The 68,632-nt window shown below is 39.7% G+C and overlaps 2 protein-coding genes across 4 annotated transcripts; both read left to right on the top strand.

The window, feature by feature from the left end:
* The first annotated feature begins 883 nt into the window (after positions 1-883).
* Positions 884-31,727, top strand: SLC18B1 (solute carrier family 18 member B1). Its single transcript, XM_081530495.1, has 14 exons — positions 884-1,104; positions 2,863-3,002; positions 12,750-12,845; positions 13,162-13,235; positions 13,947-14,094; positions 15,639-15,795; positions 22,116-22,252; positions 24,229-24,330; positions 25,659-25,750; positions 27,223-27,318; positions 29,053-29,127; positions 30,443-30,536; positions 30,632-30,684; positions 30,910-31,727. The coding sequence occupies exons 1-14, from the start codon at positions 1,062-1,064 to the stop codon at positions 30,974-30,976; spliced, it is 1,374 nt and encodes a 457-aa protein (XP_081386621.1). The 5' UTR covers positions 884-1,061; the 3' UTR covers positions 30,977-31,727.
* A 5,868-nt stretch (positions 31,728-37,595) lies between these two features.
* On the top strand, positions 37,596-68,342 carry LOC145520208 (pantetheine hydrolase VNN2-like). Of its 3 annotated transcripts, none has more exons than XM_081526133.1 (8): positions 37,596-37,656; positions 45,747-45,978; positions 46,099-46,229; positions 51,945-52,137; positions 55,833-56,121; positions 57,813-58,186; positions 59,696-59,866; positions 65,468-68,342. In XM_081526133.1, the coding sequence occupies exons 2-8, from the start codon at positions 45,766-45,768 to the stop codon at positions 65,657-65,659; spliced, it is 1,563 nt and encodes a 520-aa protein (XP_081382259.1). In that variant the 5' UTR covers positions 37,596-37,656; positions 45,747-45,765; the 3' UTR covers positions 65,660-68,342. The 3 variants fall into 3 exon arrangements, with proteins under 3 accessions (XP_081382259.1, XP_081382258.1, XP_081382260.1); XM_081526132.1 differs by lacking the exon at positions 37,596-37,656 and adding an exon at positions 43,616-43,705; XM_081526134.1 differs by lacking the exons at positions 37,596-37,656; positions 55,833-56,121; positions 57,813-58,186 and having other exon boundaries at positions 45,743-45,978.
* Positions 68,343-68,632: the final 290 nt, after the last annotated feature.

Genomic DNA, 68,632 nt, shown 5'->3' with positions numbered 1-68,632 from the left:
CCAGGAATGCAGAAGGAGGGTGTGTCCCGCTGAGGACAAGTGCCTGAACTGAACCCCAAGCCTCTCCTTCCAGAAGCGGTTCTCCCAGCCACTCCACCATGTGTCTTCAACATCCATTATAATTCTTGCAATTTTATTTTTTAACTCAGAGTACTTTACATCAGTTAATTCATTTCCAGGTTACTAATGTCTGGCTTCAGTCGTTACAAACACTACACCATTCACCCATTATAAAGAATACCTCACTCAATAAAAATGTCCTGCCTACTCTCCCCTTCTGAGATGGGCTGCATTCTGCCTATGGAACGTGCATCTCTCTAGATAAACTTGATTTTACTTAAAAGAAAAGAAAAGAGTCGTTATAAACCTAATTTTCTAATTCACATTTGCATTTTTAAGTTTCTCAGCCGTGTCCGACTCTTTGCGACCATGGACTGTATAATGTAGCCCGCCAGGCTCCTCTGTCCATGGGATTTCTCAGGCAAGCATACTGGAGCTGGTTGCCATTTCCTTCTCCAGGGGACCTTCCCTACCCAGGGATGGATCCCACGTCTCCTGCATTGCAGGTGCATTCTTTACTACTGAACCGCCAGGGAAGCCAGTTTTCAATTTTATGCACTGCCTATCTTTTCTGTGTCTACATAAGCTTTCTTTCTTACTCTTGGCATTCCTAAATTTTACTCATTTTAAGATAGGGGGTTCAGTTATATGAAATACAGACTCATTTTTTTTTTCTTTCCCATACAGAAAGAAAATGGACAGGACATGAGTGTTGGTGGACAAGACAGGCCCTGACTGTTGGTGGATAAGTCTGAGCCTTAAAAAAAAAAAAGAAAGAAAAAAAATCATTGCTCCGCCCCCGCTCCGCCCCGCCCCGCCTCCGGGAGCTCCTCCCTGTGGTCCAGGTCTGAGTGAAATTCCGAGCCGCGCAGTCCTTAGGCAATCCGGGTTGTGTGGGCCGCGCTGAGCGGTGGTCGTCCGCGCTTCCGCTCTTTGGAGGTCGAGTCCCAGGGCGCGGGCTTGGACTCGGGAGCCGAGGCGCCGGAGACCGCGCACTGCATATGGACTCGCCCGGAGACCCCGAAGGTCCACGCCCCCCAGGAGGTGACGGAGAGCCGGAAGCCAGTTGCATCTCTGTGGCTTGGGTTCTGTGTCTTTAACAGCGATTGAATTGCCTTTAGCTTGGTTTGTTTTAGAGAGATTGGAAAGGCAGGGTCCTGGCAGTGGATTTTTTTCTCCCTGGAAAGGGTTAAAGTTTGGACACAGGCGTGATAGGATGTAGTCTCTGATGACTTTCTGTGGCTCTACTTTTAAGCAGTGTGTGTGTTTAAGAATGCATTCAAATAAGTATGCCCTTTAGGAAAGCGCGCTTCTCTGGTGGCTTAGAGGGTAAAGCGTCCGCCTGCAATGCGGGAGACCCGGTTTCAATCCCTGAGTCGGGAAGGTCCCCTGGAGAAGGAAATGGCAACCCACTCCAGTACTCTTGCCTGGAAAATCCAATGAACAGAGGAGCCTGGGAGGATGCAGATGGTGACATTTCCAGCCCCACTGTTATCCCCCTAGCCCCTTTAACTCTTTCAGTTCCTTTCCTCGTCCACTACCAAAATTTTTAAAACTTCTTAAGACTTCCTCCTGTTTCACAGATTTCTTTTTCTAGACAGCAGTGGCAACCTCTGAAAATACAGAGCCATTCAAATATATTTTCTTAAATTTCTTTTCTCGCAAAACCATTTGTAATTTAAAAATTGCAAATAGATTTACTGTGTGTTTGGAACAGAATAACTGACCTGATGTCTTTAAATTAAATGGAAATTTAGCCCTGGGAATAAATATTAAATTAATTGATGCAGAAGACCAGTAGTTACTGTAAAGCACTACTGATTTATAGATATATGACACTTGTTTTTCCAGGAGCTGCCATTGTAAGTGTTACTTCTCCAGTTGAATGATTTAGTTTGTTTTTTCCTACTTACACTTCACTTGACTTCAATAGTTTTTCTGCTGTTCAATGTATAAGTAATGTCTGACTGTTTCAGATTTCATGGACTATAGCCAGACAGGCTCCTCTGTCCGTGGGATTCTCCAGGCAGGACTGGACAGGTTGCCATTTCCTTCTCCAGGTGATCTTCCTGAACCAGGGATCAAACCACATCTCCTGCTTGGCAGGCAGCTTCTTTGCCACTGAGCCACCTTAATAAACCACTAACATGAAGTGGTTAAAACATGATTGAGTCCATGTAACATATGAAGCTAGTAACCTGGGAAAGTGGGCTTCCCTGGTGGCTCTGACAGTAAAGGAGCCACCTGCAATGAAGTAGACCCAGGTTTGATCTCTGGGTTAGGAAGATCCCCTTGGAGAAGAGAATGGCTATGCACTCCAGTATTCCTGCCTAGAGAATTCCGTGGACAGAGGAACCTGGTGGGCTACAGTCCAAGGGGTCCCAAAGAATTGGACACAACCTAGTGAGTAACGCTTTCACTTTTCAACCTGAGAAAGTACATTACTTCAGAGGACAGTACCATTTGGAGAGCACCCTGTGGCCTCATCATTCTTGAAGGAATCTATTAAAGATGAAACAAATAAGCCTTAAGGTGAAGGCAAAACAAAGCAGATGGTTTGATAAATTCTGCACTGAAATTCTAATAAGGAACAGTAATGTAAATGAAAGTGATATGTTTTGAAAATTGCAGTGATATACAAGGATTATGTTACATTGGACCAAATATGTTATATTTAAAATAGACTTTAGTTCAGCAAATATTACCTTCAGAGTGCATTGTCTGTACACAGAAGTGACATTTCTGTACTTTGATCAGTAGCTCCAATTACATGTCTTTAATTGCAGCCTGTTTGCTTTCAAGGTGATGGCCCTTCAGGAGACTCAGTGGAGACATCCAGGCGGCTTTCAAGAGAACAGATTTTTGTACTTATATCAGCAGCTTCCATTAATTTAGGTTCCATGATGTGCTATTCTATCCTTGGACCCTTTTTCCCCAAGGAGGTAAGACATTTTGATATTCGTATGAACTATTAATGTTTTTAAAAAGGCTTTGACAAATTTCACTTGACAGTATGGAGAATGTAAAAACCTGCGTATGGCAAAGATGATGTGTAGAACTTAAGCCAACAGAAGAATTCTTATAGAATATTTGATACCAAAAGAAAAAAAAATAGAATTACATCATCTTGAGAAGTAATTCACCTAAATATAATTGACCTTCTGAAGATTGCTTTGCTTACCATGAAGTTTAATTCATCTGTTTGGTTTCTGCAACTTATAAAAAAAAAAAAGGAAGTGCACTGAATAACTGAGATTTTAATGTTATTGCAAAAGATCTGTATTAAGACAGTAACAGTTTCCTGGAGTTTGGGTTTATGAATATTTTGGAATTAGGAAGGCATGGTCCACTCCCTTTTCTGAGTTGAATTTTGTATGAAATTTTGTGAGGAATCTAGTTGCAATATTTGTGCCAAGGAGGAATTCTGATTAATATTCATTAGGTCCTTCTAATCATAGCATTTTATGTGATGTTTGGGTCTATGGATAATGGCACAGACTCGAAGGAATAACCCCTAGAGAATCCACCTGGAATCTGGAGGTTGGTGAGGTGTTCAGTTCAGTCGCTTAGTCGTGTCCGACTCTTTGCGACCCCATGAATTGCAGCACACCAGGCCTCCCTGTCCATCACCAACTCCTGGAGTCTACCCAAACCCATGTCCATCGAGTCGGTGATGCCATCCAACCATCTCATCCTCTGTCGTCTCCTTCTCCTCCTGCCCCCAGTCCTTCCCAGCATTAGGGTCTTTTCCAATGAGTCAACTCTTCGCATGAGGTGCCCAACGTGTTGGAGTTTCAGCTTCAACATCAGTCCTTCCAATGAACACCCAGGACTGATCTCCTTTAGGATGGATTGATTGGATCTCCTTGCAGTCCAAGGGACTCTCAAGAGTCTTCTCCAACACCACAGTTCAAAAGCATCAATTCTGTGGCGCTCAGCTTTCTTCACCGTCCAACTCTCACATCCGTACATGACCACTGGAAAAACCATAGCCTTGACTAGACGGACTTTTGTTGGCAAAGTAATGTCTCTGCTTTTAAATATGCTGTCTAGGTTGGCCATAACCTTCCTTCCAAAGAGGAAGCGTGCAGTATGGTGAGGTGCAGTGTGGAGGAAATGACACTGTCTTGGCTGGGTGTAGACAGTCTGCCCGTGTGTTCTGCCTCATGCCCTCTGCAAAAGCCTCAGCTCATGTTGCAGAGGTTGTTGCCAGTCCTCTGACTTCTTTGATAACACATGGTCCTTCCTTCTGTGTGCTACAAAAGACGATAAACATGGCTTCTCTGCTAAAAGAACGGTAGTACAACCCTGTACCCATTAAGTTCTTTTTAGTTTTCAGTGTACTTCCCAACATGTTTATCCCATTTGGTTTCTGGAGCAACTCTGTAAGACAGGCAGAATCGTCAGAATCCCATCCTATTGCAAATGAAGAAACAGACCCCAAAGTTAAATGACTGGTCCAGTTCAGTTCTGTTTACTGAATGGGAGTGGGATGTTTAACCATTTCCTACCCTAGAGTGTGCTAGGTATTGGATGTATTAGGGCTAGAAAAAAATTAGGAAAATGTCCCTCTCTCATCTGTCCATTGGGAGGGAAGAAGTACGAAAAGAAAGTTGCAGAGTATTTAAATCTCCTTGAAGAGGATGTCCAAAGTGTAAGGAGACTCTAGGGAAGAGAATGGTTAATTTTGTGATGAGTGAGGCTGGCAGGTGTGAGAGGGAAGGAGAGAAGGAGCAATACTGAAAGGGACTTGGCAGGGTAACCCCAAGGTGAGTCTTAAGAAATGGTAGTTCCCAAGGTGAACAAAAGAGGCAAGGGTGCTCTAGGTTAGAAACTCACAGGAAGACAGTCACGAGATTAGCAAAGTAAATAGTATGTTCTTAGGGAACCATGGGCAATGGTGGGGCTTGTGTCTGGGTGCAGTAAGGTCCATGGGAGCTGAGGATCTGAAAAGGTAGGTGCTCAAATGCAAGGTCAAAGATGTCGTCAGTGAGAAGTCATCAGAGATGTTTGGGTGAGACAGATTAGACTGGGCAGATATGCATTTGGGGGAAAGAAAATGAGGAATGGAAGCTGTGGAATTAAGACAGAGAACAGGAGTAGTGGCCAACCAGATAGAAGGGCATGTCCGATTCAGCTGAAACTCAGTGAGAGTAACTAGTGTTAGATTCTTCTTAGTGAAATACAGACAGAGGGAAAGCAGGCTGTGGGTGTGTGCTTTCTTTCTTTTTTCTTAAGTGTTTGATTTAGTTTTTTGCTTGCAAGAGGCAGGAGAGAGAGCATTTTAACTTTAAAAGGTATAGACATGAAGAGAGGGCTCTTCTTTTTCATTTTTAATAAAAGCATTAGGGTTGACAAACACACTGGCAAAACTTGCTCTTCCCCCTATGTATTGTTGTTCTTTCCTGTTTTGTTGGTGTTTAGTTGCTAAGTTGTGCCTGGCTCAGAGCAATCCCATGGATTGTAGCCCACCAGGCTCCTCTGTCCATGGAATTTCCCAGGCAAGAATACTGGAGTGGGTTGCCATTTCCTCCTCCAGGGAATCTTCCTGACCCAGGGATTGAACCCTCATCTCCTGCACTGGCAGACCATTTCTTTACCACTGAGCCACCGGGGAAGCCCCATCATGCTTCTTATTAATGAGCTCTTTAGGTCAAGGAAAAACAATGTCCTTCTTCTTAACTTGTGGTGTAGAATTAATGTTTCTACTCATCCTTTTTCTGGCCCCCTCCTCCTTTGGCAGAGGATAATGAATAAACTATCGCTTTTGATAACCGTTCTTGCCATCCTAACATGCAGCAGGATCCGCGTGTCAAAAGCAGTATTCAGTTGCTGCTGTGGTGTGTGATTCTAGAACATGCTAAGTCCCCATCCTGCTTTCACAGAGAATGTGGGAACCTGTGCAAGATGGAAACTGACAGGACTGCTATGACCATGACACAAGTAACTTTTGCAAGTCTGTGTCCTCATCTATAAAAAGGGGCCAGCTAAAAGTACATCCCTTACTTGTTTGAAACTATGTAGATCAGCATGGCTCATAATGAGGGGCTAGTAAATGTTAGTTGCTGTAACTACTATTTATTTTCAGCCAGACTTGAGAACTAAATAACTTTCAGATCTATTAAGCAAACAACGTGGATATAGCTTGACCAATGAATGTTCTTTCTACATCTTTTTTTTTGGCCACATCTCAGCCATTGAGATCTTAGTTGCCCGACCAGGGATTGAACCTGTGCCTCCTGCATTGGGAACATGGAGTCTTAACCACTGAACCACCAGGGAAGTTCTTGTTTCCACATCTTAATTGACCCCTTTGATAACACCTTCCCTTTGAGTTACCTGTTCTATGTGACTAGGGCTGCTATAACAAAGTACCATAGACTGAGGACAACAGAAATGTATTGTCTCACAGCTCAGAAGTCCAAAATCAAGGTGTCATTGGTAGAGTCGGTTCCTTCTGAGGGCTGTGAGGGGAGGATCTGTCCCACGCCCCTCTCTTTGGCTTGTAGGTGGGCGACTTCTCCCTGTGTCTTCTCACATTATCTTCCCTCTGCACGTGTCTCTCTGAAGACACTTCCCCTTTTTACAAAGATACGAGTAATACTGGGTTAGACTCTACCCTTCATGACCTCTGTCAACTGGTTACTCCCGCAAAGACTTTCTCTCCAAATAAGGTCACCTTCTAAGTTGCTATGAGAAACCTAGACAGTGTATTCAAAAGCAGAGATACCACTTTGCCAACAAAGGTCCATATAGTCAAAGCTATGGCTTTTCCAGTAGTTATGTGCAGATGTGAAATTTAGACTGCAAAGAAGGCTGAGTGCCAAAGAATTGACGCTTTTGAACTGTGGTGCTGGAGAAGACTCCTGAGAGGCCCTTGGACAGCGAGGAGATCAAACCAGTCAATCCTAAAGGAAATCAATCTCGAATATTCATTGGAAGAACTGATGCTGAAGCCGAAGCTCCAATACTTTGGCCACCTGATGCAAAGAACTGACTCATTGGAAAAGACCCTGATGCTGGGAAAGGTTGAAGGCAGGAAGAGAAGAGGGTGACAGAGGATGAGATGGTTGGATGGTATCACTGTCTCAATGGACATGAGTTTGAGCAAACTCCAGAAAATAGTGAAGGACAGGGAAGCCTGGCATGTTGCAGTCCATGGGGTCACAAAGAGTCGGACATAGTGACTCAACAACAACAACAGCTGAAGTGCTGAGGGTTAGGACATATGCATAAGAAGTTTGAGGGAAACAGTGAGCCCCCTGGCACCCCCTGATGCTTGGTGTGGTAGAAACATGGACTCCGTGTTCCTGTCTACATACAGCATAACCTTTGGCTAGGATGCCAGTGAAGACATTTTTCATAGTGAGAGCTCTCTTTTCTCTATACCATTATTTTGTATGATGATTAGTGATGGAAAAGGAATGGTTAATCCCGAGTCTCATCAAATTATGGGCCGAAATCCCACCCAAGCAGTTCCTAGAATGCTCCAGGTTCAACTTCTCCACTCTCTCCCACCACCAGGCACTTAGGGGCCGCACCTCAGGGGTAGGAAGTGCTTCCCAGAGTGAGAGGGCCTTTCCTTCCTGTAGTTTAGCAATGAAAAGCAGAGTTCACCTGGACTTCCTTGGTGGTCTGAGTTAAGACTGTGCTTCCACTGCAGAGGGTGCAGGTTCAATCCCTGCTCTGGAAGTTTCACAAGCCATGCGATGGGGCCAAAATTAGAAAAAGATAGAGTTCACCCATCTGGTTTCCTGTGGTATGATGCTTTGAGAAATATAGGATTTATTTAGAAATACAGTGTAAGAATATATTATTTTTAAAGACAAGGATTGAATGATTATAACTTCCTATAGGAAGTGATAAACTAATTTTTTATCTTAAAATCGTAGTGAGGGTGAAAAGATAAATAGAATTAAGGCTGTTGTGGATGATGGATTTTAAAGGGAGTATGTGTGTGCACACACATTTCTGTATTCAGAGTAGAGTGATTTGTGGGAGAGCTGAAGCTCTGGCAAAGGATGAATCTAAGTCACCTCTTCTAACTATAAATATTCACTGCTGGCTCCTGTGTGATGCATAGAAGGTGCTGGATAAATGACCACTGACTGCCCGAGAGGACAGATGTGTATTTCAGACTTGGTGCTTCATGGTTTGCCAAGTTGCCAATCTTATCTTAAAAAAGTAAACTCATATTTTAACCCCTTAAATGATCTAAGGATCCACCATAATTCCAAGGTTTTAGAAAGGTTTTCAAACTTCTGTGTATTCAGTTGTACAATACAACTAATAGTAGCATTTGAAGTTCAAAAGAGGTAGTTTTAGAATAAACACAGTATCATCTATAGCAATTGGAGAATGTAATGGCAACCCACTCCAGTACTCTTGCCTGGAGAATCCCATAGATAGAGGAGCCTGGCAGGCTACAGTCCATGGGGTCATAAGAGTCGGACACAACTTAGTGACTAAACCACTACCACCACCACCATCTGTAGCAAATTTAGGAGCCACTGATAGAGTAGTCTATAAACAATCATAGGAATCATTGATGAGCGATAAATTACTCCAAATGTTTCAGCACCATGTTGGGAGGAGAGGGAGCTTCTTTCATCTGTGTCATTGATGTCAGGAAAGGAAATTTTATCTTCTGCGAACTGTTAGGTAGTTGGTATCAGAAATAGAGAACTGAATGGTCTGAACAGTCCTTGGGATGACTCATGTACCAGCTAAAGGAACTTTCTGTTCTTAGATTTTTTTGACCAACAAAGTAAAGTGGTTGTTTGGGGTTTTTTCTTAGTGGCATTTGATCCTATAACTAAATGTGATGTTGAGTTGGGAAACCTTCCTCCCGTGTGTTTCACCTTTATGCTCACACCGCTACCACACTCACAACACATTTGACACCAGATGTGTAGGTTTTTTCCCCACACCAAGCAATTCTCTGTGACACCAGTTGGATCTCCTACCATTCAGTTCAGTTCTGACCCTGATCTGTATCAGCCCCGACCCCACAAGTTAAGAGCTCAGTCCCACAAGACTGCCCTTCGCTTCAGATGCCAATGGCAAGTAGTAGGTCTCCAAGTTACCCCCAACTTCTGTTCAACTTGGCCACAAGTCACAGGTTCCCATGTGCTGTGTGTGTGTGAAGCTTCTTCAATCGTGTCCGACTCTTTGTGACCCTATGAACTGTAGCCCGCCGGGCTCCTCTGTCCATAGGATTCTCCAGGCAAGAATACTGGAGTGGGTTGCCATGCCCTTCTCCAGGGGATCTTCCCGACCCAGGGATTGAACCTGTGCCTCTTATATCTCCTGCATTAGCAGGTGGGTTCTTTACCACTAGCACCACTTGGGAAGCCCTCCCATGTGTTAGGGAAATTAAAATGGAGGAAACCTTGTTCAGGCTTCAGAAGCAGAAGAGCGGGCCTCTGACCTACGTCTGACCTGCCTGGACACTGCGGATCCTGCCTGCAAGCACAGATAAGAAAAGGAGTGGGTCTTGGAATTCTTGAGCCTCTGCAGATCTGGCCAATCCCTGGGGTCTAACAAAATCCTATGACTCACAAAATGAAACAAACCGCAGTGTAAAAGTTAAAAAAGAACCCCAAAACCAGAGCTGCATTTTTGCATGCAAACTGATGATGATACCAGTTTGAGGCCTGGGATTATAAGTGGGAGCCCCCTAACCACAATTTGAAGTCTCACCCATGGGGTGGACACACCACTCAGGACCTTTTCCCATTGCGACTCCAGATTGCTATTAACGAGGGACTTCCCAGCACTGTTCAAGTCTGGATGTAGGTTGTTGGCTCAATTTGGTGGTGTATTGTCTGTTAGTTCTCTCTCTTGTTTCTATTTCTTTTTTTTTTAATGACTGCATATTGAAATTAAGTCAAATCTATAAAAATTGAAATTGTTTATTTGTGTGTAATGAATGGTTTCTTTTGTTAACAAATCCTTGGAACTTATAGGTAAAACTTTAGGCAAGACACAATGACCCCCCCCCCACTTCTCCACCGAGGATTCAGTTACTTGCTGGAATGGCTTCCAGAACTCAGGGAAACACTTGCTTAACACTATTATAAAAGGATGTGATAAATTATATCGCTGGGCACGTAGATGGAAGAGATACAGAGGGCAAAGTATGTGGCAGGGGCATGCAGCTCCTGTCCCCTGCGGGTGAGCCACATTCCCAGATCCTCCATGTGTTCACCAACCCCAGAGCTCCCCAAGTCCCACACCTTAGGGATTTTTATGGGGACTTAATCACATAGGCACAATCAATCATTAACTCAGTTTCCAGCCCTTCTCTGGAGAATGGGGTGTGGGACCAAAAGTTCTAAGCTTCTAATCATGGCTTGGTCTTTCTGGTGACTAATCCCCAAGCAGGAACCACAAAGAGTCACCCAGGAGATGCCAAGGGACTAGGAGCTTGGTGTCAGGAACCAGGGTCAAAGACCGAGTATTAGAACTTTATTACTCCTGAGGCTCTTATCACTAAGAAAGTTATAAGGATAGTCGGAGTTCTGTGCCAAGAACTAGGGGCAGAGACCAATAAGTATATTTTCTATGAACTCAAAGATACCAAAAAGAAAGCATTTCAAGATCAACTGTTGGCTTAGTTCTACAGGAGAAGCAGAGCTTAAATTTCCTCAACCAAGGCTTTTTGTTTTGTTTATACTCTAATTCTGATTTTGGTCTGCTAAATGTAACAATTCTTATTTTGGTTGGGGGCAGACTTTATTGAGGTATAATTGTTATACAAAAATTTACACTCATTTAATATGTCCATCTTGATGAGTTTGGACATATGCACACCATCTATGATGTCATCACTGGAATCAAAATACTAAACTTACTCAGCACCTCCAAAAATTCTCTTGGGTTTTCTTGTGGGCTTTTTCTTTCTTCTTCTTTTTGTGGTGAGAAGATAACATGAGCTTATCTTACTTAACAAAATTTATATCCAAAGAGCTATAATTCCCCACTGCCCCCTTCCCAAAGTCCCTGACAATCACCATTCTAAGCTCTGCTTCTATGAATTTGGCTATTGTAGATACTTGATACAAGCAGAATCATACAGTATTTGTTCTTCTATGAAGGCTTACTTCGTTTAGCATAATTTCCTCAGAATTCATCCATATTGTTGCAGATGCGAAGATTTCCTTATTTTTGAGGTGAATAATATTCTGTGTTATGTATATACCACATTTTCTTTGTCCATTCATCTGTCATGGACATTTGGGTTATTTCTATATTAGCTATTTCTTCATTGTCTCTGCATTATCTTAGCTAGTGCCGCAGTGAGCATGGGATTGCAAATAGCTCTGAGACGCTGCTCTCAATTCTTTGGGTATATACACAGAAGAGGGATTGTTGGATTATATGGTAGCTCTGTTTTTAATGTTCTGGGAACCCTCTATATTGTTTTCCATAGTGGCTGTGCCATTCTGCATTCCCGCCAACAGTGTACAAGGGTTTTGATTTCTTCACCTCCTCACCAACATGTGTTATCTTCTGTGTTTTCAATTATTGCTATCTATCCTAACTGGTGTGAGATGATATCTCATTATGATTTTAATTTGCATTTCCCTGATGATTAGTGATCTTGAGCAGCTTTTCTTGTACCTGGTAGTCGTTTGTATGTCTCTTTTTTTAGAGAAATGTCTGTTGAAATCCTTTTCTCATTTTTAAGTCATGTTCTTCGTGGTGGTTTTTTATTAATAGATTATTGAATTGTAGGAGAGTCTTAACATATTTTGGATATTAGCTACTTATATAGAGATGGTTTACAAATTGCTTTCTCCCATTCTGTAGATTGCCTTTTCACTCTGTTGATCATTTCCTTTGCTGTGAAGATTTTTAGTTCAGTGTAATTCCATTTGTTTGATTTGTCTTGTGGCTTAGGTTTTTGGTGTCAAATACAAGAAGTCATTGCCAAGATCAATGTCATGACCTATATGGGAAAAGAATCTAAATAAGAGTACACTTGTGTATATGTATAACTGATTTACTTTGCTGTACAGTGAACTAACACAACATTGTAAATCAACTATACTCCAATAAAAATAATTTTTAAAAAGTCCCCCATCTGCCATTTTCTTCAAAAAGTTTAACAGTTTCAGATTTTATATTTACGTCTAGTTTGCTTTGAGTTTAGTTTGTGAGTGGTATAAGATAAGGATCCAATTTCATTCTTTTGCATGTGGCTATCCAGTTTTTCCAACATCATTTGTTGAAGAGAATATCTCTTCCCCATTGTGTGTCCTTGGCACCCTCATGGAAGATGAATTGACCATGTTTGTTTAGGTTTATTTCTGAGCTCTCTGTTCTGTTCCATTGATCCATATGTCTGTCTTTAGGCCAGTATTGTACTGTTTGAATTACTACACCTTTGTAATCTATTTTCAAAATCAAGAGGTGTGATACCTCCAGTTTTGCCCTTTTTTTCTCAAGATCGTAAAGTTAACAATTTGTTTCAGGCTTTTGAGTGAATTATTTTCATGTCAGAGAACTAGGTTTTACTACAGTTCCCTTTCCTTTCTTAGCCTGTTTATTCTGAAATAATAATCTTTGAAATTGCTTTACAGATAAAGGTTACAGGAGGATGATCCTCTGATCTAATAGCTCCATTTTTTCCCATACTCTTGCTAATTTATCTTTCAAACTTCTTCTTTTCTGTTTCTTTAAAGGCTGAAAAGAAAGGAGCCAGCAATACAGTTATTGGTATGATCTTTGGATTTTATGCTTTGTTTGACTTTCTGGCATCTTTGGTATTTGGAAAATATGTAAGTATTATTTTTTTTAAATGGTGTAATGACTTATTCTAATTTACAAGTCTAAAATTTCCACTGATGCAGAAATAACCAGCATCGTATGTTATGAACTGTGCTTCAGTTGACAGTCCTATTCTTACAATTGATTGATTTTTAACTTCTTCCATGTTTGTAAAAATGCATGTTGTCATTCCACTAAAGAATTATGTTTTGTTAACTGTATATATCTTCCCCATATCTTCTGTTTCCTGATACAGTGGATTTGTTTATGTCACTATAGACTTGTAGCAGTCATCAATTTACCACTTTTCTTTGACATTTATTATAGCTTGTACATATTGGAGCAAAATTTATGTTTGTAGCAGGAATGTTTGTCTCAGGAGCAGTTACAGTTCTCTTTGGGTAAGTTATGTTCTGATATGTTTGGGAGCCTGAACAGATTTCCTAATTTATCTTCAGTTTAAAATGTTAATGGTTTCTTTAAATCAGTCATTACCATTGATTATCAAACGCCTGGCATATGGTGAAGGGAGTTGGATGGTGTGGAGAATGAAATGAATGACATTGATCTTAAGAAAAAAATCCTCTAGGGGATCACCATTAAGTTGGCTACTGAATCTGTTCTTTAGGATTTCTGTGACTTGAGTGACAGAAACTTAACTCACTTTTCTGAGTCACAAAATTTTTTGGCTTAAGCAAAAAGGTGAGTTTCTTGTCTAAACAATCAGCTAAAGAAGATCAGAATACAGATGCTAAGATAATGTTATCAGAAGTCTTTCTCAGGTTCCTGATTTTGCTTTTTTTTTTTTGCTTGGAGAAGACCTAAATCTAAGTCTTTCTACATAGGTTCTTGTTAGATTGACTCTACATTTTTCAAAAGGCCCATTTAGTATTATTATTTAAGATATCAAATATGTCAGTAGAAAAGGACAGTGAGGCTATTATTATGACTCAAATTCCTCCTACTAAAAATATAACAAAGAAACTCTTAAAATTCATCTTCTAAAGTGACTTATTTTAATAACTATGATTGGGGTATTACTGTTTTCAGTGAGTACAGTTAAAAAAAATAAAATCAATTTGGCATTTGAGGATTGTCTTATTCTTTTTTAGTCTCTTGGACCAAGTTCCAGAAGGACCAGTGTTTATTGCTATGTGTTTTCTACTGAGAATAACTGATGCAATAAGTTTCGAGGCAGCAATAACTGCGTCTTCTTCTATCCTTGCAAAGACTTTTCCAAACAACATGGCTACAGTATTGGTAAGTATTTTATACACTTTTCCTACTTTCCTTTTAGTGTCGGCTAAAATATTTGCTTGACCTTTCATGTCAAAGCTGGGGCCCATTCTTCTGGACCTGCTTTTTTTCTACTCTCTGTGTGTTTGTTACCTTTTACCCCAGTTTCTACCTTCAGCAGCAGGCTGTCAATAAACATACCCTTAGTCTTACTTAGGTGCTTTTCCTAGGCTTAGAAGCCCCTAAATGGGCAAAAACAAATACTCTTTTTTACCTCTTAAAAAAAAAGCCTCGGTAGTAGTATTTGCTATCTCTCTGTAGCCTAGGTTGTGGCTGGGCTGCCTGAAGCAGATTTATACTAGAGTCCTGCTTCCACTTTTCCCAGAGTCATGGAAAGGATCTTAGAGATTGCCTTGAAGTCCATATGTGCTTCTGTGCCGTGGGTCTGAGGATGGACTTACTTTACCATAAAAATCCAGAGCCTGGTAGCATCGTATTGACATACATTCTCATATATTGCCCAGCTGCCTTGACACAGAGAATTAGCGACATAGCAGATTCTTGTCCCAGCTCTTGGCTGCTGCCTCCCTGATCCCAACGAGACTTTCCCATATCTCTCTCCTCCGGACCCAGGCATTCCTGAAGGGCTCATGGTTTGTATATGAGAACAGGCACCACCCTCAGAGACCTCAGGTCTAATCAGCTCAGTACCACGTTCCCTAATTTACCCATATTAATACTACAGTTTGAAAGTTTTGACCATCAGGTAAACTATTTGCTGTACAAATATAAATATTCACACTTTTATTAAGTATGTACCCATATGTATTTATACACTTAATGTAAGTACATATATCTGTATATGTATTATATATCTGGATAAATTCACTTTAGGTTCTATAGCAGTTTGTCATGCCATGGTGGCCACCGTAACAGATATACTATTTCCATTTCCAAAAAGTATATTTTTCAGAAGGGGTTCAGAAAGATGCTAGTTGGTTGACATGCTCTGTAAAACAAGGTTTTGTGGCTGAACATGTTTGGAGTAGGGCTTTGCTGTCCTGCAAGTTAGAGGTGATCAGTTCACAGTAGCATGAGTTGTTTTCATTTTATGTATGAACAGACTATAACATTTGCCCATTTTCCCATAGGACTATTGATTTGTATCATTCATTAATAGTTGCTGTCATGGTGCTTTTGGGAAATTAGTCTTTTATCAGTACTTTTTCCCCATTCTTCATCTTTTTTTTTTTTACCGTCCATAGTTTTTCAAATTTTCATGCAATCAGAGTTATCAGTCTTCTTTTGTGTCTTTTGAGTTTTTATGTCATAATTAGAAAATTTACTTCACTGTAAGGATTAGGAAAAAACTCTCATATTTTATTTTTCTAGTACTTTTATAATTTCAGTGTGCATGTTTAAATTTTTGGTCTGTCTTGGATGTGTGTGGGTGGTGTGTATATAAATTGTAAAGTGGATAGAATTTTTTCAGAACTTTCCATTAAATCTTTGTTCATTTTTCAAACGAAACATATTAACTCAATTTTCTTTTGTTTTCCCATTTTTAGGGAAGTCTTGAGACTTTCTCTGGACTGGGACTCGTGCTGGGGCCTCCTTTGGGTGGCTTTTTGTATCAGTCCTTTGGCTATGAGGTGCCTTTCATTTTTCTGGGGTGCATAGTTCTGCTGATGGTTCCCCTCAACATGTGTATTTTACCCAATTATGGTAAGACCTCATTTATTGCTCATTTTAAGAATCTTATATATAAGTATTTTTATGCCTTTGTAGGAAACCAATTTAACATATACACACTTTCATTTTATATAATCACTAATAGATTTGTAGTGCATGCTGAAAGAATCAATTCTCTTTTCAGAAATGTTGCGGTGGCAATTAGTTTATATAAATTGTCATAAATTCTTTCTGACCTATACAACTAGCAAATATTAAATTTCTTATCATAAAACATATGCAATACCCACCAGATGTCTTCTTGGATTCTAAATTAAAGATTCTTTACATCTTTTAATGTAAAGAATCTTTCCATTACAAGGCACTGTGACAGGAGGACAAAGTTAGACCTTCCTTTTCCAGGCTTCTTGTAGCTGTGTGTACAGCACGGCTCAAGTGTGAGGACCCAGGGCCATATCAGGCAGTAATGGGAATCATCTTGGCTCCGAAGCTTCATGCCCCATAGGAGTCAACCTATCCTGTAACAACTCCACAGGCACAGCCGCCAGGGTCTCCACGAGGCATGTTCTGGGTACAAGAGTCCCCAAGCTCAGGGAGGCACAAAGCATCGAGTATTGATGGTTTGTTTATAGTTCCTTCTGTACAGATGAAATTTACCAGTCAGGGATTATTTTCATTATAAGCCAGATTGCCTAGTAATATGGAGTTGGCATTTTACCATTATCAGATTACTACTGTGACAGAGCCACCGAGTTATCTTGAGAGCTGGAGGAGAGCCTGTCATCTTTCTGTGCATAGTGATAGTTGTTTCTGTAGTCAAGCATCCCGGACTGGCCTCCGATTGGGTTCACAGGTGAACACTTGGCTATTAACTAAGAAACTGACACCAGGTCAGATTCTCTTGCAACAGGAGAAAGAGTTCTGTTTACTATTTATCAGTAACATTATATAGGGAAAAAAGATGGCTTACTAGTTAATTGTGGGATGTGTTATTTAGAACTTCTGTGATTAGGCGCTGGACTGGGCCCAACATCAGTAATTCCTTGAGCTCTGGCCTGCTTTCCTCGCCTCTGCCCCTCACTCCTACAACATGGTATCTTTTGAAGCCCCTCTAATCACTGTCAGCCTAGTTACTTGGTACTTACTTCTCTTTGTTCCTGTTATTCCTCAATTAAAATTTTCCTGCATCTTCAATTAACTTAAAGCTCCAGTTGGTGTTCAGTTGCTCAGTCGTATCTGACTCTTTGCAACCCCATGGACTGCAGCATGTCAGGCTTCCCTGTCTTTCACTGTCTCCCAGAGCTTGCTCAAACTCATGCCTATTGAGTCAGCAATGCCATCCAATCATTTCATTTTCTGTCGTCCCCTTCTCCTGCCTTCAATCTTTCCCAGCATAAGAGTCTTTTCTAATGAGTCAACTCTTCGAATCAGGTGGCCAAAGTATGGAGCTTCAGCTTCAACAACAGTCCTTTGAATGAATATTCAGGATTGATTTCCTTTAAGATTGACTGGTTTGATCTCCTTGCAGTCTAGGGGACTCTCAAGAGTCTTCTCCAACACCACAGCTCAAAAGCATCAATTTTTCATTGTTTAGCCTTCTTTATGGTCCAGCTCTCACATCCATACATGACTACTGGAAGAACCATAGCTTTGACTATATGGACCTTTGTCGGTAAAATAATGCCTCTGCTTTTTAATACACTGTCTAGGTTGGTCATAGCTTTTCTTCCAAGGAGCAAGCATCTTTTAATTTCATGGCCACAGTCACCATCTGCAGTGATTTTGGAGCCTAAAAAAATAAAGTCTGTCACTGTTTCCACTGTTTCCCCATTTGTTTGCCATGAAGTGATGGGACCAGATGCCATGATCTTCGTTTTTTGAATGTTGAATTTTAAGCCAGCTTTCTCAATTCTCGTCTTTCACTTTCATCAAGAAGCTCTTTAGTTCCTCTTCACTTTCTGCTATTAGGGTGGTATCATCTGTGTATCTGAAGTTATTGATACTTCTCATGTAACCTTGATTCTAGCTTGTGCTTCATCGAGCCCAGCATTTCACATAATGTACTCTGCATATAAGTTAAATAAGCAGGGTGACAATATACAACCTTGATGTACTTCTTTCCCAGTTTGGAACCAGTCAGTTTTTCCATGTCTGGTTCTAACTGTTGCTTCTTGAACTGTATATAGATTTCTCAGGAGGCAGGTAAGGTGGTCTGGTATTCCCATCTCTTTAAGAATTTTCCACAGTTTGTTGTGATCCACACAGTTAAAGGCTTTAGTGTAGTCAATGAAGCAGAAGCAGATGTTTTTTCTGGAATTCTCTTGCTTTTTCTATGATCCAACAGATGTTGACCATTTGATCTCTGGTTCCTCTGCCTTTTCTAAGTTCAGCGTCAACATCTGGAATTTCTTGGTTCACGTACTATTGAAGCCTGGCTTGGAGAATTTTGAGCAATACTTTGCTAGCGTGTGAGATGAGTGCAACTGTGCAGTAGTTTGAACATTCTTTGGCATTGCCTTTCTTTGGGATTGGAATGAAAACTGACCTTTTCCAGTCCTGTGGCCACTGCTGAGTTTTCCATATTTGCTGGCATATTGAGTGCAGCATTTTCACAGCATCATCTTTTAGGGTTTAAAATAGCTCAGCTGGAATTGCATCACTTCCACTAGCTTTTGTTTGGCCCACTATGCTTTGTTTTCCTCTCTAAGGCCCACTATGTTTTTATGAACAAAATGATTTGGCAAACTTTCTGTTTATCTAAGTAAGGATCTTGTATTTAGATTGAATGGGAGAAACTGATATATATTTTTTTAAATCTCACAATTTCAAATGTTAAAGCTATAAATATAGATTTAGGTGTTCCCATGAAGGAGTACCTTTAAAAATTATTGTTTTAGGAAAGCTTATAGGTAAAGCTGGAAAGTTAAATTTCCTTTTATTTTGATGATATTGGCAGAATTTTGTGTTCTATAAGTTCTACTCCACTTGTTTACTTCCTTTTAAACCCATAAACACTGTGGATTTGGGTTACTAAGAGTCGATTTCAGTCCCTCGCTGTCCCTTATCCTTTATATCTGCTTGCCAAGTCTCCTCTTCTGTATTGTGCTAAAGAAAAAATCCTCCCCCCCACCCCGGCCATGCTATTTGGCATGTGGGATCTTAGTTCCCTGACCAGGGGACCAGGGATGAACCCATGCCCCCTGCAGTGGCAATGCAGAATTTTAACCATTGGACTGCCAAGGAAGTCCCTAAAGAAATATTTTTAAAACATAGTCATGTACATGACAATCCTCTTTTTTTTAATTTAATTTTTTAAAAATTATGGTTTTAATTGAAGGATAATTGCTTTAGAATGTTGCACTGATTTCTGCCATACAAAAACGTGAATTAGTCATTACTATACACATAGCTCCTCCCTCTTGAGTCTCCCTCCCCCCACCACTCCCTCCTCCCACCCCTCTAGGGATGCCTGTGTGTGGTGCTCAGTTGCTTCAGTCCTTTCTCACTCTTTGAGACCCTGTGGATAGTAGCCTGCCAGGCTCCCCTGTCCATGGGATATTCCAGGCAGGAATACTGGAGTGGGTTGTCATGCTCTCCTCCAGGGGATCTGTCCCACCCAGGGATTGAACTCACATCTCCTGAGTCTCCTGCATTGCCAGTGGATTTTTTGTTTTTTACCACTGAGCCACTGGGGAAGCCCCCTTTAGGGATGACAATCCTCTTAATAAAAATGCCTGAATCCATGAATTGTGAACTTTACCTTGAAAGCCACTAGAAGCTGCTGTTAGAGTTTTCTCAGGCAAGTCATATGAGCTGGACTGTCTCCCACTTCCACTCTACCTAACTTCGACTCATCCTTCAAAACTTAATTGTATGACCTCTTCTGGAAAGTTTCCCTGAACCCTCTCAATCATTGATCTAAGTGCTGAGTCAATAGTGCCACAGTGCTCCGCGTTTTTCCTGTCCCTTCACACCTGAAAGCCTCTCTGCTTCCTCACCTCTCAGAGCAGCTTCCTGTGGCAGGCATTGTCAACCATGGAGTCATGTCCTCCAAGAAGAATGTATCAGAATTGGAGGAAGCAGAGAGATTACTTAAGGAGGTTGGAAAAGCTCCCTGGGTGATTCTGCTGTGTGTCTCTGGAAACAGGTATCACCCTAAGTTTTCATTACTTGGGCTTCTTCAACAGCTTAGCTGAACTCATGATGTGTTCATTTTCATGGACGTTCCTATATGTTCTTATGGTGGTAATCCCCTTTCCCACTTTGCATTCAGAGAAAGGGACCATTTATTTCACAATAGTTTGTCTTATGCTGTAGACCCATAATACTTCTATATGCACGATAAATGTAATTGATTAAAGTTGATCCTTTATCATTGTTATTTTAAACATCAGTAATATACAATCCAAAATCCATAACCGGTGAAGTCTCCCTGCTGGCCTGCCTCACTGAGCCACATGGTGGGCTTAGCCCTTTTCTAAGTCAAACCTGTAGTGAAACAGGCTGGGCTTGCATTTGGTTCATCATTGACTATTTGGCTAATAATCAAGAAACCAACACCACAGTTTAACTGTATCCCTCTTACCCTGACAAATATGGTTGGACTACACTTGATGCTTCTTTTGTACTTTGCTTCCTACCAAATCATTATTCACCAAGAATTTATTACATAATGAGTTCTGTTGGGTACTCTTGGAGAAATGAGGATACGTCAGTGCTGATCTGGCCCTCAGAGCTTCCTGGCCTAGCTCACTACACAGTCTTCTAACTCTCCTCCTGTCTCTATTTCCCAGGAAACCACAGAGGTAGCTGTTTGAACTGAAAATCTGATTCTCACTTCTTGTTTGAAACCTCTAGTGATTTCCTGGGCTTCTTAGCCTACTTTACAAAGTCCTGCATCATCTTATCACTACATCCTTCTGCAGTATGATCTCTCCTCCTGACACTCCAATCTCCACCCTCCTTTACTTTTGCTCTTTCATTTCCTCAAACAGAATACTTTCCCCTCACACTCAAGTTTTGCAATGAGCCATTCCTGGATAATATGCCTGGGTTATTCTTTCCTCCTTCTTTGCTTGCTTATCTCAAGCTCATCCTTTAGACAGTAATTTGGATATTACTACTTTCATAAATTCTCTCCTAAGAGAGAGAATTCTCTTCCTCTTTTTTAGGCAACCCTCTCACATGCTCCAATTGGTACCCTCCTAGCTCCATCCTGGCTTTCATCACACCTTTTTTGTAACTTCTCTGTGAGGTCAGGATCTGAGTTTGTCTTCTTTGGCTTTGTGTACCCAGTGATTTGGCATGGTATCTGATTCAGCAAAGATTTTGTTGAGCACATTACTTGGAAGATAGGAAAGTCACCAAACAATAAAGCATGTAAGATGAAATGCAGTTTAGGTTGCTCAATTACGTGGTAATGGAGGTAAAATTTGCAGGATGCTTAGGACCAGAATGAGGTTTTACAGAGTGGCTAGAGATTGAAAAATTAGCAGGGGAAAAAGAAGGGAGTTATAGGATATGATTGGAAGCTTGGGAACAACCATGCCTGGTGCTTGAGGCAGTGCAGAAGTTGTGTTGCTGTTGGGGAAATGGCAGCACCTGAGGTTGGTGCTTCCCTATAGCTCAAAGGACTTTCCTGTAGCTCAAACATTAAAGAATCTGCCTGCAATGCAGAAGACCAGGGTTCAATCCCTGGGTTGAGAAGATCCTCTGGAGAAGGGAATGGCAAGCCACTCCAGTATTCTTGCCTGGAGAATCTCATGGACACAGGAGCCTGGCAGGCTACAGTCTGTGGGGTTGCAAAGAGTCAGACACGACTGAGCAACTAACACGAGGTTGGCTCTCAGCTGATCTTGATGCAAAATTGAACATACTAGTGATTCACTAGCATCCCTTTCAATCCAGCATTTTTCCATAAGCAGAAAAAAATTGTCTTGTGTTCTTTGATTGACTCGGATTCCTCCTCAGCACACACACATTGTTGCCTGATAAAGCGTCTGGTTTTTCCTACCACCAAGTGCTCTCTATCCCATCTACGTGTTCTCTGTCCCATCTGGGGAAGGCCTTCTAGATTATGACCTATAACCAAGACCACTTCTCTTCATACTGTGATTCCAGTTGATTTTTTTTGAATCTGCGAAATTATTTTTTAAGTACCTGGAAATGGCCTCTAGGTTTGAATAACTTATATGCAAATGTTGATAATGTGCAATTTTAGGCAAACTCAGAGGCGTGGTTGTTTTGATTACTGGATAAAGATGGCGTTACCAATTTACTTCTGAAAATAGACTGAAAGATTAAGTTAAGCAATTTGAATTACTCTAATTTCTTTTTAAATTTTTACCCCAAAGAGTCTGATAAAAGGAAACACTCATTCTGGAAACTCATCACTTTACCCAAGGTTGCCTTTATATCCTTTGTCATCACCTCATTCAGCTCCTGTTTTGGCTTCCTTGATCCTACACTGTCCCTCTTTGTTTTGGAGAAGGTGAGTAGCCTGGTAATGAAAACTCCCCATTGTGGTAGGTGCACATAATGGCTTGCTCTCAGGCCCGGCTTGCTCTCAGGCCCTGCTTGCTAGAAAGTCCTGGGTGTGGCTGCAAGGAGGAGGCAGAATGAAATCTATACATCAAGATAGCCTGTACCTTCCCTCTGTGATGTCCCTATAACTAGGGGTCTGATTTGTGTAAATGAAAGAAGCCTTTCATCTGGTCTCTTTCTCCTATGCCTCTCTCTAGTCATTATAGATCTGGCTTGGGCAGCATCCTGACTGCTTAACAAGAATACTTTCCTCTGTTTTAATTCCATTGAGGCATTTGAGGTTCTGAGTGGCTCATTTAATGTGAGGTGTCCTTCTTTCTAACAGATCCCCTCTGGGTCCATTTACTTTTAGTCTATTGCGTATATTTGAAAGACTATGAACTATATTGATCTGAAGTGGGAGAAGGGAACCAGGAGTCTCTATTTTTTTTTAATGCTGAAAATGACTGAATTTTAAAGTTTGATGTCATAGCAATTTGTTCTTTGATATTTTTGAAAAAAGATTATTAAGAAATAATGCAATAGAGTATATTACTGAGTCTGATAGTTAATTATACTGGAGAGTTAATCTGTGTTTATAAAGACAGAAATCTACTAGCTGCAGCCCATGTGCACTCTGAGGCCCCAGAATGAAGAAAGCACCGTTATCAGAAACACAATCCCTCCAAGTCACTCGACAGTTTGGGGTATTCTACGGGTAAACTTGGGGACTGTAATTTTAGTGCCAGGCCCAAGTTTTGGAAAATAATATAATATTACAATTAAGCAGTGAGCATCTATGAGGTAATACATAAGAAAAATATCTTGTGTTTTTGATGACACATTCCATTCACATTATCAACAACGAGTCTGCTTAAGAGTCATTTTTCTTCCTTTGAAGAACTCTGTCCAAACCTTGAAAATTACTGTAACAATCTTTCATAAACCCAGGTTGCTCATGTCTAACTTATAAAAATCTTTAGAAATGTACTTCCCTGTTTTTCTATCACATTTGTTTTTCTTGTTGCCCTTCTTCTGCCTTATCTGTTGTTTGAATTGGCTTTTTACTGTCCTGTCATTGGTCGACCAGTCTTTTAGGGAAGGAAGGGGTCCACCCTGTCTCCCCCTAGTTGTAAAATCAGAAGAGGATATTTCTGACTTTTATATCTTGCCACTGTCTTTAAAGGGCTAATTTTTAGCTTGAATTATGTCATAAAAATTGTTAAAACATATACTGACCCAAGTAGATCCCATGTGCTTAATTAAAGCATAGTTAAGGAAATTGAGGAAAATGAGAATAACTAGATAACCAAGAAAGGCATTTATATCATGTTGGTAACAGTAACAGAGTTATGAGGTAGCTTACTATTATAAAAGCCTTATAAAAAGTGTCATACCATCTACTTCTCTAATTAGAGATTAATATCCCTTTGAGATAGATAGAATCGATATTATTGTCAGTGCTTTTTATAGCAATGCAGTTTAGTCTGTGAACAGACAGCATACCTGGGATTGTTGTTTGACATTCAGATTCTCAAGCCTCCTCCCAGACGTTTTGAATTAGAAATTCTTGGGCTGGGGTTCACAAACCTCTTATAACAAGTTTTCCAGGTAATTTTTTGTGTATACTAATGTTTGCAGAGCACAGGTTGACATGTAAAAAATGCATATGGCTCATAGAAGGATCATTATACAATATTTACTATTAAATGCTAACAAAGCAAAAACATCCTGGATTTCTGACCTCTGGTTAGGTTTCTTCTCCCATAATGAAAAAATAATCTGTTTACAAGCACAAGACAAAAATCACAAAGGATGCTAAGTCTTAGTAGTAGCCTCATGGCAGGTGATAAGAGCTGAAGATATGGTAGAAGGAAAAGATAGATGTTTATTTTAAAAAAAATGACTTAACCATGTAACTTTATCATGGGATTTCTTTTACAGTTTAATTTACCAGCTGGATATGTGGGACTGGTATTCCTGGGTTTGGCACTTTCCTATGCCATTTCTTCACCACTGATGGGCCTACTCAGCGATAAAATGCCAGTATGTACACTTCATTGATATTTAAGAATGACTTTTGTATGTCTAGACTGGTGGTTGTCCAACTGTACTTCTGGGGTTCTGCAGGGCTACTGATTAGAATGAACATATTCAAATTTTTTAAAATGTTATCTTTATTGAGGTATAGTTGACAAATAAAACTTGAAGATGTTTGAAGTATACATCATGGTGATTTGGTATATATACACATTGTGAAAGGATTCACTCCATCTAGTTAATTAATATATCCATCACCACAGTTATCTTTGTGGGGGAGGGGGAGCAATGAGAACATTTAAATTCTTATATATTCATTTTTTCTGAGCTGATGGAGAGGTTTCAATGTGAGGTCTCAGTATCTTCCAACTTGTCATCACCCTGAGCAGATTCACTTTTTAATTGCTTCAGCTGGGAAAAGGGGAAGCTTATGCCAAAACTTTTGAAAAACTCCTGGATTAGACTTTCTAAAGGAAAAAGTTCCCTTGATGCAAAAAAATGGATTGACCTTAATAATCAGGGCAGAGCTCAAAGGTACTTACGACTTGACCAACTTGAAAGGGTAAAATGTAGTTTTTCTACGAGAGTGAAAGGACTGGTCAGTCAATATGCATCGTTATCCCAGAGCCATCCTGAAAGAAAATTTCTTCTATTCTCTTTTAACTAGGTTTAAATGATTCAGTCTAGATGACTAGTACTTAGTCATGATTAGTACTTAGAGCTTAGTACTATTAACCAAGTCTCAAGCTTCTGTGATACTAGTGCTTATTTTTGTGTTTCCCCTCTTTGTTGCATGTTGGTATATATTTATGAAGACTGATTATGTGGAGATTACTTGGTAATCCAGGTGACAAAAAGCAAGTGTCTTAAAGTGTTTGGAGCTTAGTTTTAAGACGTAGCTGTATATATAACTGAATAGATATCACACCCCTGTAATGTTTAGCCTGTATTTCAGTAGTTTATGAGAAAACATTTTATTTGATACTTTTTAAAATGTGAATTTTTCTAGATAGTGCATCTACTTGATTGTTTCTTGTGGTGACTGCTTCTTTAAAATTGTTATATTTGAAACAGTTCATCATTTGCAAAATCTACAATATACTCCCTTTCCAAGGGATCTTGTCCTTTGCTCACACCCTGTCTTGGGGTTCACTGATTGCACTTGCTTTTGTGTTTACCATCTACCCTGTTTTCTCTTACATGTAAAATTTTGTTTTCTTCAATGTATTTTTTTTTTTTTTTAATATCATGACTTGTGTTCCTTGATGATTTCTTTATATTCTTGGATTATGGGAGGTTTTTACCTCTAAGTCTCTTTGGACTTTCTTTCTCAGCACCTAAGGAAATGGCTTCTGGTTTTTGGAAACTTAACCTTAGCAGGTTGCTACATGCTCTTAGGACCTGCCCCATTCTTGCACATTAAGAGGTAATTTTTTTTCTTCTTTCAAATTTTCAGCCAAATATTATTAAGAATTATTTTTAAAAATTTTGGTGTAACACTGATATGCTTAGTATCTTTGAATCTTATTATTTAAATAATTATCAGATTTAGGACTATATTGAAATATTTGTTTTACTGACAGTATTACTGTCATGGATGCTAGTAATGGTCTAAGTGAACATCAGTGCATAAAATCTGTATCAAATGAGAAAAATGCTTATTTTTCCTTGTGTTTTAATTGCAATTTGTACTTTATTTTAAAAATAGCATTTGTTATCTACCTTTAGCTGATCGTTCTTAGAATATGCTTTTTCTTTTTTTTCCCACTACTTCTTGCTCCTTGAGGTAGGAACTAATTTTTTTTCTGTGTCATCCTTAGTATATGGTAGCTGCTTACTAAAGCTTGTTTATTATAATTTCTTTGCTAAAATAAAGTGAACTACCTAGAGCTGTTTAGGTACCTCTGGGACAAAATATGACATGGAAAAAAGCAAGGATTTCAGAGTCCTTCATGTTTGAGTTTGTATTTGGGCTTTGTGCCTTGTTTGGTGTGTGAACTTGGGTAAATCATTTAACTTCCAAGAGCCTTGGTTTTATATCCACACACACACACAAAACAGGTGATAATAGTACCATTGGAATAACTTTCTAGGCTCAGGATGGAGTGACTCCAGCCCAGGGTGCCATATCAGCAAACCAAAGCTTAGAAAACTTTCATGTCCCTGTAAATGCTCCTCCTGACCAGCAAGCAGTATATCCAGTCAGCCAATCACCCCCAAATTGCCAACGCTGCTCTGGCTTTCTCACCCCAGACAAGATAGACTGTGTGGCCCTGGCCAATCAGATATTTTCTGATTTTCTCTTCCTTGTTCTTTACTCTTTACCCTGTAAAAGCTTCCTGCCTTCCATCCCATTTTGCAGTCCTCTGAAAGGAGACCATCCACCTCATAAAGTGTTAAGTAAAGTTTGCTTCTATCACCTAGATTGTCTTCTTTAATTGTTTTAACAGACTCACATGGCAGGGTCGCTGCAAAGATTCAAAAGAGCAATGGATATGAAGTAACTGACATAGGGCCTGGCATGGAACGAATAGCAGGTTCCTGTCACTTCCTTTACCACATCCCTTCTGTGCCCTTTTTCAGTCAATGGAATTTCAAAACTAAGTGCTTGAAGGAGGGACATTAATACTGACAGTTTAATCAACTTTGAAAGGATTTTGTATGGTGATAAGGCAAGTTGACTCCAGGCATGTGACATGTGTGGCCAAAGACCTTGGGATAGCAGAATGAACTGATTTTTTTCCATCAAAATGTAAAGATCAGATGGGAATAAGAATCAGACTAGTCTTGTAACCTGTGAAAGGAACTTCTCCCAAGATCCTGCCTACCCTTTTTGGCATGAAGGTTTGTTGTCTCTTTCAATGTTAATTTTTTTTTTTCTCCAAAACTTTTTTGCAGTCAGCTCTGGTTGTTGGTGCTGATATTAGTCATAAATGGTATCTCTGCTGGAATGAGCTTAATTCCAGCTTTCCCAGAGATTCTCAGTTGCGCACAGTAAGTTACTTCCGTTGCTTGAACTGTTGTTGTAATTAACAGTAAACATCACAAGCTTTCTTGAATTTCTCAATTTTGTAGGATGTTGGATATTTTTTTACAATACTAAATCCTCATGATTTCATGTCACACAATATTGTTATAAATATTATAAGCAACAATACAATAATATAAATGATGATATAGAGTAATATTAATACAGTGATAGGTAAAATGGGTTGTGGATAGAAGCTTGGCTCGGTTTACACTTGGGTAGAGATATACTTTTAAAAAGTCAAAGCATATATATATATATATGTATGTGTATATATATATATGTATGTATATATATATATATGCATAACTGAAGTCCTTTGCTGTACAATAGGAATTAATACAACATTGTGAATCAATTATACTTCAGCAAATTTTAAAATAAAGCCAAAGCACGGTGGAAAGACCTCAGCATCATTTCCCTCTCATAGTGGAGGTCCATACAAGGACACAGAGTGACCAGGTAAAATGATTTTAGCACCAATTCCAATGTGTGTGTTTTCCTCCCTGACACCACCAAGTACTTCTCTGAAAGCAGGTGGGTGTCCTGCAATTCAATTTATTCTGAAACCATTTAGCTGGAGATAGCAGCAGATCCCACAGGTTAAAGGCTCATCCCACAAGACTGGTCTCTGCTTCAGAAGCCAATTTCAAGTACAGGTTGTTACCTGTGCTTCTGACCCACTGGCTGTCAATCAGCAGTTCCCATGACTTGGATTTGATTAATTTACTAGAGTAGCTCGTAGATCTCAGGAAACCAGCTTACTCATCAACAGTCAGATGACGAGATACAAAGGGCAGTGAGGTCCCAAGCAATGGAGCCTCTATCTGGGCCCAGCACTGTGGCATGTGGAAGCATTTTGGCTTCCCAAGCTGGGAGCATTCTGAACTCAGTCCCTTTGGGTGTTTATGAAAGGTTCATTACATAGGTATGGCTGATTAAATCACTGGCCGATTGGCAATTGATTCAATCTCCAGCCCCATTCCCATCCCTGTGGGGAAGGGGTTTGTGGAGCTGAAAGTTCCAACCCTCTAATCCATATTGATTCTCCATGCAACGTGGGTGCTGGTCCCCAAATCATCTCATTAACACAACAAAAGACGCTTTTTTTAAAAAAAATGGCTTTCATCTTTTAGGAAATTCCACAAATTTTAGGAGCTCTGTGCCAGGAATGGGGAAGAAGACCAAATATATCATTTTATTTTGAAGTACTATACCACACCAGGCATTTGTCACTTGGCCCGTCAGTCTTTAGTAGATGTGACGATGAAGAACACAAAGTAAACTTGAGCAGGAAAATAACTGTTGGTTCTGATGTGCCAGTTCAACAGTCCTCAGAGGAATAAGGAGCTGCTTCTGTACTTTCTGAAAGTTGTCCATTGTTCTCTTTATGTGTTCATTTCATTTTAAGATTTCTTAATTGTATACTTTAATAAACATGTAATATAAGTGGGTCGTGATTCTTACTATTATATCCTATATGTACAGTAGAAGCATTTCTAGAAAACCCTGGAGTAACCATAGCTAGGAGAATATCTTCAAATTAGGTTAACTTTTTATTTTAGAAATGGAGTGTTCTTGCTGTCAGGTTTGTCCAGATTATCCCCGGTTTGTTTTAGTTTATCTACCATACGCTATTCCTTTGTTTCATGAAAGTTTCCCTTTTTAATCATGAATATACTCTTTGTTTCTTTTTGCAGTGAAAATGGATTTGAAGAAGGATTAAGTACCCTGGGACTTGTGTCAGGTCTCTTTGGTGCAATGTGGTCAGTTGGGTGAGTAGCTTTGGAATTTAATTCACACTTGTAAGTTGGAGACTACTATTCCATTTTACAGATGGAGAAATTCAGACACTGAGAGATCAGATGAGCTGCCAGAAGGCACATAATTCTCTTAGGGCAATGCTGCACTTTTGACCCATACTATCTGACTTTAAGATCAGTGGTTATACCAACAGTTTTAATAAGGTAATCACAATAGTCTCATATACTTTGTCTTATTTAAGTGATATTTTAAAGTTCTTTTGACAGGAGCATGTCTCAGGTTTAAAGATGTATTAATTTATTCATTCATTTTTGTATTTATTTTTTACTCTGTACTATGTTGTTGTTAAGTTGCTAAGTCGTGTCTGACTCTTTGTTACCCCGTGGACTGTAGCCTGCCAGGCTCCTCTATCCATGGGATTTCCCAAGCAAGAATACTGGAGTGGGTTGCCATGCCCTCCTCCAGGGGATCTTCCCAAACTAGGGATCAAACCCACATCCACTGCATCTTCTGCATTGGCAGGCGGATTCTTTACCTTTGAGTCACCAGGGAAGCCCACTCTGTACTATACCAGAGAGATAATTATATGCTAGCTGTGTAGCTATCATCAATCAGTATGTACTGAGTTATTTTAAATATAAATACCTGGAGAGAATATGATAAAGACTCTTTGGAATGCATGCCATCTTTTTAAAATTCTCATATAAGGCACCAACTTTTCAGAAGCAGTCATAATTTTAGGATTGTTTAACCATTTCAAACATCATCCTTTTCAGGTAGAATTATTTTCTTACTTCCCTTGTGCCTCAGCTGGTAAAGAATCCGCCTGCAATGCGGGAGACCTGGGTTCGATCCCTGGGTTGGGAAGATCCCCTGGAGAAAGGAAAGGCTACCCACTCCAGTATTCTGACCTAGAGAATTCCATGGACTATACAGTCTATGGGGTCCAAAGAGTCAGACACGTCTGAGCAACTTTCACCTTCTATTTTCTTACACCTAATGCCCAGTTCAGGGCTTCCCAGGTGGTGCTAGTGGTAAAGAATCCGCCTACAAAGCAGGAGACAAGATGAGGGTTTGGTCCCTGGATTGAAGATATCCTGGAGGAGGGCATGGCAACCCACTCCAGTATTCTTGCCTGGAGACTCCCATGGACAGAAGAGCCTGATGGGCTACAGTCCATGGCATCACAAAGAGTTGGACAGGACTGAAGCGACTTAGCATGCACGCACATGTAGTTTCAATATAATGAATTAAAGAGGTCATGTAGCCCATAAGAAGTAACTTTTTTTGGCTCTATTTAATCCTTTTTCTTCTTTCCACTGTTAGTGCTTTTGTAGGACCAACACTGGGGGCATTTCTCTATGAGAAAATCGGTTTCGAATGGGCAGCTGCTCTACAGGGTCTCTGGGCTCTGACAAGCGTGAGTAATTAGTCTTTTACTTTCATTTTTCTTATGTTTATGGAGAAACATGACTTGGATAATTGATGTTAACCATATCTTTCATTGTGTTAAAGGGACTAGTGATGGGCTTGTTTTATCTGTTGGAGCACTTGAGGAGAAGGAGGAGGTATGGTCAACTCTGGAGCTTTTTTCCTCCCTTTAAAATTTGGCTTGTGGGAGTGGAAAACAAACACCATTTTACACCCATTCTTCCAGTCTGAAGATCTCTGGGCACTCTGTGCCTCATTACTTGATAGACACATATATGGACATAGTTGGGTAGAGATGTAGGTACCGAGTTTTTTTTAAGGTGAGAAATATTGAGGTTGGCCTCTTTTTTCCTTCAATATAGATCTGAACTTCAAAATATCCTTGGCACAGAGGAGGAACGGACTGCTCTCTTGTCTGATGAAAGGTAGCCTTAGGAATTTCAACCAGTACAGGACTGGAAGATGGATGCTCCTGGCCTTGAACGTCAGTGTTGGACTTTCTTAATTTTTACGCACAAAACTCCATGGACTCCACACCAGCATCCTGGAAATGTTAATATAGCTTTGGGTGATCCTGTGTTGGGCTACACATCCTGTTGTCCTGAAGAACTGGCCTATTGAACCAGTCATATTTGAAATCTTAAATATGAGAGGAGTCGTTGAAAATGAACAGAAGTTTGTGGTTTTGAGTGACTACACTTGGCCTTGAAGATGTTGTTGACTCTAGGTGCCCCGTTTCATCTGTTTACTTTTTATTGAGTGCACTGATTCTGTGAATGTACCTTTTTATTAACAGGAAAGGAAATGAATTGATTTGACATAAATAAATGTAAATATAAGTCAAAATATACAGAATAATTACTGTGAAATCAGTTTTTAAAATAGTTGCTTTCTCTGTGTCCTGAGTTTTTGTTTGTTTTTGTTAAAAAAGCAATTTCCAGCCTATGGTGTAAAAATTCTGTTGTATATCCTGGCCATCAGCTCTTCTAAAAATTTTGTTTGTGTGAAAGATACAAGAATAATATTACTTAGCACTTCCAATTTTGTAACATACTGTGAATTAGGATCTTGATTTATAAGTAATGCTTGGTTTAATATTATTCATTTCTCTTAATGTCTCTGTTTTAGTTCTATCATTAAAAAAATTAAATATTTCCAATAGATGTATCCCACTTCCGGAGCAAGTGAGTCCACAGGAATACTTGTTCTATGTTAGGGAAGGGGTTCCTCTGACATCATATAAAATCCATGTCGTTGTTTTGAGTGAATCTCTGCTGTGCAACTCTCATACCTCCTGATCCATTTTCATAGCATAGTAGCCACATTTACCACCACCTCCAATTTTTTAGTAAACTAAATGGTTTCTCATCTGTTTATTTATTCAAACATGCTGAATGCGTTCTCTAAGCAGACATTGTGCTTGGTATTACAGAGTTAGCTGTGATCACGAGAAACAGTCTAGCCTTTATGGAACTAATATTTCAGTGGAAGGGATAAACAGTAAATAAATACCGGAATCTCTAATTATCTATGACAGAAAAAAACTGGTGATTTGAAAGAGTAATTGGCTGGAGTTGATTAGGTGTGAGGATCCTCCTTTAGATAAGGCCTGTCTGTGGAGGGGCTTTTGAACTGAGATCTGAAGGATGACAATGAGGCAGCCATTGCGAGGGGAGAGCCCTCCTCAGTTTGCGCAAAAAGACTTGACATGGTCAAAGAGAAGGCAGCTGTGGTCCACAAGGCTGGAGACCAGTAAACAGAGGAATCTGGAGAGGTGGGGAGGGACTGACTTTTGAATGGAGGATGCCAGAATTTGATTCATATTTCAGGAAGCTCATTGTCTTTGCATACTAGGGGTAGAGGGAGATCTTTGGAAGCCTTGAGAAAGTCATTAATAGTTCCAAGCAAGAAGGTACTGAAGTAGAGAGAAAAGGACGTGTTTGGAAGTGGAACCGACAGGGCTTGTTGATACGGAGAGAGGAGAGGGAAATTCAGGAAGACCTCTAGAATCTGGCTTGAGGTCTGGGTGGGGCGCGGGGCCTCTCAGTGAAATGAGGAAGAGTGGGAGCAAAGCAGGTCCTGAAGAAGCAAATTAAACCTTGCCCTTTCACACCACTAGAAGGGGGGAAGAAAGATCACAATACCCAGACTGGATAATACGGACAGCATCTGGACCTAAGGACCGTTTTGGAAGGCTGCTTGGCATTAATTCCCCAAACTGAAGATTCACGAGCCCAATGAACTCTTCATTCCCCTCCTCCCTCCAAGTCCCTTAACCCTGAGAACTCCACAGGGTGGTCCAGGGCGTGCCAAGCCAAGCGCAAATGGCCTATCACCCGGCTCCCGCTTGCTGGAGCGGCACTAGGACGAGTGTGACCCCGGCCCGCTGCGCTCGTGTGCAATGCGGAAAGGGCCAGGCCCGGAGCATCCTGGCTCCATTCCAGTGCTTTTCTTCCCTGGGCGAAAGCTAGAGGAAAATACCGGGCTGCCCCTCCTCCGCGCAGGGGTCAAGGATGACGCCGAGTACCTGCAGTTCACAATTCTGCCACGTGGGGCCGCCATTAAAGCACCGCCGGGATCCCTCAGCGGCTCAAAGCGTGGCAGTGGCGCCGCAGCTCGCACCGCCGCGACCTGGCGTCCAGACGTCACTCAGGACTGTCGGCCGATTACCGTTAGCGCGCTGTTGACTGTTAGAGAATTTCAAAGTCAGCGCAAAGATTCCAGGCTGTCTGGCGAGAAGTTTTTGTTCCCACTCCCAAAACACCGCTGTCCATACGTGCTGTGGGTACCGGTGTATTTAAAGCCACTTTATACCAAACCAACTTTGCACTTCCTCATGTTATGATCGGAGAAGGCAATGGCACCCCACTCCAGTACTCTTGCCTGGAAAATCCCATGGACGGAGGAGCCTGGGGGGCTGCAGTTCATGGGGTCGCGAAGAGTCGGACACGACTGAGCGACTTCACTTTCACTTTTCCCCTTCATGCATTGGAGAAGGAAATGGCAACCCACTCCAGTGTTCTTGCCTGGAGAATCCCAGGGACGGGGGAGCCTGGTGGGCTGCCGTCTATGGGGTCGCACAGAGTTGGACACGACTGAAGCGACTTAGCAGCAGCAGCAGCATGTTATGATTTTGAAATATTAAAATAAATGACAGAAAGGTAAAAGTATGAGAAATGATAGCAGAACTTTGAACAATGAAACCAAGAAGTGGGTCAAAACTATCAAGGGAAATCTTTGTGTTTATGGTTGGTTGGTTTAGTGGCTAAATCGTGTCCGACTCTTGCGACCCCATGGACTGTAGCTTGCCCGGTCCCTCTGTCCATGGGATTCTCCAGGCAAGAATACTGGAGTGAGTTGCCATTTCCTTCTCCAGGGCATCTTCCCGACCCAGGAATCAACCGAGGTCTCCTCCACTGAGGTAGATGGTTTACCGACTGAGTTGTGGTCTTCTAAATGTAACAAAATGTAACAAAAGTGCCCAGTTTAAAAGAACTCTTTATTTTTTTTTAATGAGGCTGAATGTAGAATAAGTAAAAAAAATATCTTTTATGTTAAGATCACATTGCACCCTATGCATATATGACATACAGACTAAGCCAAAGAAAAAATAAACCAGACAAATAAAAATCACAGATTTTAAAAAATTAAACTTAAAAAAATTTGTGATCATTGTTGATTCATATGTAGTTATAAGAAATAATACCCGGAGATCATCTTATTCTTTATCCAAGTACCCCAATGGTAACAGCTTGTAACACTTGTAGAACAATATTATAACCAGGTTATGTTGGTAGAGTCAAGATAAAGAAAGATTCCCAGTCTTCACGTTGCCCCAGGCTGCCACTTTTCTTTCACACCTACTCCTACCTTAATCTCTGACAACCACTAATCTGTTCTCCATTTCTGTAATTTTGTCATGTCAAGAATGCTGCATAAATAAAATCATATAGTATGTCATCTTCTGGGATTGCCTTATTTCATTCAGCATAAGATTCTTGAAACCCATCCACGTTGTTGCATGTGTCAATAGTTCATTTCTCACTGAATAGTGTTACATGATGGGCATACAGCTTGGTTATTCATCCACTGAAGAACATTTGGATTGTTTTCAGTTTACAGGTAAAACAAAGCTGCTATTAACATTCATGTACAGGTTTTTATGTGAAAATGTCTTCTCTGGGATAAATGCCCAGGAATACAACTGTTGAGTTGTAAGGTAATTGCATGATTAGTTTTTTCCCCAAATAACCCATATATTTTACATAGGAAATTAGATTTGGACAATAAATATTAAATGTTATACATCAATGAAATATTCTGTTTACTTGTTTATTAAGTTATCCAGATTTAAATATGTTAAACATACCTTCTCATATCTAGCTGACAAGAGAGGTGGGTAACAAATACTGAACTGCCAACTGATTTTCATTAAGTACAATTAGTAAGTGAGAAGTAAAGAGCTGGTATCTTTTATTTATATACAATCATTGCAAAAGGGAATGATCTAAAGACTAGTTATAATGGGTTTCTTTCCTTTGGTATCAGTATCATATGTCCTCAATTTATGAAATAAACATGCAGAAGAGTAAGACTCTGAAACAGCATACTTAGAAAAAGTAAAATGTTATCTAAAGTATTAACAAATGAAACAAAATTTTACATATTCAGTTTTTCATTAAGAACAACTTGCAACTCTTAAAATATTTGCACTATTTTCTGTCAACTACAGATTGTCACTTGCCATGGGCATTTACCCTCTACTAAAATTAAATTCGGAGAAGGCAATGGCAACCCACTCCAGTACTCTTGCCTGGAAAATCCCATGGATGGAGGAGCCTGGTAGGCTGCAGTCCATGGGGTCGCGAAGAGTCGGACATGACTGAACGACTTCACTTTCACTTTCATGCATTGGAGAAGGAAATGGCAACCCACTTCAATGTTCTTGCCTGGAGAATCCCAGGGACAGTGGAGCCTGATGGGCTGCCGTCTATGGGGTCGCACAGAGTTGGACACGACTGAAGCAACTTAGCAGCAGCAGCAGCAGCAGGATTAAATTATTTGCTGCCACCTCCACTGAGTTTCAACACCATCTGAAAGAAGTTCAGTGTGGAGAGCAAAAGTGAGGCACTCTGTGCTCAGGGGGAAAAAACTGGCAGGACAGGTCTTCAGATAGATATTTTCAGGAGCCGATTTTATGAGCCCAATTCTTGTATTTCCTCATATCTAGAAAAGCACTAAAATCCTTCGTGGTGGAAACTGTTCCTCCTGACTAGCAGAAACCTGGAAAAATATGTGCTTGATTGCATGTATTTCACTCTTCACCAAAATCATATATATACCGATCTTCCTTCATCTGTCTCTTTGAAGCAGTTTCTCAGAGCTATCTGAATTGCTGTCCCCAGGCTGCAGTCCTCATTTTGCCCAAAATAAAACTTAACTGGCAACTTCCATGTTGTGCATTTTCTTAAGTTGACCTTTCTTTCAGAAAATCGACAGATCCACTTTAAATCCCAGTTTATTTATAGGTGACAATCTAAGAAACATGATGTTTGGTAATGGCTTGTGGTTTATAGTTCAGTGTGATTGCTTCAGCAGTACTAAAATAATCTGGAATGTATTTCTTACTGATCATGGTCAACAGTAGCACAACAAATACAAAAAGCAGTACATTATTATTATTTTTAAGTTTTTGTCATTCAGCCTAAGTTTGAATACCAAATCAGTTAAGTCACATTGTTACATGTTTCAAAAATTATAGCCATGAAATCAGTTGTTGGCTGATTTCAGTTTCTTGTTGGCATGAAATCAGTTTCAAATCAGAATTTGAAAAGTTTTTTTTTTCTTTTAAGAGAGTTAAAACCAGTGTAGGTAATATAGTTTGTTTGAACACGTTGACCCGAAACAAATAGATGGCCAGATATTTCTTCAACAAAGATGAGTTTATTTGGAATCAATAGAGAACTGCATTTCAGGGTTCATAGCCATGGTGATCCATGCACAAGTCACCACACAGCAAGGGAAGGCAAACACTTTTATAAAGGTTTCGAAAAAGGAAGTTGGAAGGGTGCTGGTAAACAAACAGGCCTTGGGATTTCATTGGCAGAGTCCTTGCCAGGAAAGAAGATGAATTTTTCTTTTCCCCACTGGGCTCTGCTATCCTCGCAGGGTATGAGAGCTTCCGCTCTGATCTCCCAACTCTATTTAATTGAGATTTCTGTTTACTAAATTTTCGCAAACATCAGATTAATACTTTTCCTTCAAACATTTTCAGAACTTAAGTGCAGTGAATGGTTATATTCATTTCCTCTGTTGTTTTCTATTGCTATTACTGGTTTGCTGTTGCTTCTTTTATTTGTGTATCTGATGACGATCAGAGTTACCTGGTTGTTGGTGTGTCCATTCCTAAGAGCTGGCTCCAACCTGCAGATTTGGAACATGAATAGTGTGAGGACAAGGATATGCATTACGTACCACTGCCCTCTGGTAGTGAGGAAGTTGCAAGATTTAATTACATGCATGCCACTGCAAACTCTGAAAGAAAAAGTATACTTGAGGTCAAAAATGTTGTTAACTGGAAAAAAATAACTGCATAAGAAAGAAAAATCGCCCCACACTTTTTCATTCCTGTACCTGGTGAATTTGTCTTGATTTGTTCTCAGGACTCAGAGGAGCAAGAACTCCCAAACAGATACAGCATATTAATTGATCTTCCATATAAACAAATTTCACTTAGCAAAGCCTAAGATTTGTATTCTGGGTGGGTCAAAGCAGACAAACATGGACTTCAGCTTTTCTTCTCTGTCTCTGAATATAGTCACTTTGGTGAATGGCCCAGCTTAAAAGAAATGAAAGACGCTGCTCATAAGGAAATTCTTCCCTCACTGAGACCTCTAAATTCTCCACAAACATTTTCCTGACCTCTTCTAGAACAGGGAACAAAAGGCTGTGGGAGGTACTGTGACTCTGCCCTCCCTCCAAGCATGACTGTGACTCAGGAGGGGTGGGGCTGTGACTAGTTTTTAAAGCAATCCCCAATCGGTTTTCCAGAGCAGTTGTACTGTTTCTCAATCTTCTCAACGGTAACGTGTGACTAACCCAGTTTCTCGGTAAGTTTTGTTGTGTGTATGTTTAAATAAATAGGTTTAAATAAGATGAAATAAAATAAAATAATAGAGTGATACATGAAATAGGGAGAGTTATTGATCAGAGAGCAAATCTGTGGGACTGCTAGAGGAAAAACCATCCAGATGAGCTCATAGAAATGGACTTTAAGTTAATAATTCCAAGAGAAGCTATTCAGGTCAGGCTGACATTAGAAGACAGGAAACATGAGCAATTTTGTGGAAATGAGAAAATAGAGAATGTGAACTAATTGACATTCTTTTAGCAAATTAGTGGCCAAGAACAGGTAGGCATCTGACCTGAGAGATTTAAAGACCTGTGTCAAAGCTGCACTGGGCGTCACCCTCACCAAAGGGCCTCCCTCCACCTTTTGGGTGTGAGATAATAATAACAGCAAAAGCTATTCAGCCCACTTTTCAACACTTTTCAGGTGAGAGAAATATAAGGAGAGGATGTGTAACTGGCTCATGGCTGTACACACAGGGAGTGGTTCAAACCCAGAAATTCTGTCTTCAGGGTCCATTCTTTAACCATTACCCAATATCATCATGACACTCATCATTACAGTGGGAAAAAATTCATGCCACATAAGCAAATAGTAATTAGATGCAAGGCCATGCAGAATTTAGTTATCTCTACCTGGAGGAAAGTTCCAGAGTGGGTACGTTTTACAATATAAGAAAAATATGCTAAAAAGAAAGAATATGGAATAAATGTAAAAGTCAACTTTAGTTAGGCCTTGAAGGCTAGGAAGTGCCCAGCTTCTATTATTCTATTACTTCTCCTGGCTATTTTGTCATTGTTCAGTAGAAATCATGTATTGAGTTGACCAAAAAATTCATCTGAGTTTTCGGTAACATCTTATGGAAAAAACTCAAATGAACTTTTTGGCCAACCCTATAGTTCTCTCTGGCCTCTATGACTGCTTGAAAGAAAAACCCAGTAATCAGAGTTTCCAGGGTAGAATAATATACATACTCCTTTTCCTGGTCCCTAAGGTGTCAGCCTCCCCTGGTCACCTGCTCTCTATACAGAAAGTAAATCAAAACAGAAACTCAGAGGTGACTGAAGGAGGTACAAGTAATGGAAAGAAGAAAGCAGATGGGATCCAGCCAGGGGTGGGTGGAGGATTTCACATAGACCAAACTTGTAAGTAGTTACCTCAGGCATCAAACATGCTTTTTCACATCCTTGCCCATGAAGAACAAGGTAAATTATTGGTGAATTATTGTGGTGCCCTCATATTGCTCAACAAAACAGTAAATGTACCACTGCTTGATGCTTTTCTATTTTTAACCTATCTTTTCATTTTTTCCCCCCATGTAAGTACCTGAGATTTCCACTTTATTTTTATATCCTATGTACCCTTTCAAACACAAAAAAGGTCTTAATGACCCAGATAGCCACAATGGTGTGTGGTCACTCACCTAGACCCAGACATCCTGGAGTGTAAAGTTAAGTGGGCCTTAGGAAGCATTACCATGAACAAAGCTACTGGAGGTGATGGAATTCCAGCTGAGCTATTTCAAATCCTAAAAGATGATGCTGTTAAAGTGTTGCACCCAATATGCCAGCAAATTTGGAAAACAACAGTGCCTACAGATCTGCAAAAGGTCAGTTTTCATTCCAATCCTAAAGAAAGGCAATGACAAAGAATATTCAAATTAGCATACAATTGCACTCATTTCACATGCCAGTAAGGTAGTCCTCAAAAGCCATCAAGCTAGGCTTCAACAGTACGTGAACTGAGAACTTCCAGATGTACAAGCTCGATTTAGAAAAGGCAGAGGATCCAGAGATCAAACTGTCAACATCTGTTGGATCAAAGAAAAAGCAGAGGAATTCCAGAAAAACATCTACTTCTGCCTCAATGACTATGCTAAAGCCTTTGATTGTGTGTTTACGTGTTCATTTGCTTCAGTTGTGTGTGACTCTTTGCAACCCTATGAACTGTAGCCCACCAGTATCCTCTGTCTGTGGGGTTCTCCAGGCAAGAATACTGGAGTGGGTTGCCACTACTGTGTGGATCACAAATTGTGGAAAATTATTCAAGAGATGGAAATACCAGACCACATTACCTATCTCCTGAGAAACCTGTATGCACTCCAAGAAACAACAGTTAAAACCAGATATGGAACAATGGACTTGTCAAAATTGGGAAAGGAATACAAAAGGCTGTATATTGTCACCCTGCTTATTTAACTTACATGCAGAGTACATCATGCGACATGCTGGGCTGGATGAATCACAAGCTGAAATGAAAATTGCCAGGAGAAATATCAACAACCTCAGATACGTAGATGATACCACTCTTATGGCAGGAAGTGAAGAACTAGAGAGCCTCTTGATAAGGGTGAAAGAGGAGTGTGAAAAAGCTGCTTAAAACTCAACATTCAAAAAACTAAGATCACAGCATCTGGTCCCACCACTTCATGACAAATAGAAGGATAAAAAGTGGAAACAATGACAGATGTTATTTTCTTGGGCTCCAAAATCACTGCGGATGGTGACTGTAACCATGAAATTAAAAGACGCTTGTTCCTTGGAAGAAAAGCTAAACAGCACAAACCTAGATAGCATATTAAAAAGCAGATACATCACCTTGCCGACCAAAGTCTGTAGAGTCAAAGCTATGGTTTTTCCAGTAGTTACGGTTTTGCATGTACGTATGTGAGAGTTAGACCATAAAAAAAAGGCTGAGCATGGATGAACTGATGCTTTTGAATTGTAGTGCTGAAGACTCTTGAGAGTCCCTTGGCCATCAAGGAGATCAAACCAGTTAATCCTAAAGGAAATCAACCCTGAATATTCATTGGAAGGACTGATGCTGAAGCTGAAGCTCCAATAACGTGGCCACTCAACGCAAAGAACCAACTCACTGGAAAAGACTCTGGTGCTGGGAAAGATTGAGGGCAACAGGAGAAGAGGGTGACAGAGAATGAGGTGGTTGGATGGCATCACCAACTCAATGGACCCGAGTTTGAACCTGGCATGCTGCAGTCCATGGGGTCGCAAAGAGCCAGACATGACTTAGCAACTGAACAACAACCCTTTCAAATGCAGACTTCTACACCTGCCTATATAAATAAGCAAGTGACTTTGATCTACGTCCTAGGGATTAATGTCATTTGTGGCAGTCATCCTGACCTTACCCAAAGCATTGAATCCAACTGTCTTAGTTCAGGCTGCTACAAGAGAATACCATCAGCTGGGTAGTTTAAAACGACAGAAATTTCTTTCTCACGGTTCTGAAAGCTACGTTCAAGAACAGGGTGCTGACAGATTCAGGTCTGGCAGGACCCACTTCCTGATTCGTAGATGGTGGTCTTCTCACTGTGTCCTCACGTGGTAGAAGGGGCAAGGTGGCTCTCTGGGGTTTCCATTATAAGGGCAGGGATTGCATTAATGAGAGCTTCACCTTCATGGTCTAATCACCTCTCAAGGGTTTCACCTCCTAATACAATCACACTGGGGTTTAGATTTCAACATATGAATTTGTGAATTTGTTTGTGGGAGGAACACAAACATTCAGTCTATAGCACCAACCAAGAGACATTTCGGAAGTTCCTATTGGTGAAGTCAGTGAACTTCTGGCAGAGTTGGATTAGAACAAAATAAAAGATTTGCAAGTGAAATCATTAAGATAGAGCCTGTTACTCTTTTTATTTTGAGGACAGCATGGGAGCATAGTGATAGAAGCCAGATCAAAGAGGCTTCTATAGCTTGTCATACCATGGTCCTAAACTTCTGAGAGCAAGAAAACAGAAGGGTAGTTTCAACCATGTGAAATCGCTGTTGCTGGAGATCAAAAACAGGTGGCGATTAAGCAACTTCCTATGCCCAACCCTTCCATCCATTCTAGGAGAACCAGGCTGGAATCCTTACTCTCTAAGCTTCTCTTGGTTTGAGTTGCTTGAACTGTCTGAAGAGTTGAATGCCCTTTAAAGTCCAGAGCCGGAGGAGCACCTCATTTGGGTAGGACATGACTCTAAAATGTGGTTAAAATTCAGGCTGGTTCTGCTCAAGTTCAGGCTGATTTGGCTCAAACAGCAACTTCTCAGAGACTGAGTCAGAGAGGCATGCTGAAGACCAAAGCACAACCCCAATGGGGACAAAACATTATCCTTTACCACTAAGTACTTTTTTGGGGGTACAGTATTATCTTTTTATTTTTTTCTTTTTGGTATATAGTATCAGAAGAAAACAATTTTAAAAGAAGGGTCTGGTTTTTCTGTTTTGTTTACTTATTTTTTATGTCATCCTTGCTACCTATGAGGAAATGCCATCAATGACTGTACATACTATTTTCAAGTCTTTGTTAATGTTACTTCAACCTTGGAAACCAGGAAATGCTGAGGCTTGAGTCAGAGCCAGGAGCCACTCCTTGCCTGTCTGGGCCCTTGGTATTCTTATTGTGCTCTCACTGCCCCATGGGTGTGCGTCTGCCAGGCCCAGCTGTGCATGCTCCAGGAGTTGGTGCCCAGGTACTGTGTTCCTAATTTCTTCCTAAGCACAGTGCCCCAAATGGACTAGATCTGTTCAGTTGAAAAATAGTGGTTCTGTGGACCTAACATAAATTGTCTCCCCTTTTTGTTAATTACTGTCATTCCATCATAATCTTGCAGAGGACTTTCATGTGTCTTTGACTCTCAGGACAACTTTGTGAAAATGATAGAGCATGTATGATTACCTGAACTTTTAGGTGAGAAATAGAGGTACAGAGAAGTGGTCAAGTGGTTAAGAATTGGTGCTTTCACTGCAGTGAGTCTGGGTTCAATCTCTGGTTGAGGAACTAAGATCTCACAAGCTGTGTGGTACTGTAAAAAATGAGAAAAAGGAAAAAAAAAGAAAAGAAACTACATTTCTACTCTTCTTACTTATTAGAGCCAGAAAACCAAACTCAACTGAGTACTATTTTGAAATGATCAGATTCCAGTTAGAAACAAATATTTGAACTCTTGTCTATTTTTCATAGTGACTCTTCAGCCAAAACTTTGAATTGATTGGAACTTTTCACCCTTGTAATGAATTCCATTAATCACAAACCAGTAAATTAGGAAATAGATCTTATTAGCAATAAATTATAATTAATCAATGTTCCCTGTGGCCAGGTAACATTATTTTATAGCTGAGTTAAACTAAAGAAGTTAATTCAGCCTTACTTAAGCAATCACATTTATAAACATGAAAATGTAAACCCTTAAAGTTCTCTGTCCTGAATTTAGTGAAGATTAAGTGTATCAGCTATTCTATGGCAAATGTTTGTAAAACTCATTCTCCTTTTCTTATATCTTATAGATCTTTCCATATTTAAATTGCTGTTTCATTTACTAGTTTCTGATTCTTCCAATATTTTGTTATTCAAATTCTCAATTTTTATGAGACAACTTTGAAATGCTACAGAGAAAAAAGGGAACTTCATCACTTTGACTTTGCATCAGAAACCATTTCCCCTTTCATCCTCCAGCCAAAAACCTCTAATAAACAAAACACTCTTCTCTTGTGTATAGCAACAAAGAGAGGAAAACATCCACGAAATTTGGAGACACTGAGATTCGAAAGACAAATAAGATTGTTTCTGTTCCCACCCTCCAAAAGTAAATATAATGAAGTATTACCAATTGGTGAGATTAAATGACAAGGAAGTAGATCATGACCCAAATTATCCTGGTAGAAATGGAAGAGCTTAATGGCCTCAACTACATTTTTTTTTTTGGTATATAGTATCAAGAGAAAACAATTTTAAAAGAAGGGCCTGGTTTTTCTGTTTTGCTTCCATATTTTTGATGTGTCATCCTTTCTACCTATGAGGAAATAACATCAATGACTGTACATGCTATTTCCAACAGCTACATCAAGTATTTGTTCAATATTTAGATTTACCGGTGATCTTCCTAAGATGGTCATGTCAGGTGAGTGTATACTCCTAAGTTCTGTCTTGTCACAACTAAGATTTGGAGTGACGGACATTAAAGCCCTTGGCGTGTCACAGCTCGCGGATCTTGGACAGACCGTGTTATAGCTCTTAGACAAGTCAGTGTTACAACTCCATGTTATAGTTCTATTTTATTTAGAAAATAGCGGGAAAATCCATCCTTGAGGCATGAGGGTATGTCAACCCAAAGACGCGAAGAGAAGAGCGCCCCAGCGCGCGGGGGAGAAAGAGAGAGAGCCCTTTGGCTCCTCTTTTTATATGTTTTTTCCCTCCCCTTGGGCCTGCCCTATGTAAACTGGGCTAGCCAGGAGTGTTGTTTGTTCTACCTGAGGTCCTCACTCAGGTCCTCGGACCTTCCTTTGACCTTCCCTTGTTCTGTTTTCGTGGGTTTTTCCCTTCCTTGTCTTTTAGCCACCGCCATTTTGGACTCCTGTTTCCTGTTCTAACTACCTAGCAGTCATTTTGAATAGGACTCCTTAAAAGATGCAACTGAATGTTCAGACACCTGGATACAGACGTTAAACTAGAGTACGGATGCATGCATGATGTCTTAGGTATCAGGAAAATATTCTGGAACAAAGAATGAGAAGTTCTACACCCTGTTTTAAATCACTCTGTCTCTCTATGCCTCTCATTCCTGTCCTATAAAGTGTTGTTTGTATTACACACTCTCTAGACTCTAAAGGTACTCATGATTTACTGTATGAAAATAGATGATAAAAAATCTCTTCACATTATCCACTAAAAGACTTGAACATTTTTCCAAAAATTATTTTCAGTTTTCTATTCTATATAGGTAATAAGTTATTTCTTTACTAAAAATCTCTATTCAAAGCAGAACATTTGAGCAGACCTGGATTATAACCTTTAGACCTGACCTATATCAAGAATTTTATTTATTTGTTTCTACTCTTTTATGCTGTCTAAAAGTATTTGAAAGAAAAATGCATATTAAAAAACAAAGTCAAACAGACAAATAAACAAAATGCACTAAATGCTTGTGTGATAGAATTGGACTGGAGAAGGGAGAATATGGATGTCCTAGGAAGGACCAGCTTCCCAGGTGGCTCAGATGGTAAAGTCTCTGGCCTGCAACGCAGGAGACCTGTATTCAATCTCTGGGTCAGGAAGACCCCTGGAGAAGGAAATGGGAACCCACTCCAGTATTCTTGCCTGGAGAATCCCATGGACAGAGGAGCCTGGTAGGCTACAGTCCATGGGGTCGCAACGAGTCAGACATGACTGAGCGACTAACACTTTCACTTCTTTCAGGAGGTTATCAGTGGTCACATAATGTATGTGTATGTGTGTTTTAAAGCTCATTTTTGTGGTCATTTGCCCCTAAAAAAATGAAAATTCCATCTTATCTGAGTTTACAACAGATGATCTTTGTAATCACTAGCCCAAGTAAGATACTTCCCCTTTCCTTGCATCTATTTCAAAAGAGAGAAAGGAAGGAAGGAAATGAGTGGGGGAGGAAGGAGGCTTAGCTCCCTAAGGACAGAGGCTCCCTAAGGAGAGGTTCTTGATTTCTCTTTTGGCCAAACACCAGGGACCAGCTCCTGGAGGATCAGTGCTTTGGGCACTAAGGTTGCAACAACGAGCAAACCAGACACAAAATCTTGTTTTTATGGAATACACATTCAGAATTTTTAATAAGTAAGTCAGAGTGTTGATCTGGGTGAATTTTGCCCCCAATATCACCCTGTACTGCATTCTCCTAGTAGTAAATATTTAAAAAGTTTTCTCATCTTCTGAAAATAAACACAATGTAGATCCTTCAACAGAACAGAAAAAAAAACTATTATTTGGTTTTTGTAATTTAAAAAATGAAATTTATTGTATCATGGTTTTCATATGAGAGTTAATTTAGTTAGCTATTTTCTTTCTATTAATAAAAGGGTACAATTGTGTTATATTTGAATTCTTCTTTTGAAATTTGTCATTATACTTTATCAATAGTACATGTTATACAGTCCTTGTAATACTTTTTGATTGTATTCATGGAACTGAAATTTTTTTCCTCTGAAATGATGATACATAATATTCATGAGATTATAAAATAAGAGCTGGCAGTCACATGTTACATAAATGTTCCTTCCTCTATAAATACTACACGAATGTTACTTTCACTTGCAGAACTCAGGATACCTTGACCATGATCACTTCCTCTTTACAAACCTCCGTGGCAGTTTTTGCCCTAATAATTCTGCGTGTCAGTGCTCTGGATACTTTTAAAGCTGCAGTGTATGAACATGCTGTCATACTGCCAAATGACACAAAAACACCTGTTTCTCCAGATGAGGCCTTGTTCCTCATGAACAAGAACATAGATATTCTGGAGATGGCAATTAAGCAGGCAGCTGAGCAGGTATTCTTTTATTTGTGCTAATCATAATTCATAAGATGGGCATGAGAGCTGATGAAGACTGCAGTGTTGAATTGTCTACATACATAGAGAAATAATTTTGATTTAACTTGTTTTGAGTAGGGTGCTCAGATCATCGTGACCCCAGAAGATGCAGTTTATGGATGGAAATTTACCAGGGAAACCATTTTCCCTTATCTGGAGAATATCCCAGATCCTCAGGTGAACTGGATTCCATGTCAAGAACCCCACAGGTATTTGAAGTATCCTATTTTTAAAAAATATTTACTTATTTATTTAGGCCATGCTGGGTCTTTGTTGCAGTATGCAGACTTCTCCAGTTGTGATGCCTGGGCTTCATTGCCCCACAGCATGTGGAGTCTTAGTTCCTCAGATCCCCGACCAGTGATAGAACCTGCATCCCCTACACTGGAAGGCGAATTCCTAACCACTGGACCACAAGGGAAGTCCCAGTCCTAGTTGTTTGTACAAAGTACTGTGATTCTCTAAAATGTATATGCTTACTACAGAAAATGATAAATCCTAACTGTTCGTGTATGTGGTATAAGTTTTATATATATATATAGACATTTGTTTGATTTTTTTAAATTGTACTTAAGATACCATTTAACAATTATTTATAATCTAATATGCTTATTAAATTTGGAGAAATATATAAATAAGATATTTATCATTGGGATTAGAAACTAAGGGGAAGGCAATCTCTCGAATATAAATAGTAAATTAATTTCTGAAGTGGCCAGTGGGTTGTGTTCGGAAAATATTCCAAGGTCTCTATTGATGGTACCAGACTTCAGTTTCATAGTCTCTCTGCTCTAGAATCTGTTTCCTACACAGAAAGACCTGAATCATAAGACTTTATGCTTTGACATTTTTCAGTTTCCTAGGTTCATAAAGCTAATTTTCCTGGGAAAAATTAATTTAGAAACTTTTCAATATAAAATATTTAATATATGTATATTAATATATAACTTCTACTATCTACTAAGGCTTGAATTATTGAGGTACAGGTTGCACATTTCTATACTTCATACTCATTCTTTCTCAACTCTCAGATCCTCTCACCATCTCTTACCCTTTTATACTTTCTTTCACTCTGGTACCTCAAATTAAATTTATTAAACATTCCTCTGCCATGCTTTTGCTGGGGGATTATGGATAACATGCATTTTGAGACACTACTGGTAAGTCTGAAGCTTATGTAAGGGTTATCAGAAAATGGTTTTTCTCAGCTCTGAAGAGTTTAAGCACACAACGAGGAGAATACTGCGCCCCATGACAGTCAGCAGCTCCACTTTCCTGTCCTCTCGTTCTGAGCTGATGCTTCCCATAGTGTTTGTTGTGGAAGGAAAGGGGCGACAGCTGGACAGTCTTTCTGCCTAGAAGTTTTGAGAAGGGGACAACTCATTTGTTTTTCATCTCACAGTAGGATTGTGAGATGGGTTTCTTAGTTGGAAAAAAAAACATATTTTGCCAATTTATGGGCTAGTCAAATATCACAGTAGCTATGAAAACTGGTGAAGGTTAGCATGCTAAGTTGCCTCAGTTGTATCCAACTCTTTCTGACCCCATGGACATTAGCCTACCTCCTCTGTCCATGGGATTCTCCAGGCAAGAATGCTGGAGTGGTTTGCCATGCCCTCCTCCAGGTGATCTTCCTGACCCAGGGATCAAACCCACGTCTCTTATGTCTCTTACATTGGCAGGCTTATTCTTTACCACTAGAGCCACATGGTGAAGGTTGGAGGACACGTCTGTTCCAGGTGGTTAGTAAATACCTCTTTCATAGCTCTATGCTACAAAAAAGAATTTTGAAAGAAAATGGGTTTACATTGTCATCAAATATAGTCACATTTAATTCATTTAATGATTACTTATTGAGCACCTGCTATGTACTGATGCTATTTTAAGAATAGGGGATATAGCACTTATTAAAGAAAGTCTTTGCCTTCCCCATGGCTTATGAATATTCTTGTGGGGGAAGATAGATGTAAACAAACTCATTTATTATATAGAATGTCATTTGGAGATAATAATAGGGGTGTTGACTGAAAAAAACACAAGTACAATCTAAAATTTGACAATCATGTTTTATTTGGGGATTTACCAAGGCCTTAAGCCTGGGATTCAGTTGCTCAGATACTTCTTTGGACTGTTCCAAAAAGGTAAAGGAGGAGCCAAGATATATAGGGGTTTTTGCAACACCCCCCACCTCCAAGGAAAAACCAAACAAATAAAAGTAAACAAAGTAGTCCAACATCAAAAGATTCCTGCTAATGGTTAGGACTACGAACTTCCACTTTAGGGGGCTAGGTTCAATCCCTGGTCAGGGAACTAAGATCCCACAAGCCGTGCCTCACAGCCAAAACAAAATTCTCCAAACAAACAAACAAAAGAATGACTCCCAAATGTTTGGCCTAAGCAGTTGGAGACACAAACTTGCCATTTATGGACATAGGGAGTGTTAGTGAACCAAGTTGAGTTTCTCTTGTCCAGGCGCTGGAAAGCCAATCTACTGATACAAGGTTGTGGTGAAGGAAAGTTCAGTGTCAAGCCAGGAATACCAGTGGCTAATGCTCAAAAGAACGAAACCTCCGATGGATTTTAGGGAAGGGTTTTTAAAGGCAAGGTAAGGGAGACAGTTGCAGAGTGTGTGATCAGCTCATGCACAATTCTTGCTGCTGGAGAGGTAATAGGGTGATGTCACAGGGGTTAACATCATCAATCCTCAGATTCCAGTCAGTCTGGGTGCTACATGCTCATGGCCTTCATGCATTTAGCTTTTTCCTTCTGGTGAGGGTTTTAGTGTCTGCAAAACAACTAGGAATGTGTGTGTCAGACACTGATTTTTATGTTCTCAGGGGAAGACCTAACATTCTGTGCTCCTGTATGGCTGATCTATTGTTTAAATTGTTACCAGTCCTCCTGGCCCAACTGCTATTTTTTTGTTACTATGTCTTTACATTTTTCCAGTCATTAATTCTTGAGCTAAATTTTTGTGACTCAGGGGAGGCCTGGGAGACTGAAGTTTTTCTACAAAAAAGAGGCAGGTAGAGGACATGGCAGGATAGGGGTGGGGTGAGGGAGTCTGTCTTGGTTAGGTCCCCTAGGGTCCTGGTAAGTTACAGGAACACTGAAGGAATAGCCAAGTCTGGGATGAAACTTAGGAAATTAATTTTGTGCATCTGAAGTTTGAGCTATAATTTAAGACATCGAAGTAGAGATGTAACCCTGGCAGATGTATATTTGAGTCTGGCATGAAATACAAGGTCAGGGTTGGAGGTAGAAAATCAGGGAGAAAAACATTTTCAAATCAGATTTACTAACATGGATAAGAGTACTTATCAATCCGTTCTTTTTCATTTATTCATTCACTCATTCACCCATGTAACCAGCAAATGTCTAGAGATCTACAGTAAGGAAGCAGATATGCAGTCATGAGAAAGAGTCATCTGGGGTTTGAATTTAAACTGCCTGTTAAATGCAAGCTCCAAAACATTTAATTGTGCTTTAAAAATCAAAAGTGAATCTTACAAGATTCTCATTGGTGAGGTCATGGATGTACTTTGCCAGTGGCACTTCAAATCAGGAACCATCTATAAATATCTAAGTAAATCTGGGTCCCCTGTAATCTCACTTTTTTTCAAACCACATTGCTGTCAATGAAGCACATATCATAATGTAGTTTATAGGATGGATAAATAGATAATTATTTTGAGACATGCTTTTATAGATTTCCTCTTATTTGCTCTCTACAAATAAAGTCCATATTCAAACCTATTAAGCTTTAGGAAATAAAACACAATATCTATCATGTATACAAGAATAGTAGTTGCATTTTTAAATATTGGTAATCATACTTAGTTTAAAAAAGATATCCTGATATGGCTCTCACTCTATTCCTTTCACATTTAGTGCGACTATTCTGAAGTAATATTAATAACTTATCAATAAAGCTATGCTGGGCTTCCCAGGTGGCGCTAGCGGTAAAGAATCTGCCTGCCAATGCAGGAGATGTAAGAGACGTGGGTTCAGTCCCTGAATTGGGAAGATCCCCTGGAGGAGGAAATGGCTCCCCAGTCCAGTATTCTTGCCTGAAGAGTCTCATGGATAGAGGAGCCTACAGTTTATGGGGTCAGGCTACAGTTTATGGGGTCGCTAAGAGTCAGACACAACTCTGAGCACACACAAAGGTATGCCAACTCCACACTGGTCAGTAATGTTAAAGAGCAAAAATCTTGGTCCTGAGGGGAGGAAGAAATGTCTCAAAGAATGATCTACTCACAGATGTAACCACAGGTCTGCATATTCTTTATTTCGGGTAAAGCAAGAGACCTGTCAAACACATTTTTTATGTCCTTAAGCATGTACAAACTTCAAAAAAAAAAGTATTTCTATAGTAAGAACAAAAGCATTAGTTTCATCATATGAAGTTATTTTGTTCATAGTAAAGACACAGTAGTCAGATTTTTCAATAAGCCGTGCAAACATTCCTTTTTACACTCATTTCACATCCAAAGATAAGAATTATAGACAGTTTTGCATAACTGCTACATAAGACCACAGAGTCACAGCTAGAAAGAAAGGCACAAATGGAAGAATCATGTCCCTTCTTTTTTATTCTGCTGTTTGTCACTTATTTGTCCCAGAATCTCCAGAGTCCAAAGGTCACGGCCCTCAGAGCTGGCCTTGGTCCAGTGGCTCACAGTGCTACCATTTCCAGAGGGTGCCAGTGGCATTCCAGCACCCAGACAGTACATTTAGCTTTGGATTGCGCCACTAACAAACTGAGACACCCTCGCCTGCACAACCCATAAGGAGAGCTCATTTGGCTATTCTCAAACTACCAAGAACCAAACCCCCCAATATATCTTAAATTCAAGACTTTAGAAGCTGGATTATTGTTGGAAATAGTAAAAGAATAAAGCTCCCTTAGAAAAAGAAGAGAAACTTACCTCTAATAGAGAGATAATATTTAACACTAAGATGGGTTCACCTATGGAATGAGTTAGAGAAGAGAAGAAATCTAATGCTTGAGCCACAGGAAACTTCAATGTTTAGACTCAGGGCAGAAGAGGAGGAACCAGAAAAGGAGATGGAGAAAAGCACCCAGTGAGTAGGAGAATGAGAGTGTGGGGTCCAATAAGCCTGGTGAAGTGTTTCCAGGAGGAGGGTGTAACTGTCAGCTGATGCAGAAATAGTACAAGATAAGGTAAGATGTGGCTGTCATCACTTACATTAATAGGGCTTGTCAGGTGGGATGATAGCAATGAAGCCTGATCTGAGCACTTCCAAAGAGAATGGGGGAAGATGGGCTGACTCAGGAAGAGGGCCAGCTCTTTCAGGGAGTTTTATTGTAAGAGGGACCTAAGAACCTAGGAACCTAAGAAAAAAAATAAATTAGAAGGTCATGTGGGGGTCAAAAGACATTTTTATTTTATTTTTTTTCCACGGATGAGAGGTACTAGTGTATATGTGTGTGTTGATGGAGTGATCTCTTGAAGAGATGAAAACTGTTGCTACAGGAGAGTGAATAATGAATTGCTGGAATAATAGATACAATGTGGAAAAAATTCACCAAGTTTAAGTATAACTTGTGACTTCTAAATATGATCTCTAGCTTGTCACATAATTAGTACTTTTTGTGTGTATGTGAGAAAATTCAGACCTAGTTTCATAGCAACTTTAAAGTTTATCATATATGGATATTTATGAATATAAGCACTATGTTATACATTCAGTCTCTGGGATTTATCTATTTATTAGTTACAGGTTTGTACCCTTAAACTACATGTCCCCAATTTCCCATAATCCAGCCTCCGATATCTACCATTCTATTTTCTGTTTCTATAAGTTTGACTTTGAAAAATTCCATGTATAAGTGATATCATACAGTATCGGCCTTTGTCTCTTTGACATTGAAATGTCTTAATTAAAATTTGATTTAGATTTGGTCATACACCAGTACAAGCAAGACTCAGCTGCCTGGCCAAGAACAACTCTATCTATGTCGTGGCAAATATGGGTGACAAAAAGCCGTGTAATTCCCGTAATACCATGTGTCCTTCTAATGGCCATTATCAGTACAACACCAACGTGGTGTATGATGAAAAGGGAAAGCTGGTGGCGCGTTACCATAAGGTAAGAGGGGGTGAGTGTGTAAAATGGAGCTTCCTTTGAGAAGGGTATATTCTGTGTTTAGGAGATAGAGCTTCATTTCCTTATAATATGATGTTTTATTGTTGTTGTTCAGTCGCAAAGTCATGTCTGACTCTTTGCAACCCCACAGACTGCAGCTTGCCAGTCTTCTCTGTCCTTCACTATCTCTTGGAATTTGCTCAAATTCATGTCCATTGAGTCAGTGGTGCTATCTAACCATCTCATTCTCTGCCACTCTCTTCTCCTTTTGCCTTCAATCTTGTCCAGCGTCAGAGCCTTTTCCAATGACTTATCTCTTCACATCAGATGGCAAAGTATTGGAGCTTCAGTTTCAGCATCAGTACTTCCAATGAATATTCAGGGTTGATTTCTTTTAGGATTAATGCGTTTGGTCTCCTTGTCCTTCCAAGGGACTCTCAAAAGTCTTCTCCAGTACCACAGTTCAAAAGCATCAATTCTTTGGCTCTCAGCCTTCTTTATGGTCCAACTATCACATCTATACATGACTACTGGAAAAACCATAGTTGACCAAATGGACCTTTGTCAGCAAAGTAATGTCTCTGCTTTTTAATAAACTGTCTAGGTTTGTCATCTAGGTTTGTCAATATGATGTTACCAATATTTTTTAAAAGAGAGCAATAAAAAAATGACACTTTAGAAATGTAGATTAAATTATAGACTGAGATCTGTAAGAAAGATTTTGTAAGTCCAGGATCAAGATTATGTTTTTGCATATATAAAACAAATAATTTTTAATATTGATACAAAGGATATTGAGATGACTGTCATCTGGATACTAGTCAGTTCAGTTCAGTCACTCAGTCTTTGCAACCCCATGGACTGCAGCCCGCCAGGCCTCCCCGTCCACCACCAACTCCCAGAGTTAACTCAAACTCATGTCCATTGAGTCAGTGATGTCATCCAACCATCTCATCCTCTGTCGTCTCCTTCTCCTCCTGCCTTCAATCTTTCCCAGCATCTGGGGCTTTTGAAATGAATCAGTTCTTCACATCAGGTGGTCAAATATTAGAGTTTCAGCTTCCACATCAGTCCTTCCAATGAATATTCAGGACTGATTTCCTTTAGGATGGACTGGTTGGATCTCCTTGCAGTCCAAGGGACTCTCAGGAGTCTTCTCCAACACCACAGTTCAAAAACATCAATTCTTCGGCACTCAGCTTTCTTTAAAGTCCAACTCTCACATCCATACATGACTACTGGAAAAACCATAGCCTTGACTAGACGAACCTTTGTTGGCAAAGTAATGTCTCTGCTTTTTAATATGCTATCCAGATTGGTCACAACTTTTCTTCCAAGGAGTAAGCATCTTTTAATTTCATGGCTGCAGTCACCATCTGCAGTGATTTTGGAGCCCCCTAAAATAAAGTCAACCACTGTTTCCCCATCCATCTGCCAAAAGTGATGGGACTGTATGCCATGATCTTAGTTTTCTGAATGTTGAGCTTTAAGCCAACTTTTTCACTCTCCTCTCTCACTTTCATGAAGAGATTCTTTAGTTCTTCTTCACTTTCTGCCATAAGTGTGGTGTCATCTGCATATCTGAAGTTATTGATATTTCTCCTGGCAACCTCGATTCCAGCTTGTGCTAAATCCAGCCCAGCATTTCTCATGATGTACTCTGCATATAAGTTAAATAAGCAGGGTGACAATATACAGCCTTGACGTACTGCTTTTCCTATTTGGAACCAGTCTGTTGTTCCATGTCCAGTTCTAACTATTGCTTCCTGACCTGGATACCATTTAATACTAAAATGATAAAATATGTTTTCATATTGCATGAATCAGTTTCACAGAAGCTAATTTCTTTGCTTTCTATCAAGTTACAAAAATGATCTTTCTTTTTCAGTTTCTATACCAGTTGATTTAATTATTCTTTTATTGATTTAAGGTCAAGTCATAAAATTTTTACTTTAAAATCTGAGTAAAATAACCTGAAGGAATAAAATAACCTAATGTCATAATTTTGTACCAAATTGGGCAGGGAGAGAGACTGAACTTTTACATGAATATGGGGTGTGCAACTCAGTGTGAATGTCTCTTTTCCTATCCCATATTCTTTTTTCTAATCATCTTATATTGGAACCTCAGAATCTTCTGAGTGGAGAAATTATCTCCTGGAAGTCCGAGGTGAAAAATAAACTTTAGTCAAGAAGAAAGATATAGCATCAATGATTCTCAAACATTTTTGATCATATACCTCTATGAAAAAAAATTTAACACGAGTCCTTAAAAATATGTTTCTATTTATTTATGCATTTATTTGTGTATGTATAAATAAGACCCAAAACTTTCAAAAAGTTTTTTATGTAATCTTGTGGGTCTGTCAACTTGTTTTCAAATGTAATTAAACTTTCATGTTCTCAAAAATGTGTTTCAAATTGGGAATAGAAATGTCATTTTTGTTATTTTGGAGACTGTGTTTGCATTGTTAGTATCATTTTAAAGGCTGTTTTTGCAGCTACTCTTCTATTCTGTAAGTGTTGGCTTAGTTAAACTGATAACGTAGTTGATCAATCCACTTAACCAGACCCAGTAAATGGCAGGATGGCACAGTGTACAGGATGTGGGCAGCTAGTGAGGACCTGAGTCATCCTAAAGTGAGAAGCTCTCACTCTCCCATCAGGGTACCTCAGAACAATTTGTGACCCAGGTCCTCTGACATAGGGATCTGATAGGAGTACTTTTGTCGATTCATTCTTAAAATGCTAGTAAATTTCAATTAAATTTTTTTTAGATAGAAAATAAACTTTGAGAGGAGTTTTAATAGTCTTGCTTCCAACTCTCAGCTTTTCCTACTTTGCCAATGATTTTATTAAGCTATTGACCCTGATTATCAAATTAGACTAGGTTTGTTTCTCAAGCTTACTTGGAAGGAATCAGAATGAAATAAAACATTTATGTTTAACAACAATTTTCAAAACTGGGTAACAGTTTCTGAGATTACTTTGGAAGGGACATTGTAAAGAGGGATGGGGCCCCCCTCACCTACTTAACAGATATTTATTGTGTATCTATTATATTTCTGCTTCTCTGGTGACTCAGTGGTAAAGAATCCTGCCACTGAGTCACCTGCCAATGCAGGAGACTCGGGTTCAATCCCTGGGTCAGGAAAATCCCCTGGAGAAGGAAATGGCAACCAACTCCAGTATTCTTTTCTGGGAAATCTCATGGACAGAGGAGCCTGGTGGGTTATAGTCCATGGGGTCATAAAGAATTGGACACAATTCAGCAACTAAGCAACAATGACAATTATATTTTTAGGTATCAGGGACTCAAAGAAAAATTATGCATATCTTCAGCTTTCATGAAGCACATAGTGTTTGCAATTCATTGGGAGTTATTTGGCCCCTAATTGAGAGAGGGAGGGATGTAAGGAGAGACAGGAGGAGGCAGAGAGAGAAAGAAAAGGAGAGCAAGAGAGACAGAGACAGAGAGAGACACAGAGAGACAGAGACAAACTATATTTCTCCATATTTTTCTTTGAAAATTAGCTTCCAATCACCAGTGGCATTCACCTTCTATAGATTTCCCACTGTTGAACAGGTAATTACTTGGAAGGTAATTACTTGGAAGCAGGTAAAAACTTGGAAGGTCTTCATGTGTCATCTCTTCAATAAACAAGGCTTTTCTGGTTTTATCCTGTGTGTTTATTACAGTATCACCTCTACAATGAGCTTCAGTTTGATGTCCCCGAAAAGCCAGAGTTGGTGACTTTCAACACCGCCTTCGGAAAGTTTGGCATTTTCACGTGCTTTGATATTCTCTTCCATGATCCTGCTGTGACCCTGGTGAAAGATTTCCAAGTGGACACCATATTGTTTCCCACAGCTTGGATGAACGTTTTGCCCCTTTTGACAGCTATTGAATTTCATTCGGCATGGGCAATGGGAATGCGAGTTAATCTTCTTGCAGCAAACACACATAATATCAGCCTAAAAATGACAGGTAATCCATGACCAGATGAGGTTTGCAGATTGTATTTCTAAATGGAGAGAAACTCATGCTTTGGATACAACCTGTTGTAATTTTTTTAGTTATTTGTTGGGACTTCTCACTAAGCTTGTTCACAAAAAATAGAAGAAGAAAAGAACAGCTACTGTTGGTTATAACAGCTATGTCTGTGTTAAGACTTTTATGTGTATTATTTTATTTATCCTCACAACAACTCTATGTGTGGGCTGAGTATTGTCAGCCTAGTTTTGTGGATTAGAAAACTGAGATACACAAAAATGCAAGTAACCTGCCAAAGGCATCAGCTAGTAGGTAGCAAGGGCTTCTCTGGTAGCTCAATGGTAATCTGCCTGCAATGCAGAGACCCGGGTTCGATACTGGGTTGGGAAGATCCCCTGGAGGAGGGCATAGCAACCCACTCCAGTACTCTTGCCTGGAGAATTCCATGGACAGAGGAACCTGGTGGGCTATAGTCCATGGGGTCTCACAGAGTCAGACATGACTGAAGTGACTACACAGCAGCAGCAGCAGTATGTAGCAAAGCAGGAAACTAAACAAGATGTGCTCTAAAACTGGTGAAGGCAGAGGAGTGTATTATTGACATGTTGCTATATAATAAATTACTCAAAAAGTAAAAAGTAGAAGTGGCTTAAAGCCACAAACATTTGTTATCTCACAGTTTGTGTTGCTCAGGAACTTGGGAGCAGCTTGGGTGGTCCTGGCTCAGGCCATCTCTTCAGGTTTCATCAAGCTTTTGCCTGGGCCAAAAGTCACTTGAAGGCTTGACTGGGGCTGGCAGGTCTGCTTTCCGGATGGCTCTCACTCATATGGCTCTTGGTAGGGTTCCTCTCTTTCTCAGTGGCTGTTGACGGGAGACTTTCATTTCTTGCCACATGGGCCTCTCCATAGGGCTGTGTGATGTATCCTCATGATATAGCAGTTGACTTCTCCAGAGCTAGTAATGAGAGAAAGATTGAGAGAGATAGGGAAAAGCTGCACAGCTTTTTATGACTTGTCACAAGCCATCATTTCTACCATGTTATATTCATTAGGAGTATGTAATTAGGTCAAGCCCACACTCAAGGTAAAACAAATTAGATCCACTCATTGGAGAAAGGAATGATGAAGAATTTTTGGACATATTTGAAAACCACCACAACGGAGAACAGGAGGGACTGTTCTTTTATATTACCTTCCCTACCTCTAAAAGGGCTAGTGGTAAAGAACCTGCCAGCCAATGCAGGAGACATAGGAGACGCCAGTTGTATCCCTGGGTTGAGAAGATCCCCTAGAGGAGGAAATGGCAACCCATTGCAGTATTCTTGCCTGGAGAACCCCATGGACAGAGGAGCCTGGTGACCTATAGCCCATAGGATCACAGAGGGTCAGACAGGACTGCAGTGACTTAGCATGCATATCTCAGAAACTTCAATGATTCAATGGTTTTAATATTTGGCTTAATTTTCTGTTATGGTAATAAATTATGTTCAAAGTTTATTGAATGAGACCACTGATCATGCAATTAATCTCCTCCAGTGGAGAATAGGAGAAGTACTTAGGTGTTCAGTGCCTTATGCTGTCTCATGACTAATCTTGTGACATGACCATATGCTCAGTTCTGATGGGGAAACTGGGGACATTGGGTTTGTTTGTTTGTTTTTAAAAGACTTGTCTTCCATTCGCAGGCAGTGGTATCTATGCACCACACTCTCCCAAAGTCTACCATCATGATATGGAAACAGAGTCAGGAAAGATCCTCTTTGCAGAGGTGGATTCCCATCCCCGAAACTCCTCGACCTACCCACCAGCCGTGAATTGGAGTGCCTACGCCACCTCCATCACACCCTTTCCAGGACCTAAAAATTCCTTCAGGGGATTTATTTCCCGTGATGAGTTCAATTTCACAGAGCTCTCTGAAAGTGCAGGAAACCTTACAGTCTGTCAAAAAGAGCTCTGCTGTCATTTAAGCTACAGAATGTTAGGAAAGGAGGGGAATGAAGTGTATGTTCTAGGAGCTTTTGCAGGACTTCATGGGCGAAGGAGAAGAGAATATTGGCAGGTAATCTCAACTCAAGTGAAAACGAGTGTTTGGGTGTCAGTAAATTCCAGGGTTAACTTTTCATATTTGTCCCAGGGAATCAAGAGCTTTTTCTTGGCTTGACTCCATGCATTGCCAGTGTCATACACACACACGGAAACACACACATGCGTTGGGATTAATCATATGATATTTGCAGGGGAGCTAAGTATCATCTGATTGCTTGCTTTTAACACATTAAAAAAATATTAACCTGATTTTCTAATTGACTAATGAAATAGCTTATGTATTTAAGTGGCTTCCTTAAGTAATTTTGCTGACATATCTAAAGTCTTATTTTAACTTTTAAAACTAACAATAAGTAGGGGTATCATTTTTATTTTAACTGCTATTGTAACCATATATCCTAGTCATTTTATGCCCTTCCAATGACAAATTTTTAAAGTGCAAGCTTTTGGTATAGTATTGGCTATGCGTTTGTATTTTATTATTATACTCTGTGCCTCATTGCTTTCTCCTGAGGAAATAGATATGGAAAAAAAAAAAGAGAATGTCAAAATTCTAATCCTCCTTTTGACTGTAGTACTTCTGTTGCCCAAAGAGTTCCACTTTCTTGGACCAAATGCCATCATCTGACATGCCAGATGAATGGTTTATATCTGATACTAAATTCAAGCTTGTACTGCTCACTGTGGGACAGACCAATAAATTGAGATATGAGTTGTGGCAAGGAACAGTGATCTTATTTGGAAAGCCAACAGACTGAGGTGGTGGACTAGTGTCCCAAAGAACCATTTTTCCTGAGGTAGAAGTCAGGCTTCTTTTATACTGAAAGGGAAAAATATAAAGCCCTGGTTCCAGTCAGACTCCAGAAGGGAAATGTAAATTTTTCCTTCTTGTAGTCATTCATAAGTGGACCTAGTTTAGATATTCCCTATGAGCTAAACATGAAAGGCACGATTCTCAGAGACAGTTCATTATGTATAATTTAAGCTTATAGGCAACCTCCATTTAGGCTTCCAGGTGACACAGTGGTAAAGTATCCACCTGCCAATGCAGGAGATGTCAGAGACTCAGGAAGATCCCCTGGAGGAGGAAATGGCAACCCACTCCAGTAATCTTGCCTGGAAAATCCCATGGACAGAGAAGCCTGGCAGGCTACAGTCCAAGGAGTTGCAAAGAGTTGGACATGACTGAGCAACTGAGCACACCAATCTCCATTTAGTGATTAACTTGTAGCAAAAGCAATAGAATATAAAGGTTAAAGTAAAAGAACCAGATCCAGTATGGAGTCAGATTTGTTCTTTCCTATTACGAAAAGTGGCTTCTTTCTTTCAATCCACTGGTTGCTCAGGATGTGTGGATTGGCTCTTAATCATTTGTGATTTCCAATAAATCAAGTAATTATATGATCCAAATCCCTGTAGCAAATGGAGAAAATATTTTCTTTGCTATAAACTGAGTCAACAGTTCTAGAACAAGTAACTTAGATGCAAAGTGTTGGATTGTATCTGTATCTCTTCTACACAGGTATGCACAATGCTGAAATGCAGATCTACTGATTTGACAACTTGTGGAGAGCCAGTAGAAACTGCTCTGACGAGATTTGGAATGTTCTCTCTAAGCGGCACATTTGGAACAGAGTATGTTTTTCCTGAAGTGCTACTTACTAAAATCAAGCTGGCACCTGAAAAATTTGAGGTAGGAGAATTTTAAGAGTGTCTTCATTTTATCTGTTTTCTGAAGTCAAACAAAACAGGCTATGAAAACAGTTTCTGTTAACCTTTGCTGTGTAACAAACTTCCTCAAAATTTCAGGGTTTTACACAATAACCATTTCTTTAGCCCTGATATTGTGGTTTGTTCTGTGAACTGGGTGTAACTAAGCTGTTCTTCTGGACTAGAAGGGGCTCAGTTGATCTTGGCTGGGCTCATTCATGCATCTGCTGCTAGCAAGTGAGTTGTCTGGGGTTGGTTGGTTTGTGATGGCCATGTCTTGAACAGCTGGAATGACTGGAGGCACGCTCTGTGGGCTCTTATCTTCCAGAAAGCCTGGGCTTGTCTACATGTTAAATGAAACAGTCCAAGAGCATAAATAGAGAAAGACACAATAGGCAAGTTCTTTTCAAGTCTCTGCTTGGACCATGTTTGCAAATATCTCATCTACCATAAGCAAGTCACATGACCAATGTAGATTCAAAGGGTGGAGAAATAAATGATGCAGAACTCTCAATGGGAAGAGCTGTGAAATCATACTGCAAAGAGTATGGATAAAGGGCGGGGGATTTTTGCGACTATATTTGTAACTTACAGCAACTAATTCTTATGTGATGACACTTTGTTGGAATAACACAATAAGATACTTAAGGCCTATGAGACTGATGAACCATTCATTGCAGAATATTTACTTACAGAGTTTTAATTTCTTTTTCTAACAAGTGAAAACAAACAGAAAATCAAATATTTATTTCATAAACCACAGTAGTTGTAGCTAGTTCATCCACAAATTAAGCTGGTCTCAAATTAAAATTAAGATTCTGCAGGTTTATATCTGCTACTTAGTACATGGTGCATATACACACATGTACATACACACACTCCACAAGTTTGGAATTTAATGTCTTCACCAAAGTGTGACAAATGTGGCAGAGTTTTAGAAACTAAAATGAAATCACTGCATTTTTTATTTTTACAAAAGAAAAATAGGATCTAAGCTAATTAAACCAAAGCATCAACCAAGGGAATCTTTAAAATTGCAGACTGCTTATGGTTATATATTTGTGTCCGCTTGTATTATCAGATTGGAATATGTCCTATTTGTAAAAATGTTTAATTCTGTGACACCAACAGTTTAACATACAGTGCAGTTGGGATGGGAAACTCAAGAGAACTGGAATCCTTGGCTGTCATAGAACCCAGTAAAGCAGAATCTCAGGAGCATATTGAGGCTGGAGTTTACACACTAGTTACACATTAGTTTACACATTAGTTACACATTAGTTTACAATGGTGTGTTAGTTCCTGCTGTACAATGAAGTGAATCAGCTATATGTATACATATATCCCCTCCCTCTTGGATCTCCCTTGTCACCACCCATCCCACCTATCTAAGCCTTGTCATTTCAGCTGAGCACACAATCTAATTTTCTGGGTACTATTTTGAAAAATTTTCTCCATGCCATGTACTTTTAGACTTGTATCTCTTTGGTGCCAACTACAGAAAACCATGATCAGATCTGAAGTAAGAGATCTGGAACTGAAATCCAATAGTTAAAAGTTGATAGCCTGGCACAAATATGTGTCAATAAGTTGAAATTATCTGCAAATTCAAGGAAGTAAAAGAAGGGAGGGTAGGGTTCACTCAGGTAAACTTAGGAAGACATGGGGTCGAGTAGTATGTGTGCACTGTATTTTGTAAGCCTTGCCATTCATTTTATTTTTTAATTACAGTATAATTAGTTTACAATGGTGTGTTAGTTGCTGCTGTACAATGAAGTGAATCAGCTATATGTATACATATATCCCGTCCCTCTTGGATCTCCCTTGTCACCACCCATCCCACCTATCTAAACCTTGTCATTTCAACTGAGCACACAATCTAATTTTCTGGGTACTATTTTGAAAAATTTTCCCCATGCCATGTACTCTTAGACTTGTATCTCTTTGAAGAACTACTCCAAAATAGGACAGAACATTTATCTCACAAAAGAGTCTCATCCATGGGAGAAAGACAAAAAACTGTTGGAGTTTTCCGGATCACATTAAAGTTTCCAAGTCCAAGATGCCATGTGACTATCACTATGAACCATGTCAATATACTTGAAGAAGTGGGTGGTGCTAGTTGATGAGGAGTTTAAACTTTTCATCACAAATGGTTTCAGGCAGTAGGAAACAATGAGAGAATAAAACAAAATAGTAACTGGTTAAGCACTTAACTGGATAGTATTTGTTGATCTCAACTCAGAATTCTCAGAATTACTCATGCAACCTCCCATCCTTGGACACTGGCCCTTTATTTTTGGATAGAAAAGGGGGTGGGTGGGGAAGGAGGGATTGTATCTACCCTTTAAATTTAGCACTTACAGAGACTTCCCTGGCAGTCCAGTGATTAAGACTTTGCACTTCCAATGAAGAGGACATGGGTTTGATCCCTGGTCAGGGAAGTAAGATCTCGCACGCTGCATGGTATGGCCCAAAATGATAGTAAATAAATAAACTAGGCACTTACATTATATTTATCATTTGGGCCATATCTCATCTACTCCAGCTCATTTGCAAAAAGAAGACATGAGATATACTGTGTGTTGACTCCCCAGAGGTATAAAAGAGGCATTTGTCTGCTGGCAAGCAGGGGTTTTGGTATAATAGTTCCTTGGAGGATGTTTCCTAGTTAGGGTACTGGTTTTCAGTTCACAAGTGCAGATTCTCTGTGTCATGACTTTCCCTGAAATTCATCAGGCTCTAAGGAACACACACTAAGTAAACTCGTAAGATAGACAAAAGGAAGAACCAACTAACCAAATGAACAGTAAAAAAAAAAAAATCAATGATCAAGAATTTTGTTTTTTAGTTATTCTTTCTCTAGATCTTTGCAGATCTAGAAACTTTGCAGACATGTTAACTTGCTGATCTGTTAACTTGCTGTTTCTAGAGATATCAGTTCTAATACCATAGATGACAAGAGTTTTACAAGAGTCACACCAACCGTGCTTTCCTAAGTGTTTCCCAGTTTCCCTGGTTATGGACTCTCCATCAACATATATTTACACATTATCTTTGATGATCACTTCTGCAGAGATTTCAACACATTTACTTCTTATCTTTTCCCCACCCCTAGTTCTAGCTAAAAGTATGAAGTGTTATTGACCACAACTCTGGGAAACATTGCTTTACTATTTGAAGTTAACTCTGACCCTAATGCTGGGTAGGATTGGGGGCAGGAGGAGAAGGGAACGACAGAGGATGGATGGTTGGATGGCATCACCGACTCGAGGGACATGGGTTTGGGTAGACTCTGGGAGTTGGTGATGGACAGGGAGGCCTGGCGTGCTGCGATTCATGGGGGTGCAAAGAGTTGGACACGACTGAGTGACTGAACTGAACCGGTATATTATCAGAAGTCTGGTCTCTGAAACTAATTATGTAAGTTTGTGCAAGTCAGTTAACCTCTGGATTTCCTACCTATAAAATGGGGAGAATATCTTCCTCACTGAATTGGGAATGCATATGAAAGCACTTGTACAGTGAAGCATTGTACAAGTATCAGGATGTATTTTTAGTTCGTTACCTCAGAAGGTTTCCCTAGTCAACTGTTTATCAACAACTGGAGGAAAATGTTGCCAGAACTAGGCCACATGTACTGAACATCATGTAAGTATAGGTCAGTGTGCAGACAGACTGGAGGAGTAAGAGCCCAGGCCCCGTTTTATATCAGTAAATCAGAGTCTCTGGGGGTGAGACCTGTATTTTTCCATAGTCCCACGTTTTGGTGGGTTGATTGATTGATTTGATTTTGGTAGGTAAGAGCTACCAGTGTAAGAGAATAATCAAAAAGATAAAATTATATTGAGTATATACTACTTAGGAGGTCAATTAATTATACAGTATATTTTAGGAAAATTTGTAACAGGAAACTAGTAAAATGCTAAGTTCTAGCTAGAACCTAAGAGACAATCACTGATATGGAAAAATTAATTCCAAGGAAGTTAACATAGACATGATTTTACTATATTAATGAAAAGTCACAAGAAAACTAAACATTTGTGTTTAACTTGTTTCAAACTTTCACCCAACTATAATTTGAAACATACCTCTGGTATTTCATTTTTGTTCCTTTAACGAACAATTTAGTAAACAATGAACAATTTAGAAACAGTGAACACTTAACTAACTACCAACAGGTTGTGCATTTGACAACTTGTTAGTGAGCTGTGTTTTTATGTTTATGTGTCACCACAGTAATTATCTTTGAGGATATTTAGCTATTTTCTACTTCTAGTTATGAAGCATCTAATTTCTTACCCTCTAAGTTCTTCCACCATCCAAATTGTCCTTTCCACAACTGATAAGTTCATTTTCTTTATTTCTTGTTCTGTTGTCTCTCTATTTGTGTTTCTTTCTATAAATCAATTTTCTTTGTTCTTCTTCTGTTGTCTATTTGTGTTTCTTTCTATTCTTGTTCCATTATTTTGCATACATTACTCCCTTACAGAGAAGCCTCTGTGACTTCAGGAGAAATCTGATCGTTTACCATTTTTGCATATCTAATCCTTGCTTTTCTTTTTGACCATATGGCTTAGTCTTCTCTTCACTAATCTTCAACTAGTGATGCACTATAAATTGCAACAAGCCACTCTCTAAGGCAGAAACAAAGCTCTGATTTGTGGTATTTGCCAATTATCAAGGTGTAAATACTCTCACCATGATCAGTTTCAAGAAGAGCCATGCTTAACAACCAGCTGTCAAAGTTCCTGGAGATTTAACAGTCTGTTGTTATGAGCTTACATACCACTGCACTGGTCTCTGAAACTAATTATGCAAGTTTGTGCAAGTCAGTTAACCTCTGAATTTCCTACCCATAAAATAGGGAGAATATCTCACTGGTTCTAACCAAATGGAAATGAGAAAGTACGCACATTGCCTAGCACACTGTGAGTCTGGGGAAGGCCACCCACCGCGCCCCCTCAGCCCCCGCCACACATATATTTGTCTTAGAATCAGCCTTTGCTGCTTGATTTCCACTTGGCACAGTCTTCCATAATGCAACCCCAGGGAGAAATTCCCAACTGCTCCTCCTTGTGGCAGGTTGTTTCCCACTCTGGGAAGCTGACTAGTTCAGCTATTCCTTCTCAGACCTCCTAAGCACATACCTGTTTCTCTTGGCAAGATACTATTATACCGATTTCTCTCTTTACATTTGGAATCTGCTCAGTTTTACCATTACCTTTTAAGCTTCTCGAGGGAAGAGTGCTATTTGTACTCTTCTGGCTCCTGGTTATCCTGTATATAATTGGACTCAATAAATTTTTGCTACTGATGATTTCTGACTTTCTGTTAAAGGTTACATTTGATTGTGTAAACTCAATTATTGAACCTTATAGAATGGCTCTAGTCTTCCTTACATATAAAATAGCTGTCCCCTACCCTTCCCACCTGCTCCCCAAGCCCTGGCCCCAGGCCCCTTTCCTAGTACCTAGTAACCTACTTGATCAACTGTGATATCTAGGATGGTTTCAAAATCATGAGTCTGCTTGTAATGTATATTTTAATTAAGTTGGCTATACTCTTCCCACTTTTCCTTTAGGTTTTAGAAGACGGGCGTTTGGTAAACAAGAATGGATCATCTGAGCCTGTCCTAACAGTGTCGCTTTTTGGGAGATGGTACACCAAGGACGTACATTCCATCTCAGGCGGGACCAGCAACTCAGCAACAACGTACCTGATGATACCCACATTATTAATGAGCATAACCTTGCAGTATACTGTGATGGTGTAGAACATCACTTTATCGCATTCATTGATTCATCTCAGATTTACTAAGAAATATTGAATGACTAGCTCACTAGTATAGACCAATGATTTCCAGATATTTTTTCCTCATAAAGGATTATTTTTAAGGGCTGCAGTAATTTTGCCTCCTTTTTTGGCTATGCTGAAATATCAGAGTATGGTATAGTGGTATAATTGATGTTTGGGTCAGATAGATGAGGATCAAATCCTGGCTCCAGCCTTATTTGCCATGTAATTTTGTGTCTACCTGTGTGTTAGCAGGAGCAGAGTGAAGAGATTCAGGGACATTTTAAATGTAGTGATGGCTTTGGAAGAGAGCAGTAATGATGAGAATGAGGGGAACTGAGAGATTTATGACTGAATTCCATTTAACATTAAAGACAATTTGAATTTATTCAGTTTTCTGTGCTAATGATTGTGGGGGGATTTGCTTTCTAATCAGATGGAAACAAACTCATTGGAATTCCATTGGAAACATAAACTCCAATGTTTATCTTAACAAAAGAGTTGTTTTGAGATGTTCTAGAAAAACTAACACCCAGTCTAGTTTCTTGGGTAGTCATAGCACCAAATAGTCCTACTTAATGGCTGTGGTATAATTTAAGTCACAAATACCATAACACAAAGACCATGACTGTTAATAGTAACACTATTTTCAACATTGAGTAGTCTGTTTTTAGTGATGGGGAAAGTACATGTATGTAAATATTTCAAAATCATCAAAACTGTATGCTCTTTTATCTCTTCATAAAACATAGAACATTTCAGATTTGTCAATTTTGCTTGAGGAAGTTAGACATTATGCAATGGTTTTGTGGTGTGTTTCATGATGCATGAGCAATCATATTTCACTTTCAGAAGTTTCAGTGTTGACTGGTAGTCAGCCTCTGAAGTTAAATTCACTGGTTTGAGAAAGATATAAACAAGAATTTCCTCACAGATTCTAAGGGACAGTCCTTCCCCTGATTCACATTTAGAGCTGTCAGCTATACTAGAATTCATTAAAAGCAAAAGCAAAAATGAAAAACAAATAGCACCAGTCCCAAGGAAAACTAAGAGTACTTAACTGTAAAACTGTTTGCATTACAATGTTTTAATTCGTATCGCATCAGTGGTTTTCACATGCACATTTTATTTACCAGGAGAAGGCAATGGCACCCCACTCCCGTACTCTTGCTTGGAAAATCCCATGGACAGAGGAGCCTGGTAGGCTACAGTCCATGGGGTCGCTAAGAATTGGACACGACTGAGCAACTTCACTTTCACTTTTCCCTTTCATGCACTGGAGAAGGAAATGGCAACCCACTCCAGTATTCTTGCCTGGAGAATCCCGAGACGGCGGAGCCTGGTGGGCTGCCGTCTATGGGGTGGTACAGAGTCGGACACGACTGAAGTGACTTAGCAGCAGCAGCAGTTTCATTTGGCCTTGATTCAGGGAAGTGCACCTGAAGGAGTAGCTCTTTAGTTTCTAAAGAATCTAGGGTCAGTGTCCAGTTTCTTTGATAAAACATCTTTCTGTCTCACCTTAAAATTTCACGTTAGTTCTTTAGTCTCCTGTGGTTCTGGAGGGAATAAACAAGGCACTGCTTTCCACTCATCCTTTTTTTCCTGAAATGCTCTATTACAGATAGCAAGCTTCCCAGTTGCTGTCTCTTCAGCTTCAGCTTCCCCTCAACACTCACTCTCCGTCCTTTTTTCCTACATTCAGATAGCATTTGTTGATTTCATACTATGTTCCAGGTACCAAGTACTGGGACATGGTCTATACATTCTCTTTGATCTCTTTGCCACTCTGTGACATTGCCCCTGTGACCTTATACAATCTAGTCCGGTAATTTCTAAGATATATTCACAGCCTTCTCTGCAATGATCGCTAACTCTACTTTCTGCCTTTTTTAGTCCATCTTTGCATTTTGACCCATCCTCATGGTGTCAGCTCATTCATCTACATGAGTGATTTCCAGTGGTAATTTTTTTTTTTTCCTGTTTTGACCTCTTTTTAAAAGTCCATTCACATTCTCTAATTCCATTCTGACCATATCTCCTAGGTATTTCATAGATAATAAGTGCTATGAAAAAAATCTTAGAGCTAAGGACTGGTTAAGTAAATTTGGTCATACCACACACACACACACACACACACACACACACACACACACACACACACAAGCACACACAGATACCTCTAACAAAGTCATTCTTGGAAAGATACTTGGATATAAAAACAGTAACAACTGTGACGATTTATTTAGTTACAGGATCTAGAGACATGAAGTAGTATTTGGAGGAGGAAAGAAGATATTTTGACAATTTCCCCAGAGAATTTCCAGGTGCCTTGAATATAAAAGGTGAAAAATAGTAGGGATAAACTGAGTGATAATAACTTACTTGTCCTCAAGAGACTTGTGACATCTCGTATAAATATGAGTTGAACAACCCTGGTGATTGCTTTGATCAATTGTAAGACTTGTAAGCCCTTGTTCCCCTGCTCCTCTTATGTACTTTTCATTTTTTATCTCAGATGTTAATTTAAAAAAAAAATGCCCTTCAGTTACTCCTGTCAAACTCTTGAAATTCAGTCTGCTGGCTAGAGACTGAGAAATTCTTATACTTAGATCATTTTATACTATTTTTCTAATCTTTTAAATAAAGAAAAAATGATGAAAACATTCTAGGATATTGCTAATTTCGAGTTTTTCATAATGCTGTTTAAAGATTAGATTTATAACAGAGTCTGATTTTTTTTACCCTTCATGAACAAAGAGAAAAGAAACCATAAAAGAGGTCAATATTCTTTTTTTTATGATAAAGAATATGACAGTTTATGGAGAAGGCAATGGCACCCCACTCCAGTACTCTTGCTTGGAAAATCCATGGACGGAGGACCCTGGTAGGCTGCAGTCCATGGGGTCGCTAAGAGGCGGACACAACTGGGTGACTTCAGTTTTACTTTTCCCTT

This window comes from Giraffa tippelskirchi, chromosome 9, assembly GCF_054371585.1.
Source record: "Giraffa tippelskirchi isolate mGirTip1 chromosome 9, T2T-mGirTip1v1.2.pri, whole genome shotgun sequence".
In the NCBI taxonomy this organism is placed as follows: domain Eukaryota; kingdom Metazoa; phylum Chordata; class Mammalia; order Artiodactyla; family Giraffidae; genus Giraffa; species Giraffa tippelskirchi.
This window is presented reverse-complemented; position numbering and strand designations above follow the sequence as displayed.

Bases quoted from the DNA above. Each gene is read 5' to 3' on its own strand.
- SLC18B1 (XM_081530495.1), top strand. From the start codon at position 1,062: ATGGACTCGCCCGGAGACCCCGAAGGTCCACGCCCCCCAGGAG. The intron at 22,253-24,228 runs GTGAGTAGCCTG...TTTCTTTTACAG, and splicing joins CCCTCTTTGTTTTGGAGAAG to TTTAATTTACCAGCTGGATA. The intron at 27,319-29,052 runs GTAAGTTACTTC...TTCTTTTTGCAG, and splicing joins GAGATTCTCAGTTGCGCACA to TGAAAATGGATTTGAAGAAG.
- LOC145520208 (XM_081526133.1), top strand. From the start codon at position 45,766: ATGATCACTTCCTCTTTACAAACCTCCGTGGCAGTTTTTGCCCTAATA. The intron at 45,979-46,098 runs GTATTCTTTTAT...TGTTTTGAGTAG, and splicing joins TTAAGCAGGCAGCTGAGCAG to GGTGCTCAGATCATCGTGAC. The intron at 58,187-59,695 runs GTAATCTCAACT...TCTTCTACACAG, and splicing joins GGAGAAGAGAATATTGGCAG to GTATGCACAATGCTGAAATG.